The 72,089-nt window shown below is 40.2% G+C and overlaps 1 protein-coding gene and 1 long non-coding RNA gene across 2 annotated transcripts; both read left to right on the top strand.

The window, feature by feature from the left end:
* The first annotated feature begins 27,754 nt into the window (after nucleotides 1-27,754).
* On the top strand, nucleotides 27,755-52,695 carry LOC125366877 (synaptonemal complex protein 1-like). Its single transcript, XM_048367599.1, has 7 exons — nucleotides 27,755-27,824; nucleotides 28,684-28,790; nucleotides 31,501-31,648; nucleotides 40,570-40,752; nucleotides 42,757-43,023; nucleotides 44,289-44,386; nucleotides 52,452-52,695. The coding sequence occupies exons 2-7, from the start codon at nucleotides 28,732-28,734 to the stop codon at nucleotides 52,693-52,695; spliced, it is 999 nt and encodes a 332-aa protein (XP_048223556.1). The 5' UTR covers nucleotides 27,755-27,824; nucleotides 28,684-28,731.
* A 10,161-nt stretch (nucleotides 52,696-62,856) lies between these two features.
* Nucleotides 62,857-64,366, top strand: LOC125367222. The gene is made up of 3 exons (XR_007214016.1): nucleotides 62,857-62,938; nucleotides 63,841-63,900; nucleotides 64,205-64,366. It is a non-coding gene; the product is annotated as an uncharacterized LOC125367222 (long non-coding RNA).
* The last annotated feature ends 7,723 nt before the right edge of the window (nucleotides 64,367-72,089 follow it).

Raw genomic sequence — 72,089 nt, 5'->3', positions numbered from 1 at the left:
GTGGCTCAAGTGGCAGTGCGCTAGCCTTGAGCAAAAAGAAGCCAGGGACAGTGCTCAGGCCCTGAGTTCACTGCCCAGGACTGGCCAAAAAAAAAAAAAAAAAAACCAGATACTCTGAAAACACTACAAGAAAGAATAGGAGAAACACTTGGGCTCCTTGGGACAGGACAAAACTTCCTTAATAAAGCCCCAGATATGCTACAAATCAAAGAAAGGTTGGACAAATGGGACTGCATCAAACTGCAGAGCTTCTGCAGGGCAAAGGACATAGCTCGCAAGATAAACAGAAAGCCCACAGATTGGAAAAGGATCTTTACCGGCCATACAACAGACAAAGGCCTCATATCTAAAATATATGCAGAACTAAAAAAATGATATTCCTCCAAAACAAAACCTCAAAGAACCAACAGCCCCCTCAACAAGTGGGTTAAAGAACTAAAAAGACACTTCTCTGATGAGGAAATGAGAATGGCCAAGAGACACATGAAGAAGTAAGTGCTCTACATCACTGGCCATAAAAGAAATGCAACTCAAAACAACATTGAGATTCCACCTCAGCCCAGTAAGAATGGCCATTAACAGGAAAACTAACAACAACAAAAGCTGGAGGGCATGTGGCCAAAGGGAACCCCACTTTCTCTGTGTCTCTGTGTCTGCAACTATCTCTGTCTTTGTCTCTGTTTTTGTATGTCTATGTTTTTGTCATTCTCTAGTTCTTTTTCTCCATCTCTTTCTCTTTCTTCTGTCTCTCTGGCTCTGGCTCTGACTCTTCTTCTCTTCTTCTCTCCCCGTCAGTACTGGATATTAGACTCAGGTCATTGCACATGCTAGACAAGTGTTCTACCACAGACACCCCCAGTGTTGATCTTTAAAGTACACAGCTTGAGATGTTATCTACGTAAGGAAATTGATGAAGACGTAGTCCCTGCTCCGCACACTTTTCTCCTTTAAATTTTAATGGTAGAGTCACAGTTGTGCAGCCATCAATCACCCTATCAATTTCATAACAGATTCGTTGCCCAAAGAAGAAACTCCATTTTCCTCATCTGTAACCTTCCAGTTTCCTTAGAGTGACAACTACATCTAGATCCCACAGAGCCAAGAATATGCACTTTGTTTCTTTAAGGACATCATATAAATGTATTCTTACAATAACCGCCTTAGACATAGAATTTTTTTAATTAATTAATTTATTGTCAAAGTGATGCACAAAGGGGTTACAGTTTCATACGGAAGGCAGTGAGTACATTTCCTACCAAACCTGTTACTTCACCCCTCATTTTTCTCCCTTCTTCCCTCCTCAGTTCTCTCCCCCCCGCCCCAAGTTGTACAGTTGGTTTACCGTGTATTGTCTTGTAAGTATTGCTGTTGCACTGGTTCAGCTTTTACCCTTTGTCTCTGCATTTTGATGTTCCCCCTCCCTTCCCAAGTTCTGCTAAATGAGATACAGAATTTTTTTATTTGACTCTAATCATCCCAAAGTGTGCATACATCTATACACATAGACATAACCAAGATGATATTTATATCAAATTTATTTTTGTTATTTAAATTCCTTTTACTTCATTTCATTGAAAATTTACTGTTTGTGTTGAAAATGGAAATATGAACTATATTACAACTTTTTATTTTATATTTAATTTTTTTATTGTGAAGGTGATGTACAGCGGAGTTACAGTTACATAAGTCAGGTGTTGAGTACATTTGTTTTTGGACAGTGTTACCCCCTCCCTCAGTTTCTCCCAGTTTTTCCCTCCCAACTTCCCTTTCCCCCCAAGTTATGTAGTTAATTTCCAAAATAGTGTCGAGTGGGTTTCACTGCTGAATTACTTCACTCTTGGTCCCACTGTTTCTGTGCTTTCCTTTCCCCTCTTCAAATCAGATAAACTTACATGCAAGACAAAGGGCACAGAAATAAAAAAAAAACAACAACAAAAGAAGAAAAAAAACAGGAAAGAAAAAATTAAAAAACAAATGTAAAAAACACTTGTTTCCATTTCATGGAGTTCATTTCGACCAGCGTCATTTTATATGATCATATGCACATAACTATTGAGCCCTTGTGATCTAAGAATACCCTCCTTTGGCTCCAGTGTATGAATATTTAGAGGCGTTTAATTAATAGTGTTCAAATGTAATTGTTTTGCCTTTTACTATACCTTGGGTTTACTTGTAGATCTATAGGCACATTCTAGTGATGACAAATGAGGGAAACCATGCAACCTATGTACAACTAACATATGTTTTCCTAATATTTGTAGTGGAAGATGGAGAAATTTTTTCTCCTTATGTGACCGCATCTCTAAAACCATTTTATACAACACTTAGACCTATGTCAGCCATACGGAAAAAGCACCGGCTTTTTGTAGTAAAAAGTCAAACTACAGGTAATTTTAACCTTTTTAGATTTATGATTGTCTCAAAAACAGCTTTAATTATATAGGAACCATAGATGTCTGTTAATCTTAGTCATGAACAGTTTGGCTAAATTCAAATGAAAGCATTCCAATTATGTTCACCCAACATGTACTCTTAAGGATGAATAGTGTTCCTCCCATTTCATTACTAGTGACAACATTGGATGCTATATCTCTTCAAAAATTTCCTCTCTTGACCCCATTACAGTTCCCATGGATCATCAAGATAAATTTGTAGTATAATATGTTTCTCTTTTTCCAGTGTCAGGGTGGATATACTAGAGAATTTGAGAATATGTCATAAGGAAAAAAATGCACATTAAACATTCTTTTGGTTTCATTATAACATTATCAACTACATAATTTCACTAGTATATATGCACTTCATTTATTAACTGTTTGAGGACCATTATATAATTATCCTCGTATACTTCCTAAAAATAACGAATTTAAAATTCAAAAGAAATGAGTGATTTTTTATTGAATATATTGTGTCTTTTTCTAATACCTTAAAAATAGAAGTGCATCATTTTATCTGTAAGTATTCCAAATAAAATAACAAAGATGGTTGATTAAGCTATTATTTCTTTTTTGTTTTTTTTGTTTTTGTTTTTTTTTTTTTTGGCCAGTCCTGGGGCTTGGACTCTGGGCCTGAGCACTGTCCCTGGCTTCTTTTTGCTCAAGGCTAGCACTCTGCCACTTGAGCCACAGCGCCACTTCTGGCCATTTTCTGTATATGTGGTGCTGGGGAATCGAACCAAGGCCTCATATATATGAGGCAGGCACTCTTGCCACTAGGCCATATCCCCAGCCCTAAGCTATTATTTCTATTGCATTTCTTGTTACTACTGACTATGGCAAAGTATGGTAGATGTCCTTGACAATAGGAACTATTGGGCGTTTCTAGGAACTGAAAGGGGAACAAAGGAGAGTGAAATATTTTTGCTCTCTTCAGTGAAAAGTAAAAATACTGTATTATAAGAAATAGCATGTGGTGTACAATGTCTGTTTAAAATAACAAGCAAAATAATTGCTTTTCTTTCTTTCTCCTCCTCCCCTTCCTCCCTTCTCTACCTTTTCCTCCCTCCTCCCCATCTCCTCCTCCTCCTCCTCCTCCTCCTCCTCCTCCTCCTCCTCCTCCTCCTCCTCCTCCTCCTCCTCCTCCTCCTCCTCCTCCTCCTCCTCCTCCTCCTCCTCCTCCTCCTCCTCCTCCTCCTCCTCCTCCTCCTCCTCCTCCTCCTCCTCCTCCTCCTCCTCCTCCTCCTCCTCCTCCTACCTCCCCCTCTTCTCGGCTTCTTCTACCTCCATCTCTTTCGACTCCTCTTCCCCTTCCTTATTCTCTTTCTTCCTCATTGCTCTATCTGCCTGAAGTTTTCATGGAACCTGCTTTTTTGTTGTTATGGTTCTGAAAGATTATTTAATACTTGGTGCTCTAGTCGATACATTATTTTGGCCATTATGGTATTTCCTACTTACATATGAATTTTAGGATTTAATTTCTTCTCTTTGAAGAATATCATCAGAGTTTTATGTGTATTGCATTATATCTCCAGATCATTTGAGTAACATAAATATTATGCCACTATTGATTCTTGCTGATGCGTAACATTGGATAATATTCCTCTTATAGTGTCTGCAGTATTCTTTCTTCAGAGTTTAGTACTTTTCATTTCATAAGTTTTTCACCCCTTTCATTACTGAGTATTAAGACTCCAATGACTGTGAATATTTTCTTTTCTAACATGCATATTTGTATATAAAAGAAATGTTGATTTTTCATATCTTTATTTTGTATTTGATACTTTACCAAATACTTTTGTATTGATACTTTACCAAAAGTATTTTTATCATACCTAAGAAAGTTCTGTTGTAGATTTGGGGTGTACGAAGTACAGGATGTGATTCTGAAAATAGACATTTAACTTCTCTTTTTAAATTTCTATCATTTCCATTTATTTTCCATGCCTTATTGCTCTAAAAATTCAGATACCTTTTTTTGAAAATATCGAAGGGTGAACACTCTTGTCTTTTTAAATATAATTGATTGCCATTTTTATAGACAGCATTAATATCTCCATGCATGACCCTTCAGTTGCAGCTTCCTTAGGTGCTTTTACATAAAAGAATATTGAATGTTATCAAAATATCTTTCTGTGTATATTTATGTACTATCATGGTTTCTTAATTCTATCCAATTAGTTGGAGTATAGTTTTGGAAAATAGTCCTGAATGATTCTCAGAATCTGGTTGGTACTTGCTATCATATTATTTTTTCACTTCTAATTTTATTAATTTGAGTCTCAATTATCTTTAAGTTAGTTTGGCTACTGATAGGTCAGTCTTCTTTGTCTTTTCAAAGAACCAATTGTGCTCTATTGATTTTTACATTTTATTTTGATCTCTATCATATTTATTTTGCTCTAGATTTTCTCCCTGATTTCTCAGTAAACGTGAGAGAAAGCTTATTTGAGGGGAAGGGAAGTACTTTGTATTCAAAAGTGTGATGTTTGTTGTGTTTCCATGCATAGTTTCCATATTTTCTTCTACTACTTATTTGTCATTTTATTCCATTATGGGTCTATTAGGAGATAGCAAAAGTATAAATGCCTCACACGGGGTGTCTAGTCCCACGTTGGTAGAGGCCTTGAGCAAAAAAGCTCAGGGACGCCACCCAGGTTCTGAGCTCAAGCCCCACGACCAACAACAACAACAAAGTATGAAGTATTTTATGCTGGCCTTCAAATCATGGGCCTTGTGCTTCAACCCATAAGCAGGGAGTCATCCATCGCCATGACTAGCTGTGCGGCTCTTTGTGTTCCCTTAGACTATTGTGAGGCACATTTGTAAGTAACAATTGCCAAAGAATATCAGAAAGAAAATGTTTGTGTCAGTCAAATTACTTTATCCAAATCAATGAAAAATGTGTAAAGAATATGTGTTTTAGAATAAGGGGTATTGGAGATAGACAAGGATATTGTCCAAGAAGCATTGTACTCATAACCTGAGTTATGGAATTGGAACCCCTCTGTGCAAATATTTAGTAATAAAAATTTAAAAAATGATTTATTTTACCTTATAAAGTTGAAATTAATTTTAGTATGATCAAATAATATTGCTGTTCTTATTTTTCAGAGATGCCTAAAATCCTAAGTGTACGTGAAAAACCTTTTAAACTTCCAAATCTGCGTATAATGACCACTACAACTAAAAAGAATCTCAATAAAGGTAAAAAACTCATTATTTCACAGATACGTGAGGTGATACTCTTTATCACGTTCCATTGTTCTCATTTACCAATATTCTGAAACCCATGTATCTTTCCACTAATATTCAATATTATAAACAAAATGCCTTTTCACTGAGTTTTCCCCATTAATAACATGTCTACACACAGAAATAATTTCAATTTACAATTAAGCCATAAACATTTAGCCTATGTAAATGCATGCATTTCTTTAATCTTCCACTCTTATTTTTTGCCCACTATAACAATTGTGTATATTTCACACTTTGATTCAACAGTTCTATAATCAAACTATATTTCTCATTTGTTTTTGCAACCTGTATCTTAATAGATATCCTTGTACACAATTATTTTGTTTCCCATGTCTCCATAATCTAGAGTAGAGTTGTTGTAAAAGGTGTATATAGTATGCATACTTCAAATTTTAATAGGTATGGCCAAACTTTTTTCACAGTAATTGCAGTTGATAGCTCTAATAAATCCACAGGAAGCTTACTTTTGAATATCTTAGCCAGAACCAGACATTTTACAGATGAAAATATTAACAATATTAGATAATATTTTTCATATGTGAATTCTGCCCAGTATGGCCCAAGGACTCTAAAATCCATATAAAATTCCACAAATAATTTTCAAATTAGCAAATTCTGAAATAGTAAAATTAGTTTTGTTGATAAACAAGTTAACAAGAAATAGACCTTATATTTTCAAAGTTATACTAATCTATGGTATTCGAGAGTACTGTAGAAGGCTGAAACATAAACCAGTGAAATAAAATAGTGATTCCAGAAAGAAATGGACTATTATAGTCAAATGCTACCAAGGCTATTCAGGGGGGAAAGCGCAGTCTTTGCAAGATATAGTGGTGGGAAAACTAAAAACTCCATGTAGAATGATGAAGTTGGAGTTGTAAAAACTAATTTATACAAGTCCCATAAGGGAACTCGGAGAAATGTCCTTAACACTTGATTTAGCAATATTTTTTTTTATTGACCCCAAAGGCACAAAAAGGAGAACTATAGGTAAATTTGCTTCAACTGGAATTATATTTTCACATTAGGGAATATCTGTAAGTCATACTGACTTTTTTTATTGGCTAGAATTCAAATACAAGACTTAGAAATGTAAGTGACACTTTCAAAAATATAACATAATTGCATTTCCAATGTATTTTGTAGCGGCTAATTTGTTTATCTTTCCACTTTGTATCATTATATTTATGTTTTGCATTGCAAAGTGCTGTTTTTTATGTTTCATATTATATTGAATTATTGAGCATAATCTTTAATGAAGAAAAAAATCTCTTCAGTAACTGTGGTTACATTGTTTGTCATTGACCATATTGTGATTTTTTAATCTCTTCCTTTATTCTTATACCATGACCATTATGATTTTCAGCAAAGTTGTTAGACTTTTTAAGCCCAATGTTTGGTTTTACTCATTCTTCCCAGTTACTTTTTTTTTTTTACTTTGCTAACTAAATTAACTTTTTGTAGCATATTGTTCATTTTTTGGTCATTTTATAAATTCTTATTTGAAATGGTTCTTAGGTTGTTTTCTTTTAAGCAACCAATACAACTTAGTATAAAATGGTTTTGAATATTATTCGGCTTCTTGTTTATTTGAAGTACTCATTGTTTTTCAGCTAACTTACTGATTCTGTTATGACTTACCCATTGAAGTAGGTGCTACTCATATATTTATTAACAATTTTTCATGATTTAAGTACTAACACTAGGAAAAGTTGCTTTTTTAAGAAAAAAGAGAATGTTATCTGTAAAATTTGTTTCTAGAATTTATTGATATTTGTGGTAAAATTATAGTCTTTTTAATATTATAGGTGTAAAAGGTATATTTAAAAATATAAGAACATGTGTGTTCTGTAATCAAATTAAATGGAGCTCGGTTGTTATATTTAATACTTTATTGAATTTTTAACTTAAATAAAAACCCTCTAGGTTGGATGTATTTTGTCTTCTACTTTCTTTTACATTAAAACAAAGTCATTTTATTATCCCATTATCTCCAACTTGTACGTGTTGTATGGCTATGGTGGCAATATTAGCTTCACCTTCTGAAGACAATTTTTGGTCTTTTGGAGGCTTGTGAAATATTTCTATCTATCTTTTGAATGTAGAAATCTGTATGCATGTTTCACAACAATCTTTCCTTACTCTTGTTCACCTATTTCATTAGGTAGCTCAGTGATTCAATTGTTTTCATGGTGTGGATGCAGTTGTATTATTCTTTCTACATATTCTTATTAACATACGCTAGTTTAACAAGGGCATTTTATATTGAAACGTCCATGTTTGCATACAACTTACCTTTACCAGACTCACCTCCTCTGTCACGTTATCTTACTCGCTCTTGCTTCCTCGCCAATAAACCTTAACATGCTTCATTGTTTCTTTCTCACACTGATAATACATAAAGTATTTTGGTCATAATTATCCTTTGTCAATCTCTCCAGTTCTCCCCTTCCACAACTACCCAATCCCCAGACAGAACTTCTTTTCCATTTGGGTCATATGCTTAGATTTAGGGTGCATTTTTGTCCATAGAAGTTTCACCATACATTTCAGAAATGTATATTGAGAACTTTAATACGATTAAATCCTTTGTTTACTCCTATTTCTCACATCACTTAACCACTACCATTCAACTGATCTTAGTGAGGCTCCTATGCCATCTTCACACACAGATGCATTAATTTTGTATGTTGTTCGCCCTCTAAGATTCTGTTTTCTCTTCCTCTCACTCTAATTCTCTCAAACAATCTCAGAATTATAAACCCATTTTCTTTCTTTATATGTATCTATTATCCCATGTGTGTTTATATATATGCTGTCTTTTATATTTACCATCCATATGAGACAAAATACGTGAATTTTTTTCTGAATCTTATAATTCCTAATATGAAGATATCTATATCCATTCATTTCCATGCAAATACCACAATTTCCTTCTTTTCTAGTGCTTAGTAGCATTCCATTGTGTATATGCACCACGTTTGTGGGCCCGCTCTTCAGTTATGCGATATCATGGCAGTTTGCCTAGCTTCTTATTTTAACAGTAATATCACTTCTGTCACAAAAGAAGAAAGAAAGAAACATAAAGCTAACAACCTGAAATGCTACAGGCTGACGCCTGTTATCTTAGCTACTGATGAAGCTGTGATGCAAGTATCACAGTTTGGAGCCAACGCAGGTAGGAAAGTCTGTGAGACTCATCTCCAAGACACGACTCAGAAGGAGGCAGAAGGGGCGCTGTGGCTCAAGTGGCAGAGCACTAGCCTTGAGCACAGAGAGGCTCAGGGACAGTGCCCAGGCCCTGAGTTCAAGCCCAGGACCCGCAAAAACAAGCAACAACAACAACAAACCCTGAACATGCTAAGAGAAGGATAGGAAATGGGAGTCTATAAAATAGTGAATATGTCTCTGTGTAGTGCTATTAATATTCCACTTAAATATTTAGTGTTTTGTTCTCTGTTGAAGAATTTAACTTTTTAATCATCATGCGATATTATTATTTTCTTCTAATAATTTTTCTTGTTAGAATAATGAAAGTTAACAGAGCTTCTTATTTTAAAAGTAACACCACTGTGTAAAAGAAATTGGGCTTTGTGGTTTTTTTTTGGTATTTGACCACTGATATTTAAATTGATCTTTGACTGAGCTGTATTAATATATTTCATCTATATCCCTGTTTTCTATTTCTGCCCTTACTCTTTCTTTTGTTTTTATTCTTCCACACATACCTTACTTTTCAGTTTTAATTGGGCATTTTATATGCTTACCTATCATATCCTTCTCTTAGTATGTTTTATATGCTTATTTCTTCCTTCGTTAGAGGATGTCTAAAGGCTTGCATTTTGTATTTATACTGATAAGAATAAGTTATTCCAACCCAAGTCTACTCTACTTTCAAATAACATCGGATGTTTTCAGCGGTAGTTCAAATATTAAAGAGCCAGTCTCAGCCACCAATGCCTATACCTGTGGCTATTCAAGAGGCTGAAATATGAAGATCACAGTTCAAAGCCAGCCTGCGCAGCACAGTGAGAGTCTTATCTCCAATTAGCCAAGAGAAAGCCAGAAATGGAGACATGACAGCTCAGGCTAGGGACAGCACTCAACACTCAAACCCTGAGTTCAAACACCATGATCAGAACAAAAAGAAAATAAACCAGAGTCAATTTCCCAGTCTTCTTATTGCTTCAATTCATTTGACTTAGGGAGAAACTCACTTAAGCTAATCTAGCATCTTTAAATTAAAAAAATTTTTTAAATTTTATTTTCACTCATTTTCATGATTTCTAACCCACATAATTTTCCTCTTTCTCTGAATAATAATTTCTTTTAACCTTTATTTTAAAGTAGTTCTACTGGAAACAAATTTCCTCAATTGTATTTGCCAGAGAAGGGTTAATTTATCTTTGTACTTGAAGGATATAGATGAAGGTTTGGTGGTAGGTTCTTTCCAAATATTCAAAAAATACTGTAGTCTGCTTATTGGATTTTCTAAGAAACTATGGTTGCAACTGCAAATATGTTTATTTACAGTTAAAGTGACTTTCTTCCAAAACTTTCAAGATTTTTTAACTTAACTTTATTTGCTGCACATTGAATATGATAGGATTTTATTAGAATTTCTTACTTTTTTGAGCTATCTAGATCTATGATTTGATATTATAATATTAATTATTATAAATTCAAAGACATCGAATTTCAAATGCTTCAAATTTTTGCCATTTGCTTGCTGTGTGGTACAAGATTTCCATCTTAAGCGGAGTGCCATCCATTTTTGTACCTTTATTTTAAGTGGAGTGCGATTTATTTTTGTTCCTTCATTTGCTTCTATTGGGACACCCAAATTGTGTTCCTTTTTCTTTTAATCTGCAACTGCATGGAAAGATCTCTCCATGTCTTTCTGTTTTGATTAGAGCTTATGAATCTACATGTTAGTATTTCTGGATGTGCTATTTTCTAACTTTCTAAGTTACTATTACTGAACTCTGGCTGTCTATATCACCATCTTCTCTGTAGTGCCACACTGGAGAATTTTGTTTAACTTCATGCAGACAAAGGCATGTGGCGGATAGTCTTAACACAACACGTTTCCCAACATTTGTTTTTTTTTTTTTTTTTTTTTTTTGGCCAGTCCTGGGCCTTGGACTCAGGGCCTGAGCACTGTCCCTGGCTTCTTTTTTGCTCAAGGCTAGCACTCTGCCACTTGAGCCACAGCGCCGCTACTGGCTGTTTTCTGTATATGTGGTGCTGGGGAATCGAACCTAGGGCCTCGGGTATCCGAGGCAGGCACTCTTGCCACTAGGCTATATCCCCAGCCCTCAACATTTGTTTTTAAGAGTGCTAAAATGTGTGTGTTAAAATAGTAATCCTTAAGAACTTTTCTCCTCCATTTGTACAATGATTTTTCACCCAGGGAGTGTCAAGTTTTGTTTGTTTTTTAAATGGGTTTTAAAGTTGTATACAGAGATAAAAATGTCTGAGAAATTTGTTTTAATTACTATCATGATTTTCTGACACTTGTATATAAAATATTTCTTCTTCCTCTTTGTTCGGAGAGAGGATGTGGCAATATTTAGTTGCAAACTGGGGTTAAAATTACTGCTTACTTGCATTGAGAGAAATGCATCACAATGCATAGCTTTGTTGTTCGTTTTGTTGAGTGTCACCCCCAGGATGTACATTTAAAAATACAGACTGCTTGGCAAGGAAAATGAGAAGGAAAACATTTGCATTGGTTAATCTACTTTATTTAAACCAGCTAAATTTTTTTTGTAAGAATCTGTCCCTCATTATGAAGGGACTAAGGTTTATTTGACCTTACATAAAGTTGGAAATAGTAAATTATTGGTACAATTAAATAATAAATGTGTTTGTATTTTCCAGGGAAGACCAAAATAGAAAAATTAAATGAACTCCTTTTTGAACTTCAAAAAAATCAGATTATGACCTCTGCTCCTGAAAAATCTCTCTATAAAGGTAATTGCACCACTATTATACAGATACATGAAATAACACCCTGTATCATGTTTTCATTGTCTCCATTTACCAGTACTCTCAAACCACTTTATCTTTCCAGTAAACGTCTAATATTATGAACTAAGCACCTTTTTTTAACAGATTTACCATATAAGTAAATGACTATGTACAGTAACAATTTTGTTTTCCATACAACTAAGTCTCATTTTCTACAGCCATGTAAATTGATGTTTATTTCAGCCTTTGCTCTTAATTCTCACAATATTACAGTATTAATATTTTATAATTTTTCCCAGCAGTTCTCTAATTGAATGTCTTTTTTATTTTTATTTTCAATTATAATCCGTGGCTTAATAGATTTTTGTGTGTGTATGGTTAGTATTCTCCTTATATTTCTCTAAAATAATATGTAAGTGCAGTTGCTGCAAAAAATATGCATACTTTAAAATTTAATAAATATTGTCAAATTATTCCAAAATAATCACAGTTAATTTTCCTAATAAATCTATGAGAAGCTTATTTTGTAGAATTTTAACTAGTACTAGACATTTTACAGATTAAAATGTAAACAATACTAAGTAATATTTTTACATGTAAATTTTACTAAGTATGGCCTAAGAACTTAGTAAAATCCCTATTAAATTTTCATAGTTATAAAAATTAAAACTGGTAGTTTAACATTTATAGGTCATCTTTGAAACTGAAGCAGTAAAAGTAGTATTGTTGATGAACAAATTAACAAGATATAGACCAGAATTTCAAAATTATACAAATATATAGTACTCAAGAAAATATTATCAGGGGATGAAGTACAACCAGTGGAAAGGATTTATTATTCTAGAAAGGAATGGTGACACTTATTATCAAATACTCCCAAGACTATCCCCTGGGGAAGTAGTGATCTCTGAAGATATGGTCTTGGGTGAAAACTGGATGCTCTATGTGGAAGAACTTAGCTATCACCTTTCAACTGAAATAAAGTCATGTGCCTGAGAGAATTACTTGTAAAAACTAAACTGTCCAAGCCTGTGAAAAAGGCTTAAGAGAAAATTCCTTAATATTGGATTGGAGAATGATTTTTATGGTTCCTAAAGAAATAAAAATGAAAAATATAGGCAAATTTCTAATGGAGCAAAAAGCTATGCAAAATAATGCAAGAAAATATTTTCAAGTAATATACCCTACACAGCACTACTATCTAACTATATTTTAGTAAAGATCTGAAAATCACTAACACCCCAAATCATTAAAAAGGAACAAAGCAAAGTACCCCAACAGACATTTCTAATACTATTGTGCACAGCCAACTGAGAGATGAAAATACATTCACTATTACTAATCAGTAGAGAAGAGAAATGTAAGATCATAATGATGAGATGAGGCTAGATCATAGCTCCAATGCTAGCTGCTATCCTAGGCCAGACACAGACCATCACAGTTCAGAATTTCCTGAGCAGGAAAGTTCATGAGATGACTTCAATAATAGCCAGGCAAAGCTTGCCAGAGCATTCTGTAAATATTTAAGGACATATTGGTAAAATATATGTTTCATATACTTGTATTGAAGGAAATATATATTACATCACATATACTATTGTGTATATTGTATATGATATGCGTGTCATATGCATTATATATTCCATAAGGTATATAATATTGCATGTTGTATATATGCTATATTATATATAATAATATATCTTTTTATAATTTTGTTTTATATTACATTTTATTTATATCATATTTCAAAGCTCCTATATTTTATTTATATCTATTATAATAAATATTATGTTTCCAGTTTATGATATATGGCCAAGGACCTAGCCCTTGGCTGTGCTCTGTTGTCACTGTTTTGTACGGTTCTGTACGGTTTGTTTTGAGTTTATCTGATTTGCAGAAGGGAAAAGGCATCACAGAAAAGTTGGCCAAAGATGAACCAGCACAACAGCGATACTCATGGGTCACTATGTTGGAAATGAACTTTACAACCTGGATGAGGGCTAGCGGATTTGGGGGGAAGGAAATGTGGGGGAAAGTGAGAGAGTGGGAGAAATACTATTAAAAAAGAAATGCACTCATTACCTTATGTAAATGCAAACGGTCTGCACATTACCTTTACCATAAGAATGAAAAAGAATTTTCATTTCCTTGTGTCTTCTGGTAGTTAATCTCCTGATAGGGATATACAGCAAAGGTTTTTCTCTATTGCTGTGCAGAAGTTGTTGACTTTGAAACAATTGCACGTTTCAATCCTTCTCTAATTTGCTTAACTGCTGGAATTTGATTCAGTAAGTTATTGTCTACACATACATGTTTATACCTTGTCCCTATGTTTTGCTTAGTCATTCTGAAAGTATTAGTACTATGGTTCTCGGGCAGTTTGCAGTCTGATTCAAATTGTAAATTTATTATTACTAAATTGAAGAAATCTCGCAGCTATATCTTTGCTCTATTATTTTTCTTTGCTGGTTTGTTCTCTAGTGCTGGGGATCAAACCCAGGTCCTCACACGTGCTAGTCAGTGCAGGGCTATGCCATTAGAGTGTACATCCGGACAGTTTTTCACTTTTAAAATACTTAATGTATCTGGAAAAATTTCATAGCATCAAGTATAAATAAATCTATGTTTTACACCTTCCATACTAATTATAAAGCATTTAACTAGTCTTCCTATAAGTGAGCACTTTACTTGTTTTCAGTTTTCTCTGTAACAGACAATTTTACTCCAGGGATCACTGGTTTGTCTAATCGAGGAAGCTGATTGCTTCCAGGAGGAGGTTACGTCAAAATAGTGCTTGCTATTATTTCCTTACTGATGCTGACTTCTCTTCATTAACTTCTTTTGCAGCCAGCCTACCGTTTAAAGCTGACTGATGATTTATACATGTTATGTTATACCTATATGCCAAAAAAAAACCAAAATTTCAGTAAACTTAGCATCCAAATGTGCTTTTCAAAGTGTGATCTTTGGTCTAGCAGCACGGTTATCACATGAGAATGTTCATAAAAATGTAAATTCCTAGATCTTGCCTCGGTCCAAGTGAATCAGAATGTCTGAGGCTGAAGCACAGCAATCTATTTTAAAGTCTTGGTGAATTCTAATGCTGATTGAAGCTGGAGAAGAATTATTCTGTATTTACATTGCCTGACAAAAGTGTGACTAACACCATTTCCATAAAAATAATATGTAGTTAGATTTATTGTTTGTAGTATTCATGTATTCTATTTTCTGTGATGCCAAATGTAAAAAAAAATCATATGAAACATAATGAGGCTAAATAAAATTATAATTTTCAATTTACTAATTTCTTTAGTGCTGAGTGTGGCTACGCGAAAATAAAAGGAATCCTGAACAAGACTAAACATGGATGAGTTGATGGACACAGCAATGGCTCCTTTGAACAGGTTTCGTGATGTGAATGAGCAATACTAAGAAAGCCACTGGGTAATAGTGAAGATCTAGATCGTGTGAGACTTTCAAAGGCAGCAGGTGAGTTTTCTTTCCTTTCCACTTCTCTTTTTGATTTCTTTTCTGTTTTGTGTGTCAGTACCTGGGTTGTTAACTCAGGGTCTGGGTGTTGTTCCTGAGCATTTTTTTTTTCAAGGCTTAACACTCTATCACTTCAGCACAGCTCAACTTTTTAAAAAATTGTTGTTACTTGGAGATAAGAGTCTCATAGACTTTCCTGCATGAGCTAGCATTGAACCAGGATCCTCAGATTTCAGCTCCTAAGTATCAAAGATTTGAAACAGGAGCCACAGGCATCAGGATGAGTTTTCCTTATATTGTTTCAGTCCTTTCTTCCCATGTATACTGAGGTACAATGATTTTTTTTTAAGTCACAAATAATGAAAATATCCACAGCATTAAAAAATATCTCACTGGAAGACCAATGTCAAAGTGAAAGAAAGTAAAAAGCCTAGAAAAACAATTTCATAAGTATGTGTTACGTTAAAGCACATTCTATCAAAATATAGTGGTATAAAATATAGCTGGCAAGAATTTTAAAGATGATTGTGGCTAGTCACATCTTTCAAAACATCAAATTATATTTTGGTTGCATTTTACTGAGAACTAGAAAACATAAGTTTTTTAAAACAGGATCATAGCAAGCAAAATGTAATAAAATCTAGATAACCACTGACCTATATGTTTAAACTTGTAAAACATGTTGAATTTTGAATGTTCCCATTTTCCCAGCCAGAATGGTAAATCTAATGTTCTGGAGTTCTGTTTTGAACAATATAAATGTTTGATACAGTTTCTATCCCTTTCAAGATATCATTGCCAAGATGAAATTTCCATTTTATATATTGATATAAAGGAATGACATAGTAATCACTTAGATAGAGCTTAGTCAAGAGATAACAGATGATACCTGTTCGTGATCACTTGTGTGTGTGTGTAATCCTGGCTATTCTTAATGGAGGTCAGGATGATCACTGTTCAAGTCAACTCTGGGCACAAAGTTCACGAGATGCTGTTCTTAATAAAGAGCTAGACAGCGTGCAGTTTACCTGTCATCCTGCTATGTGGGAAGCACTAAGGAAATGACTAAGAAGTGCAAGCCAACCCAGGAAAAAGCAAATCTCTATTCAAAAGTAATAATAATAAAGGAAGAAGGGAGGAAGGAGAGGGACATGACTCAACTGGTAGAGTGCTTGCCTAGTGAAGCAGGGCCTTAATTCCACACCTCAGTACTGAAAAAAGTGATAATAATTGGAACAGTTCTTTGCTGTTCGATTATTCCCCGAAACTGAAGAATCCCTGATCTAGTGTCGGTGGTTCCTGTGCGGGTTGTGAACAGTAGCTCCAACTCAGCTTCTCTCTTCTTTTTGTAGACATCACAATGTCACCTATAGATGAACTTCCACTCGACGTGGAGATTCAGTAGGCGTTCTTCATATCTCAGTTAAAATTTTGCTATGGGGGCTGGGGATATGGCCTAGTGGCAAGAGTGCCTGCCTCGGATACACGAGGCCCTAGGTTCGATTCCCCAGCACCACATACACAGAAAACGGCCAGAAGCGGCGCTGTGGCTCAAGTGGCAGAGTGCTAGCCTTGAGCAAAAGGAAGCCAGGGACAGTGCTCAGGCCCTGAGTCCAAGGCCCAGGACTGGCCAAAAAACAAAACAAAAAAAAAACAACTTTGCTATGACCAAGCTCTGGGGACTAACATCTGTCAATGTAGCTGCCTACTGAGAAGGCTGAGAGCAGAGAGTTGCAGTTCAGGGCCAGCTGGGGCAGGACAAAGTTCATGGGATTCGTATGTCCAAGTAACCACCAAAAAGATGGAGGGTGAACTCCAGCATAAGTGGTACAGCACCAGCCTTGCACAAAGTAACTCAGGGACAACACCCAGGCCCGGAGTTCTTGCCTTTAAAATACTTATTTTAATAAATACGTTAATGCATTTGGCAACTCGTGCTTCTGAATTTTGTCTACCAAGTACAATTCTTGTACTTTTATGTAACAGCTCTTTGGCCCACGTCCACAAGCAGAAGTTGTGAACCATGATCCTATTATTGATGAGAATATAAAAGAATTCAACTTACAACCAAGATCATATACAAATAGCTAACACACTTGATCCACATTGGCTCTACTCAAATGTTCCTTATTACAGCAATACCCTTTCAGAGAAATTATGAAATATTTGTTCTTTATATCCCTCTCCAATAGAATGTTCTGTGATAAGAAGAATGTTCTATTTGTGTGCTTCAAAATGGGACCTATGATCCACACGTAGTGATTGAGAATCTACTTTTATATTTCACAGAAGCTTAAAAGTTAGTTAACATGGGTAGTTCCTGGCTGTCATGTAGAAAAGCACACTCAAGAGTTGTCAATGAGCAATCAGTTGATACATAATTACTAGGAAGTTGTTTTTCAGCAATTAAGAAACAACTTCTCTAACTTATTTTCACCCTGATAGCAAATAACTAGAATTTTTATTAGGGTTTGGAAATAGTTATAACTATTATGAATTTTTGACAGAAATCACAGAGCCACTGGGCACTAACTAATACCCAATGTATTGATGCTGCATAGTGGATTGATATGGAGAGTTTCTGCTCTGTCCGTGGCTGACATTTCAAATGCTCAAAAAAGATCATTGATTTTGAAATCCAAAACCTATAGTTATTCTGAGAAACGCCATGTTCTTTTTTCAAAATTCAGTCATTCCTCTATAAATCACCCCTCTATACTATTAAGGAATGCACAACATTAAAGCTTCAAAAATGCTTGAAGGGATGTTTGTGGCAGCAATTTCCAGAATTCCTTTCTACTCAGAAGCCAGAAATGGAAAGGTTCTTGACTCAAACCCAGAGAAGGAAAATTAGTGAAACACTATCTCAATCAACAAGCTGGACATCACTGTAATACAAACACATGCCTCCCCATGCCAGTGTAAGAAAGAGATTCACATCGTAAGGACAGCTCCCAGAAAAACGTCAGAGTTCTACTTACAAATAATGCAAACAAAAAAGCAGTGAATGCCTGAAGTAAGAGACCCATCCCATGACTGCAAAAAATAATATATATATGGAAATTTGAGTTAAATAAAAACTGCAATTCCTTGATTTCTTTCAGAACACCTCTTCACTGTGTCTAATGAACTGCAACTCCTAAGATCACAGCTGGTTTTTTTTTTTTTTATCCCATGGTAAGAAAGATGCTCTATCTTGATGGTCCAGCTTACTTCTACTTGCTAATAGCCCTGTAGAAACCTTCTGGAGTGCTGTAAAATAAATGATATTTGTGCTCAGCCTGCTTTGAAGGCCTATGCTTCTTTAAGTGTCATCTGATTTGCAAATCTTTTCTCTATGATCCTAGAAAAGAGAAAATTCACCCCCATACATTTCTTATACTTTCCTCTAGGGGAATTTAATTAGAAATTATAATAATGTTACTTTTTTCACATAAAGGACAGAAATCACTGATGGGATCAGAAGCAAGACTTAACAGATGTTAAAGCTACATAGAGTACAAAGCATATAATATTTTCACAGGACTATAATAGATATTATCTATAAACTCAAGAACATATTAGTTTCAATATTTTGGATGATCTTAGAATTTCAAGTCAGGGGTTTATGTTTCTCTTTTTATTGTGATTGTAGAATTGATACACAGTGGGGCTACAGTTACATGAAGGAAATGAGCAAGGAATGTAACTTTTTTGGAACCAGGTCTCCCCTTCCCTCACTTTCTCCGGGTTTTTCCCTCCCATTCCCACCTCACAGTGTCTAGTGAGTTTCACTGTTGTATTTGTTCAACTTTTCCCCCCCTTTTCTGTGCTCTCCCTTACCCTCCAAATACAAACTAACAAACAAGATTACAGGAAAAGGAAACAAACACAGAAACAATGGCAACTAAAGATGTCTCCTGTTTCCTTTTCTTGGAGTTCATTTATAGAATATTATTGAGCCTTGACCAAACACTACTAGGCTATGCTCTTTTGGCCTCACTGTGTGAGTGTCTGGAGTCTTATATAAATTATCAAGCCCAAATATGTGGGCATATATATACATATATAAACACATATACATGTACATACACAATTATATACACACATAATCATTCAGTGTGCAAGCTCTTGACCACTTCAGCCACTCCACTAGCACCCTGAAGATTTTTTTCTTATGAGAGCACCATTAGGAAATGTCAAGCATAATTTAAGATAATGCTTACATAACTGACTTAATTTAGATCCATGGGAATATTGAATGACTTCAAAGACTGTCATTCATGATGAATTCCTTTTCTCTGTTGGTTTTGACTTGGTTAGATTATCATCCTGTTGTGCTTCTTTCTGCTTGATTCTTTTCTTCCGTTTTCATTTGGTGTCTCAGTATTTAGCTGTGCTTAGTCTCACACTGATAACCTTCATTCCTCAGCTTCCCAAGGGCTGTGTTTGCAGGCATCTGCATATGCACAATGGGCATCTTTATTTTTCTTGTTATTTGTGTTAATGCTGGTTTATTATCTCAGGGCCTGGGTGCTGTCCTTTAAGTCTTTATTGCTCACAGCTATTGCTGTTCCCCTTGAGCCCAAGTTCCACTTTTGGTACTACTCAGACCTCCAGGGAAGAATTACAGGCATGAGACACTAACACGCAACAGGTACTTCCCTTTGTATAAAAGTTTATCTTAGTTTTAGAAATTTTAACACCTTTTGATATTTCTAAACATTATTACCTATTATGTTGGTTCCTTATCTACTTGATAGCCTCAAAGATAAACACAAATAAATTATCATTATGTATTTAACTTTTTCAGAATCTAAAAAATATTGACCATTTAAGTCTAATTATACTGATAGGCTATTGTGGAGCTGGGAATGTGGGCTCGTGGCAAGAGTGCTTGCCTCATATACATGAAGCCCTAGGGTCGATTCCCCAGCACCACATATATGGAAAACGGCCAGAAGTGGTGCTGTGGCTCAGTGGCAGAGTGCTAACCTTGAGCTAAGAGAAGCCAGGGACAGTGCTCAGGCCCTGGGTCCAAGGGCCAGGACTGGCCAAAAGAAAATTAAAAAAAAGAAAAAATAATCTAACGGAGAGGCTATTGCATCCGTAAAATAATATCAGCAAGTATTTAAATCTCTACATTTAATTGTAGCTGCCCCATGATTGTATAGCAGGTCCATCTGTAACGGTCATAGAGTCCCCATCCTTGTAGACACTACAGCTAGTTGGAAAGAGCTTTCTTGTCATATTTTCTGTCCCTCTTAGGAAACAATATCCTTAAAGCCAAATGTATCTATACTCCGGAGAGTAATTCATTCTTGAAAAATATATCTAACTCTGGGACCTAAGTCAATTATATTTTAACCTATCCTATCTACTTTGTTTCCCTATATTTTTCACAACCTTAGAATTCAAACTACATCAAGACAAAACATGCAGTATTTCATTTTTCTACTTTTAGATTTCATTTTTCTAGTTTTAGATTTCTCTCACAGCTAAATATTGATGACCCATTTTTCTTATTCTGGACATTAAGCCAAATTTTCTCATCGTATATATTTTATTCGTGAAGCTAGACGAAAACAAAAAATAAGGTAATAATATAGAAATATTAGATAAATGCATGGTACCCAAAACCATCCACCTATTGTCACTAAAATGGTTGAAATTGTAAAATGATCTCTGTGGGCATAAAGATTAAATGTATTCTGAATTCTTAATATTTTTAATGAAGCATTACTTAGTGGGATCATGCAGGAGTGTCCTGTTTAGACAGATACAGAACTCATGATGTAATAAGTAAATAGTGTTGTCTTACCACCGTGTGCTTAGCTACAAATGACCCATCTTAGCAGGCTCTGATAGCTCCTGCCTGCAGTCCTGTCACCAGGGAGTCTGACACTGAGATCCTGTTTCAAAGCCTGACGTGAAATTCATTCTCAACTAAGAGCAGTGGTGTGTGCTCCTCCTTCCAGCTGATTGTCTGTAGCTGAGAGGCGTGTGTTTCCAGTGCAGCCTAGGAAACAGAACGTCCATCAGAGTCTCTATCACTGATATGGGACGGGCTATGGTGCCACAACCAATGCATAGAGGAAGGCGCCTCCCATCCCTCCCCTCTGCTGGGGTTGGGCCCTCTCCTCTCTCTCTGGGGTGTGCGGTTCTCCCGGGTTTCCACTCACCCCCCCCACCAAAGGCACGTGAGTGTCAGGGCAGTGGACAAGTGTCATCCCCCCACCCACCCCGCTGCTCGCTCAGGCCTGGGTGCACTGTCGGGCTCGGTCGCCTCTCCCGGTGTGGGGATCGAGACTCAGGTACTCTTTTATCAACTCCCTTTCTCACCCTCTCCCCTAGTCACCCGGCCCGCAGATAAGGCTAGAGTGGGGCGGGGGAGCCAGCCCCATCCTCACAGGAGAGGAGAGAGCCTGCCCGCCCCCTGACCGGTAAACAAAGTCAGACGAACGCAAGTCTCGGAGAAAGCTTCAAGAGCAACTGCTTTATTAAGGCAAAGGTAACGGGAGATGATTCCAAGAGAAGGCGATCGGCCAGGACGCCGATGGGCTGAGAGCTGTCACCTGATCCCCTTGAGCTAATGTCACTCGAAAGCAGAGCCAGGGCGGGACAGGGAGGCACCTGGGCTGGCTGGAGAGTTGGGGACTGGGTGCAAAGCCGGTTCTTCTGGTTCCGGACCCAGAGAGAGTAGCCTGCTTCCGCACTCCCCTCGGGCTGGGGGGGAAGGGCGTCAAGCACCCCACCAAGTCTAAAGGCAGGATCCTAACAGTGCACCATTGCTGGGGAAACCCTCCTGTGGCCCTGAGTTCAAGGCCCAGGACTGGCAAAGCAAAGGAACCCCTTCTGAGCTGGGTTTTGTAGAGGACCCACAGTAGTAGTCCAAGTCACAGCTTGATATCTGTTAGTTTTGTTTGCTTCTAAACATTGTGAATCACTATGAAAATGAAGTGTGTCAAATTAATGGATTGTATTTTTCTTCCCTGATCACGTCATCACAAGTTGGGTGGAGAGCGATGGCTCACACCTGTGATTCCAGCACTGGGCACACGGCCCTGGGGACCCTTCAAGTTCTAGGGCGGTCCACGCTGTGCAACAGCTTCCAGGCCAGCCTGGTACACAGGAGCCCTTGGCTCAAAGCTCAATTCATCTCATTCAGATTTATGATCAGTGGATTTAATTTTTCAAGTGTGTACAGTGTACATTTATTTATGTCACCGAAGTAAACTTGGTGTCCTTGAAACAAGATAAAACGTTTGGTCATTTGGATCATCTATTTTCTTGCCTAAGTGTATAATTCAAATTATATTTTTCTACATGTTTTCCATGTTGAGTTGATGAAATCAAACCAATAGTGTTACTCTGATTTTAATTTGTATCACTTTTGGAGTGATCATGTATACAGCTCTCTCTCTCTCTCTCTCTCTCTCCCTCCCTCCCTCCCTCCCTCCCTCCCTCTTTCCCTCCCTTCTTCTCCTGGGTCAGGGCTTACATTCCAGGCCTGGAAGCTGTCCTTGAGCTCTTTTGCCAGGGCTCTACCACCATGACCCATAGCTCCACTTCTAGTTTTCTGGTGGTTAATTGGAGACTTTCCTTCCTGGGCCAACTTTGAACTGTGATCCTCCAGGATCAAGCAACCCAACGAGCCCAAAAAAATTTTAGAAGAAAAAATTAAAACACGTACAACCAGAATTAAAATTTTTATAGCATTCAAAAAATTACAGCATGCATTTTCATGTTGTATTTTCAATATTGCCATCACTCTGACCAAAGTCTAAGTGTACCTTGTTAAGGAAATAGATCACAAACTTCATGCCAAAAAAAACCCAACTATATAATTATTATTCATCTCATAAACAATTGCCTTCAATCTGGTCTTTGAAGTATTTTCAGGTGGAAATCAAAGGTTGCTTACTTCTAATTCCAGGTTTATAAAATATGAATGTGTTACAAAATTTGTAGACAGGAATTTGAAACTCAATAGAGCATATTTTATGGAAGGATAGTCTTGATTTTACAGTATTTTAAACTGACTTTATTCCATATAATTTTCTAATAACGTAAGCTTTCCTGTTCACTGAGGAAGAAATTCTGGTAGCTCCATAGGCGTCTGAGATCTGTGTGATCAAAGTTGATGCCAACCCAGGCGGACACAGCAGACTCCTTATCACCCACCGTCTGGGCTGCTCCCTTGGTTCATCATCCTCACAGTGGGCGTGAATTCGGGAGGAACACGGTTCCAGGCCAGCCTGAGCTGAAAAGTTCCTGAGACTCTGTGAGCTGCAGAAGCTCGATGCGGCCACGCTGGGCTTCACCAGAGCGACCGAGTCGGAGTTAGGAAGGAAGGTACACAGGGAAGGAGGAGGCTGCGCAAACACGGTTGGCTGTGTATCTAGGGATGAAGTAGAAAAAAGTGAAGTTAATAAAAGTAAGGAAAACGAGAAAATAAAAGTAATGAAACAAGCAGACATTAAGACCTGTCATTAGAAAAGAGACTCTTTGCATTGATTTGGGAGAGCTTGGACAGGTTCCCCTGTGTGCACTAAGCAGTCTCTTGATGGTGCATGTAGGGCTGTCTTGGGGTGTCAGCCTTCCTGTGGCCTAGTGGAGCTGGGGTGTGGGGTGTGTGTGTGTGGAGGGTGGGGGGGTTGTTGAGGCCTGTCTGGAACCCTTGAGTTCTGAAGAAGGATAGGGCTACTTTTAGCTGCCCTTACCTGAGGAGGGGAGCACTCCTGCCCTGGGGGAGCCTGTCCTGCCCTGGGGGAGCCTGTTCTGCCCTGGGGGAGCCTGTTCTGCCCTGGGGGAGCCTGTCCTGCCCTGGGGGATGCCATCCTGCCCTGGGGGAATTCATCCTGCCCTGGGGGAGCCTGTTCTGCCCTGGGGGAGCCTGTCCTGGGGCAGCCCATCCTGCCCTGGGGGAGGCCGTCCTGCCCTGGGGGAGCCCATCCTGCCCTGGGCAGAGCTTTCCCTCCTCAGATTTCTTTACTGGGTTGAAAATGGGTGCTGCTGACTCAGCCTCAAGTTTCCTGCTGGCTGCTCTGGCAGGGTTTTTAGTCTTATTTATTTGTTGAATGGCTGTTGAGAAGAATATGTATTGGGTCTCTGTAGGGTGAAAGACTCTATATGGATCTATCAGATCCATTTGGGACATGGTATTACTTAGGTCCTCAGCTCCCTTGCTAATCCTCTGGGTGCTGGATCTGTCTCTTGGAGAGAGTGGGGTATTTACGTCCCCCACTATGATTGTGTTTGCATCTATCTCGTTCTGTAGTTCTGTGAGAATTTTCTTTTGTTCGGTGAGTATACATTTATCACTGTGATGTCTTGATTCTGGATTTTTCCTTGTATTAAAATATAGCGGCCTTCTTTGTCTTTTTTGAGTTGATTTTAATGAAAAGTCCAGCTTGTCTGAGATCAGGAGGGCTACTGCTGCCGTTTTTGTGGTGCATTGGCTTGGAAGATCTTGCTCCATCCTTTCATTCGGAGCCTGTTTTTGTTCCTTGCTGTAAGGTGGGTCTCTTGAAGACAACAGATGGCAACTTTTTGTTTACAGATCCACTCTGTCAGTCTGGTCATCTTTGTCAGAGAGTTTATACTGTTTATATTCACAGAGATCAAGGATAAGAATGTTTTTTTCCTTTCCATTTTTCTGTTAGGCTGTTTTTCCTCACCTTTTCTTTCTGTTGGGCTCTGGATATTGTAGTTTGATTCTGTTTCTGTCTGGGAGCCTGTGGGTTTTCTGTTGAGTGGGGTTCCTCTCTTAGAGTTCGCTATAAGGCTGGTTTTTCATTCACACACTCCTTTAGATCCTCTTTGCTATGGAAAGATCTGGTTTTTCCCTCGAAGGTGAATTCCAGTTTTGCTGGATATTGAATTCTGGGTTGGCAATTGTTGGCCTGTAGGATTTGGATGGTGTTCTTCCATTCTCTTCGCGTGTGGTAGGTTTGTGTGGAGAGGTCTGCTGTCATTCGGATCCTCTTCCCACTGTAATAAATTTCTTGATGATCTTCTTGTATCCCCTTCCTGTGGTTGTACCTGCACTATCACTGTATCTTATCTGAATCCACTGGAAACTGCATATACTGGAATCAGAACGAGAAGCTGAAAGGGATTATCAAAATCGAGAGTCACAGGGTAAAAAGACAAATGACTCCAAAAGCAATGCTTGCAAAACTGGTGTAAACCAACTGACCAACTCATGGGGGGGAGATGGGAGGGGGGAGGGGGAGGGAGGACTGAGGGAGGAGTGACAAACAGCACGCGGAATGTACCCAATGCCCAATGGATGCAACTGTAACCTCTGTGTACATCACTTTGGCCATAAAAAAATAAAAACTAAATTTAAAAAAAGAAAGACAAAGCACAAACCGATTCTTGGCATTGTCAACAAGCGGTAGGGAATCTGGAGTCATTCTAGAATGCATGTCACCTGTCATTTGCTAGCGACTCTTCCAGAAGCCCTAAGTGTGAGCTTTACACAGAACGGTGGTTCACTGATTGTTTTCTCTTTTTTAACTGGTGGTGCTGGTGACTCGGTCACAGCCAATGTCCCCCCCGCGTCCTCGGTCTGGAAGCAGCGTGCGGACCCCGCGGGGCGCCGCCCGGGCTGCGCAGAGCTCGGGTTTGCAGCCGGGGCTCCGAGGCCCAGGTCCCCGTGCTGGGCGACGGGGCGGCGCAGCTCCCGGGGGCTGGCGGGGTGGGGGCGGCCCGCGCCCGCCTGGGGGCCCCCCCGCCCCCGGCCGCGTCCTTGGGGAGCGCGCCCCGCACGCGCCCCGCACGCGCCCCGCCCCGGCCTCCAAAGGCGCTGGGCCACGCGCGGCACGGTGAGCGGTGGCGGTTGTGGCAGTGGAGGGAGAAGGTGCGAAGGCGCGGTGAGCGGCTGCAGTGCTGGCAGTGGAGGGAGGCGGTGCGCAGGCGCGGTGAACAGTGGCAGTGGAGGGAGACGGTGCGCAGGCGCGGTGAACAGTGGCAGTGGAGGGAGACGGTGCGCAGGCGCGGTGAACAGTGGCAGTGGAGGGAGACGGTGCGCAGGCGCGGTGAGCCGTGGCAGTGGTGGCAGTGGAGGGAGACCTTGCGCAGGCGCGGTGAGCGGTGACAGCTGACTGAGTGCCCGCGATCCCCGACGAGGGGCAGGGGCGGGAAGGGCGTGCGGGGCCCCCTGCTCGGCCATGAGGAGGGCGCTCCGGTGCTGCTGGGGGGGCGCCGGGCAGCCGGGGGGCGCGGACTCCCCGCGGAGCCTCGCCGACTACAAAGCCGTCACCAAGTGGCACCGGGCTGCCAGCGCGGGCGACGCGGCCCGAGTGCGGAAGATGCTGGTGCGGGGGAAGGCGGACATGAACGCTGCGGACAGGCACGACCGGTGAGGACCCGGGGCCGCGGGGGGCAGGGGCGCAGGGGGCGGGACGGGGGCGGGGAGGGGGCGTGGCGGGGGCAGGGGGGGCGGGTGGATCCGATCCCCCCCCACGGACCCCCTACCGAGAGCGGGGGGGTCGGGTGGATCCGATCCCCCCCCACGGACCCCCTACCGAGAGCGGGGCGGGGGCGGGGCAGATCCGAACCCCCCCCCCACGGAACACCTACCGAGAGCGGGGCGGGGGCGGGGCGGATCCGAACCCCCCCCCACGGAACACCTACCGAGAGCGGGGCGGGGGCGGGGCGGATCCGAACCCCCCCCCACGGACCCCCTGCCGAGAGCGGGGCGGGTCCCCGGCACCCATCCCGCCCCCACTCGCAGCCCCGCGCCCTGGCGGAGGCGCTGCTGACCAAGGGCGCATGCGCACACACTCGAAGAGGGAAAGTCAGGGCCACGGCCTTGCGCCCTGGCTGCGCTGGAGGCCTAGGGTTGACAGGCTCGGCCCTGCAGGGCGTCTGCGGGGTTCTCCCGGTCCCCCTCTCGGGCCAGGGGCTGCCCCTCCCAGGGCTCTGCGCTTCAGCCTGATCAGCCCAGCAGCCCAGAAGAGGCCCCCGCTAAGCCAGACGCCCAGCACTGGGGGGGAGGGGTCGCCCGGCTGCACCCCCAGGCCCTGGCACTCGCGACACTCTGTAGTCCTAGGAACGCATGGTTTCACCACTAGTAGGACAGACGGAAAGCCAGCGTGCGTTACAACCCCTTCAGCCAGGAGTCCATGTTGGGAGAAGTGGGGCCCTCGCGCGGCTCCGCGTCCACACTGCCCGGGGGGAGGCTGCGGCTTCGGAGCGGGCTCTGCCAGGTCCTGAGAGGCCTTTGCACCCTCACAGGACGGCTCTGCATTTTGCCTGTGCCTATGGCCACCCAAAAGTGGTGACCCTCCTTCTGAGGAGTGGTTGTGAAGTGGATGCTGTGGATAGCGACTGCAACACAGCTCTGATGAAGGTAACTAGGACCCAACCGTCGCCACCTGAGAGGGACTTGGTTGACCCGCTTACCACACCAATACAGGGATGACGGGGAACCTTCCTCCTTGAACCAGAACTAACTAGCAGACCACGTGTGACCTGACCACTCGCTTTCTGACGCTATCCCAACAGGCTACCCAGTGCCAACAAGAGGACTGTGTGTGTATTCTGCTGGAACATGGTGCTAACCCAAACAGGAGAGATGCCTGTGGGAAAAGTGCCCTCCAGCACGCCGTTTCTGTGGGGAACATCAGGATAGCTGCGAAACTGGTGGCATTTGGGGCCTACGTGGACAACATCAGAAAGGTATCTATCACCCCAATTTACTTTGAAGTGCTTGAAATACAAGTATCACTACTTAGCACATACACATCTCTATCTATCTACATAGACGTTTCCACCATGGTAGAAATACACACACACATGCACAAACACATATGCACAAACACTTAAGCAAACTGCACTTTATAGAAAGCAATGGATATGGATATATTATTTTGTATAAACATATATATATATTCCATATACACGTAGAAAGATTGCCAGATCATTTTGGCAACTCTGTACAGACTATTTCCCAGGGAGGATTGCGTAACTGCCCCACACTTTACAGATGCAAAAGGGTGGAGGCATGAGGAAACAACAGTTAGAGAGGCAACCCCTTCAATAATTGGTTCTTAGAAGACTTAGGAAAATATTCCTCCACTTAACTGGAGTAACTGAATACAGATGGACTATATAGTCATGAGCACAGGAAAATTCCATAAAGCAGAGTGGTCATGAGGTATTTTAAATTTTCTATGGAGGCCAGAACTTACAGGTTTCTTTTATAATGAAAGTATCATGCCCAGTAGCGGGCAGGCTATTTGTAAGCCCTGAAACTTAGTAGGAACTACATGGCATATGCTCTGAAGCAACTGAAGTTTGAGCAAGCAGTACATTTCTAGGGAATTTTCACAGTGTACCAGGGTTCATGTGGACACTCACCCATGGGAGCTAGGGAGGCTTTCCTAGAGGACTGGGCCAGAGAGTCACCAAGATGATGTTACTAGATCTTTACTCTCTGTATTGAGTGCTTACCCACACTGGATCTTTTATTGAATTTGCCAGTTCTCTTGGGAAATATAACCTAAGGTAAATATAAATATTTTTTATTGTTTCATAGGATATCCTGTTAGAAATTAGCAATGCTGCCAAGGAAGATGAACAACACATGAGCAACACATCATTAAAGAATGAAGAAGATGAAGGCAAAGTTGATGACATGGAAAAGTATGGCTATTTGATCAGTTTTTCATGACCTTGCGTGTATTCTAGATGGGAAACAATCACTCAATTCAGAAATACTAAGTAGGGAAAATACTAAATCATAAAACCTACCAAGTGAGCTGCAGGGTTAACAGCTTTTATTTAAGCTGGGCATAATGGCTTTAATCTAAAACCCTACCTAATTAATTGAGAGGGAAGGGTTAGGAGGATTGCAGTTTCAGCAAGAGGGAGACACTATTCAAACAGGAAAGAAAGTAAAAGGGCCTTGGGTCAGGACTCAAGCAGTAGAAGGCACCATAGCAAGACCCAGACCCTGTGTTGAAGAATTCTTGTGTGTGTGTGTGTGTGTGTGTGTGTGTGTGTGTGTGTGTCCTATTAAGGCTTGGTAGCTGCCCGCAAGTGTTTTGTTCAAGGCTAGCGTTCTCCCATTTGAGCCACAACTGCCCCTCTGGATTTTGGTGCTTAGTTAGGGAGAGTCTCAGACATTTCTGCCTAAGCTAGCTACAAATTGTGATCCTGATCTCCGTCTCCTGAGTAGCTAGGATTACAGATGTGAGTCACTAAGTGTGCCAAATCAAGTTTGAATACTTCAAATAATAGCATTTATGAAAATTACAGCATGTAGTTTACACTGTTTGGGAGGATTCATAATACCCTCAGTATGCACTGATGCTTTATATTCTTAAAGGAAGCTCAAGCCATTTGTATAATTCATATTTGTAGTTTACTTATAGGGTTCAGAATGAAATTCTTAATTACACAAAATTTTCATCATAGTACTGTCTTATGTTCCCTTTACAAATGCAAAATGAAGCATACACAGAAACTCCAAAAGCCTTTTTGTGTGTTAGAGATCACTCCTTTCTTTACAAATATTAATAATATAGCATCACAAGCTGATTACCAACTGTTTCTATATACTCCATTCAATTGTTTTTCTCTTCTATTTCTAACGTGCCTTAATGTTGTTGATTTCTAATGTGATCTAATGAGTTTTTATTTTAATGGACATGAGAGTGAGAAATAAGGGATGGTTTTCCTTCAGTGATTACAGGTTATTGTTGGGAGACACAGAAAGGAAAGACAGGCTTTATATTCACACTAATGAGTTAATTTAGTTCATAGATTTCATACTTGCTGTATCAATGACCTTGGAAATACTATCTATATTTCCTCATTTCCAAAAAGTGTTTAGTATATGTTTATCAGTTATTGGAAAGTTGCACATGTAGAATGAATTTTATGTCCTAGAAGTAGCTCACCGATTACCTTCTTACAGAAACTACTATAACCTAATTCTCATTACATTACTTTCAAAACTGATAGTGATTTGAGCAGCAAAGAGACTGTATTCATTTTACTTTGAGCTTACTATGTATTACAATATATTTTATCAGACTCCAAGGAAATGAAGAACATTTCCATTTGAAATAGTTATCTACCTCAGAGAATGACTCAGTATTGTTAATACCTTTAAAAATGTTTTCACTAGAATTACTACCACAAAATTTGTTGTGGGAGAAGTTTTTCTGTTTTGACATTAGTGAGAATGCACAAACATGAATAGTTGAGTTTTCAAATACTTACATTGGTTAATCTGTGGAAATCTTCAACTATACACAGATAGAAAATATTATATTGTTAATGTATACCTCATTATCTATTGTAGAAATTATATTCACTTAAAAATTTGAGTGTGAAGATCAATTGTTATCATAGTAAAAGGCAAACGATTTATACAATCTGAAGAGAAACCAGGCTATGAAATTACTACTTTAGTAGCCCTTAATCTTACTGTAAACTGTGCATCTCAAAATATTGTCAGGATTCTGCCTAAGCAAGGTATTGACATCTCTGCTAGAGATACTATTGGGTGGACTGAACTATCCAAATCAATTTCTGCTGTGGCTGCACTAATTAAGACCACATGATAATACCCCTTATGGTCTCCTTGAGGGCTAAACAGATAATTTTCCCATGCTATTTACATCTGCTGCTGTTTCCTTCTCCAGCTCAGTTTTGGATGGCTGAGTTAGTGACTTCAGCTGGCAGATATCATGCAGAAGGCTAGCACAGCAGGACATAGCAATGGTGTGGGTTCTTCATCTCAGGCCTTGCTTTCTAGTGGTACTGGGACTGACTCAAGAGTTCTGCACATATGAGGAACGTGTTCTGGTACTGATTTATAGTCTCTCCAGCTCCTTCAGCATCTTTATTCTTAGAGATCTGTGCAGTGTCTACTCTACTCAATGTATAACCTCTCCCTATGCATGGGTTGCAAGCAGGGCCACATCTTTGATAGTAGTGACCTGCTTTTCCTGCTTGAACAAAGCCAAGTAAGCAGAACACCATCCATTAATCTCTTAGATTTTTAGATCACAACTTTCTTGAATTTCTTAATAACTTTAGGAGTTCTTTAAGCCCAAAGGAGATAATATCCTTTCCCAATCAGATGGGATGTGAGCAGACCAGTGGAATTCTTCGTGTCTGTAGCTTGTATTACAGTCTAATAATGAACATCTTATGTATTCTCATTGTCCTTCATAAGATCTCTCATTTCTCCTTAAATTATACATGGAAAGTGTACAAAGTTTTCTACACATCATATGTGCTTGATCTTATGCAATGTCACATCGATATCTGACAAGAGAGCTCACAAAGTGACCTTTCCCTTTATTAATCAAAATGTTAAGATGATCGCACTTATTCACAGTAAATGCCGAGGAAAAGAGGAAAGCAACGAAGAAACTACTGCATCTCATGAAAATGTTCCCGAAGAAGAGCATACTAAGAAACTCCACGTGAAAACACAACTTGAAACAGATATGATACCACCAGATATGGAACTGAATGGTTCAAAGGTAAACGTGAGTGAGGTAATTAATCTTCCATAATGCTGTCACGTTCCTAACTTTATTAATAGCAGGACGAACTACGTGTGGTGATGCACTAAGTGTGGACAAGGAAGAGCCTGGTGCACTCCTGAAACTAGGAAATCTCAATGTACCTTCAGAATCCCAGGGGGAAACATAACGTGTAGGAGATTGGCTATGCAGAGAAATTATCCAAACCTGGTAGTGGCCCTCGAGGCTACTGTATACAAGAAGTGAACTTGAAGGAGGATGGAATGTATAACTGATCAAGTTGAAGGGGCCATGCTGAATGTGATCATTAGTTGAACTAGTCACCTTCGTTGAAGCCTTCCTACTTCAATAACTCCCAGAAATCCAATAAAGACAAACAGAATGTTGGTAGCCCCAAGCAATTTCTCTGGCGTACTCCCCTCTGCTAACTCATTAAAACAAACTGCGATGGCCAAGTGCCCGGATGGCAGCCCTTGCGAAACTCCCTCTTGTCCTGGGCCGCAAGGACCCCAGAGGAGATTGTTCCTCTTCTGACTCTGTCCTGGGAGGAATTCCTCTCTCCACCTTCCGGGGAGATGGGGAGGGCACAGAAAAGCCCAATATTCTTTCCAAAACCACTTGAGGCTCCCCAGCCTCTCCCCTCAGATCCCTGCCCCTCCCATGTTGCTGGCCATGCCGTCCTCCTTTGTGCCCTTTTGGGCTTTGTTTTTCTCAAGGCTGCGTTTGCGGGCACCAGGGCAGGTTGTTTAATTACCTGCTGACATCTGGGTTCCATTCCTGATGCTGTATCAGGCCCCTCTCTGTCTCTTCCTGCCTTCCTCTCCTAACTGTCCTTCTTCCCCTCTGGATTCTGCTGTTGGCTTTGGGGTTCACGACCAGGTTCTCCATCAATAAAAAGATAAAGTTGGCTCTTTTTAGTGCACATCCTCCCTACCTCCTCAGAAAATAATCATCTTACAAAATTTCCTGCTTACTTGTCCATGTAGTGGTCGTGTATGGATACAGTGGCCTTTCATTTGGTGTATAACAATGCTCAGGTTGAGAAAGACTGCCATACAATCATCTCAAGAAATGTATTTAGGAGGATTCTTAGTTGACCAGAATATGTGACTTAACTGGAATTTTGTGCAAACGCAGAGAAAAGCTAAACTGATTCCTGCGATAGATTCTTTGACACTTAAAGCCCCTTAAGATAAGTGGAATTCTCATTACTGAAATGTGATTTCTAAGAGGTGGCAGATAGTGTGTAATTTTGAATGGAATTGCATCGTAAATTGAACAATAGTCCCTACTCTAGCTCTACCTAGGGATTGTAAGAGTTGTCAGTAAGCGATTGTCCCTGTACCTCCAAGGCATGAAAGAAATTCACTCAGTAGATGAGAGATGAGAATGCAATGTCTCTTGTTTCCTGTTGTTCTCCAGAAGAATTATTGCGCACACTGACTAACAGAAAGATAACAAATTTTCACATCCACGTCGCCTCTAAGGTCCCAACTTTTCAAATATTTTAGATGTACCAGGCATGGATATTTGAGGATTTTCTCAAGACTCAGATACTGCTCCTAGACATAAGGGACACAGGATTGATACATGTCCATATATGTCACTCAGGAACTCAAAACTTCAGAGCAGATCATATGTTGCTCTCTTGATCCTTTTATTTCCATCCATATAAGCCTAATTTTCCTTTGCTATGCTTTGGTTTTTTCATCTCTTAGAACATAAAAGAAATATTACTGGCCTTGTCTCTGGGCTTCCAGAAAGACACCCTTTTCCTTCCAACCTACAGTCTTTCACTCCCATTTAAACAGTCTTGAGAAACATGTTGGCATTGTCTTTTGCTAAATAGAAGCTGACCCTCTGTGAATTTCAAGTTTCCTGTGGATACTCAGGTCATCCACCAAGAGTCAGGGAGAAGCAGAGTTTTCTGAATCTGCATGTTAGCCAATTGCATTTTTAAATGACTTCAACTCTGGTAGCCCATCCATTGTGTCTGTTATGTTGACACAGATCAGACATCATCAGCCTGGAAGTGCTAAGCACCAAAAATCCGATAGAGTCGGATAATCCAATGTGAATTTTTTTTTAACTTTTCTGCTACTGAGCATATGAGGCAAGTTCCTCTAACTTTGTCCTGTTTGATTGTTTGACATTTCCACCACTTGAGAAATGGCTCCAGTGTACTGATCATTTTGGCAACTCTGTACAGACTATTTCCCAGGGAGGATTTGGTAACTGCCCCACACTTTACAGATGCAAAAGGGTGGAGGTATGAGGAACCAACAGTTAGAGAAGCAACCCTTTCAATAGTTTGTTCTTAGAAGACTTAGGAAAATATTCCTCCACTTAACTGGAGTAACTGGATACAGATGGACTACATAGTAATGAGCACAGGAAAATTCGATAAAGCAGAGTGGTCATAAGGTATTTTAAATTTCCTATGTAGGTCAGAACTTACAGGTTTCTTTTATAATGAAAGTATCCTGCCCAGTAGCAGTCAGGCTATTTGTAAGCCCTGAAACTTTTTTTTTCAAATTTTTATAATAAAACTGATGTACAGAGAGGTTACAGTTTCATACGTTAGGCATTGGATACATTTCTTGTACTGTTTGTTACCTTGTCCTTTATACCCCCCTCCCCTTCCCCTATGCCCCCTGAGGTGTTCAGTTCACTTACACCAAACAGTTTTGCAAGTATTGCTTTTGTTGTTGTTTCTCTTATTTTACACTTAGTCTCTCAATTTTGGTATTCCCTTTCAATTTCCTAATTCTAGTACCAGTATACACGGTTTCCTGTATACTCAGATAAGATTACAGAGATAGTGTAGCTACAATCACAAGAGGGTGACACAAAAACATCATCAATAGTAGAAACTACAGATACACATGGGATGTTGAAAGTAGTTACACCTTTGATATAACAATCATTTCAATAAAATGGAGTTCATTTCACTTAGCATCATAGCTATTGGTTTCTTGTGATCCTCTGCTGTAAGCCCAGAAACTATATAGGAACTACACGACAAATGCTCTGAAGCAACTGAAGTTTGAGGGGGCAGTAAATTTCTAGGGAATTTTCACAGTGTACCAGGGTTCATGTGGACACTCACCCATGGGAGCTAGGGAGGCTTTCCTAGAGGAGGGGGCCAGAGAGTCACAAAGATGATTTTAATAGATCTTTACTCTCTGTATTGAGTGTTTACCCACACAGGATCTTGCATTGAATTTTCCTATTCTCTTAGGAAATGTAACATAGGGTAAATATAAATATTTATTATTGTTTCATAGGATGAAGCCTTGGAAATTACCACTCCTGAAAAGGAATGTGAACACCAGAAGACAGAAACAACATTAAAGAATGAAGAAAATGAAGGCGAAGTTGATGACATGGAAAAGTATGGCTATTTGATCAGTTTTTCATGACCTTGCATGTATTCTAGATGGGAAACAATCACTCAATTCAGAAATACTAAGTAGGGAAAATACTAAATCATACAACCTACCAAGTGAGTTGCAGGGTTAAAAGCTTTTATTTAAGCTGGGCATAATGGCTTTAAACTAAAGCCCTAGCTAATTAATTGAGAGGGAAGGTTTAGGAGGATTGTAGTTTCAGCAAGAGGGAGACACTATTCAAACAGGAAAGAAAGCAAAAGGGCCTCGGGTCAGGACTCAAGCAGTAGAAGGCACCATAGCAAGACCCAGACCCTGTGTTGAAGAATTCTTGTGTGTGTGTGTGTGTGTGTGTGTGTGTGTGTGTGTGTGTGTCCTATTAAGGCTTGGTAGCTGCCCGCAAGTGTTTTGTTCAAGGCAAGCGTTCTCCCATTTGAGCCACAACTGCCCCTCTGGATTTTGGTGCTTAGTTAGGGAGAGTCTCAGACACATCTGCCCAAGCTGGCTACAAATTGTGGTCCTGACCTCTGTCTCCTGAGTAGCTAGGATTACAGATGTGAGTCACTAAGTGTGCCAAATCAAGTTTGAATACTTCAAATAAAAGCATTTATGTAAATTACCGCATGTAGTTTACACTGTTTGGGAGGATTCATAATACCCTCAGTATGCATTGATGCTTTGTATTCTTAATGGAAGCTCAAGTCATTTGTATAATTCATATTTGTAGTTTACTTATAGGGCTCACAATGAATTCTTAACAATTACACAAAATTTCATCATTGGTACTGTCTTGTGTTTTCTTTACAAATGCAAAATGAAGCATAAACAGAAACTCCAGAAGCATTTTTTGTTTTAGAGATTACTTCTTTCTTTACTAATATTAATAATATAGCATCACAAGCTGGTTAGTAACTGTTTCTATATACTCCATTCAATTGTTTTTCACTTCTATTTCTAATGTGCCTTAATGTTGTTGATTTCAATGTGATCTAATGAGTTTTTATTTTAATGGACATGAGAGTGAGAAATAAGGGATGGTTTTCCTTCAGTGATTACAGGTTATTGTTGGGTGACACAGAAAGGAAAGACAGGCTTTATATTCACACAAATGAGTTAATTTAGTTCATAGATTTCATACTTGCTGTATCAATCATCTTGGAAATACAATTTATATTTCCTCATTTCCAAAAAGTGGTTAGTATACGTTTATCAGTGATTGGAAAGTTGCACATGTACAATGAATTTTATGTCCTAGAAGTAGCTCACCGATTACCTTCTTACAGACACTACTATAACCTAATTCTCATTACATTACTTTCAAAACTGATAGTGATTTGAGCAGCCAAGAGACTGTATTCATTTTACTTTGACTCCAAGGAAATGAAGAACATTTCCATTTGAAATAGTTTTCTACCTCAAAGAATTACCTCAGTATTGAAATTACCTTCAAAAAGGTTTTCATTAGAATTACTACCACATCATTTGTTGTGGGCAAGTTTCTCTGTTTTGACATTAGTGAGAATGCGCAAACATAAATGACTGAGCTTTGGAATACTTACATTGTTTAATCTGTGGAAATCTTCAAATATACACAGATAGGAATTAATTGTATTGATAATATATAGCTCATTATCTATTGTAGAAATTATATTCACTTAAAATTTTGAGTGTGAAGATAAATAGTTATCATAGTAAAAGGCAAACGATTTATACAATCTGAAGAGAAACCAGGCTATGAAATTACTACTTTAGTAGCCCTTAATCTTACTGTAAACTGTGCATCTCAAAATATTGTCAGGATTCTGCCTAAGCAAGGTATTGACATCTCTGCTAGAGATACTATTGGGTGGACTGAACTATCCAAATCAATTTTTGCTGTGGCTGCACTAATTAAGACTACATGATAATACCCCTTATGGTCTCCTTGAGGGCTAAAACAGATAATTTTCCCATGCTATTTACATCTGCTGCTGTTTCCTTCTCCAGCTCAGTTTTGGATGGCTGAGTTAGTGACTTCAGCTGGCAGATATCATGCAGAAGGCTAGCACAGCAGGACATAGCAATGGTGTGGGTTCTTCATCTCATGCCTTGCTTTCTAGTGGTACTGGGACTGACCCAAGAGTTCTGCACATATGAGGAACATGTTCTGATACTGATTTATAGTCTCTCCAGCTCCTTCAGCATCTTTATTCTTAGAGATCTGTGCAGTGTCTACTCTACTCAATGTATAACCTCTCCCTATGCATGGGTTGCAAGCAGGGCCACATCTTTGATAGTAGTGACCTGCTTTTCCTGCTTGAACAAAGCCAAGTTAGCATAAAAACCATCCATTAATCTCTTAGATTTTTAGATCACAACTTTCTTGAACTTCTTAATAACTTTAGGAGTTCTTTAAGCCCTAAGGAGATAATATCCTTTCCCAATCAGATGGGATGTGAGCAGACCAGTGGAATTCTTCGTGTCTGTTGCTTGTATTACAGTCTAATAATGAACATTTTATGTTGTCTCATTGTCCTTCCTAAGATCTCTCAATTCTCCTTGCATTATACACGGAAAGTGTGCAAAGTTTTCTACACATCATATGTGCTTGATCTTATGCAATGTCACATCGATATCTGACAAGAGAGCTCACAAAGTGACCTTTCCCTTTATTAATCAAAATGTTAAGATGATCGCACTTATTCACAGTAAATGCCGAGGAAAAGAGGAAAGCAACGAAGAAACTACTGCATCTCATGAAAATGTTCCCGAAGAAGAGCATACTAACAAACTCCACGTGAAAATACAGCTTGAAACAGATATGACACCACCAGATATGGAACTGAATGGTTCAAAGGTAAACGTGAGTGAGGTAATTAATCTTCCATAATGCTGTCACGTTCCTAACTTTATTAATAGCAGGACGAACTACGTGTGGTGATGCACTAAGTGTGGACAAGGAAGAGCCTGGTGCACTCCTGAAACTAGGAAATCTCAATGTACCTTCAGAATCCCAGGGGGAAACATAACGTGTAGGAGATTGGCTATGCAGAGAAATTATCCAAACCTGGTAGTGGCCCTCGAGGCTACTGTATACAAGAAGTGAACTTGAAGGAGGATGGAATGTATAACTGATCAAGTTGAAGGGGCCATGCTGAATGTGATCATTAGTTGAACTAGTCACCTTCGTTGAAGCCTTCCTACTTCAATAACTCCCAGAAATCCAATAAAGACAAACAGAATGTTGGTAGCCCCAAGCAATTTCTCTGCCTTACTCCCCTCTGCTAACTCATTAATGAGTTAGCAGAGCCTGGAGCACTCCTGAAACTAGAAAATTCCATACAGCCAATGTAACTTCAAAGGGAAAGGATTTGGATAATGTAGAGAAGAGTTGAGCTTGGAGGTGAAACAGGTAGTAGGAAAGGTACACTTGCACTCAGAGCAGGGCAGCTCCAAGGAATGGGTGTTTTTCTAATCTCCAAATCACTTATAGAACAAGAACATAATGGGAAAAGTGTTTCCAAAAATTGTCCTTACAAGACAGTATGTTGTGAACTAGGAATAGTGGAGGAGGGAAGGTGGGAGAAAAATGAGGGTTGAGGCTACAAGTTTGGCAAGAAATGCACTCACTACCTTATGTATGTAACTGTACTCCCTCTGCATATCACTTGAATGATAAACAGTAAAAATAAGTATAAAAATTGTTCTTACTAAATACAATTGAATTAACTGAGAATACATTGAACTGTTGAATCCACTTTTCTGTCATAACTTTCTAAAACTTACCCCAAATCTTCTATCTCAAGGGACTTGCTTTCTTCCTAAGTCTGTGGTTTGGGAGACACTTGCTGAGGAAACTTGTACTCATGCCGTTCCTTGTGGTTCTCGTGAGACTGCTTGAGAACTGCTTGGTAGGAGTCCACTGGAGGTTTTCCTCCCCCATGTCTGTTTATCTGAGTGCTGCTGGCCTCTGGGTGGACTTCCTTTGTGTGTGCATTTCCTCACAGGGGTGGTGGCTCCTAAGGGCAAGAAGTCGGCTACGGAATGCCTTTCTCTCTGTGTCTCTCGCGTCCTTTCTCTGTCTCTCTTCTACTGAAACTCACATGGAGCCACTTTGACCACAGTGTATCCCTTATATTGGTGTTCCAGGTTGTCCTACACGCTATGTGTTCATGGAAGCAATCTAGAGACTGTGCTCCAGAACAAGGACATGCTAAGGACATGCAATAATTTTATTTTCACCCCACTTAGAATTCTTGCCACTACTCAGTACTCAGAGTTTTTCATTTGCAATCACAGCACGCCACGGTGTAAGCCCAAGATGCTCTGTCACTTTGACGCTTAGCCCCTTCCCACGTGAATGAGACAGACGCAAGCCATTCATCACTGGAACACCAAACATGCTGTTACATTTCTAGAAACACTGCCATTTCATAGAGAAAGTGGCTATACTAACCTGTGGCACTTACAGAATAATTTAAAATATAAAAATTGTGAGATTATTTAAAGTTTGACTACAATTTATCTATCGTCATTCTATTTGCTATATACAAGCCAAGCTGGGTTGTGAAAAAATCTTTGTTTTTGTAAGGTTTAACTTTGAGGGACCGTTTTGTCAAACTGTGTCTCAAAGTTTGGGGGTTATTTTTCAGTAGGAAATAAATGGCACCAAACATAAAAAATCCAATTAAGCATAACAGAACCAATCTCAACAAATATGAAACTTCTTCCAAAGGCCAAGGGCAACAGGCGTGGATGAATAGCCTAGTTTCCCTAGCTTTGGACACTGAACCACACCAACAGCACCATAGAAAATTACTATGTACGGGGTTGAGAATATGCCTAGTGGTAGAGTGCTTGCCTCGTATACGTGACTCCCTGGGTTCGATTCCTCAGCACCACAGATACAGACAAACACAGAAGCAGCTCTGTGGCTCAAGTGGTAGAGAGCTAGCCTTGAGCCAAAGGAGCCAGGGTCAGTGCTCAGGCCCCGAGTTAAGACAAGGACATTAAGACAAGGAAGACAGAACCATGAGAAAGAAAACTTGCGGTAACGGAAACATGCTTATAGTTTAGAAGCTAAAATGTCATCGGTAGCACATTTACTTATCAATTCATTTTGTGCTCCCTACCAGCACAAAGATAACTGACAGGTTGAGAATTTCTACTTCATATTTATTGTGGATTTCTGTCCTACTTGTTTACATGGAACAATACTTCTCCCTGTGTGGAATTCTACAGTAACATTATTAAAGTGTTCACAACGTGAAATTTAATCAACAACAATGAGATTAGCCCATTTCTCTACCCTGTGTATCAGCTGGGGTGACTTGACCCTGACAACTGGCTTATTCCTTCACACGTCTGAAGGCAAAATCAGGTTTCTACTACAGCCATTGGGTGAATCAACATTACTTTGAAATTGGTTGTTTTTCTGAGTTCTTCAAGGGACTCCATTCTAAGAATCTGACAATATTTATAACTCGTTTTGTGTTATACAGTTGCCACGGGAATTCCTTCTTTACCTACCTACACTTATGTATCATGCAGGATGAAAATGTGCACATCCAATCCTCCAAATGTGAACAGCTGTCAAAGGAAATGGGTGTCCTCAAAGAGGAGTTACGGCTCATGAGAAGCACATATGAGTCACAGACAGAAGAATTTGCAAAGCTGACTCATAAACTATACAGGGCAAAACTTCAGACCAAGCGATACAAAGAAATCTCTAAGGTAGAACAGTGCAAAACCTTTGTGACTCCTTACATGTACTGTTTATGTTACAAAAGTCTATTAATACAGCACTTTATTTCACTTCTGTTTGATGGAATGTTTTAAAATAAAACAACTACATAATAACCTAAAGTTTTATTTGAAATTTACCTTTTCTCATTTCCTAAAATGTACACAGGCTGTGTTGTTTTGTGATGAAATCTTACATTTTTTCTTTGAGAGGTTTAAGTATAAATGGGCCACTTGGTTGAGATATATCCCAAAGTGGGCTTTTGCTTTCTTGATAGAATAGATAGAGCACCACACATGAAGCATACAATCAAACATAAGGGAAATGTCCAAACCAATTCTAAACAGTGTTAACATTCTACCGATGGCATGATCACCAGGTAGTTGGCCTTGTTTTCCTGGTTGGGGATGACTAAGAACACAAACAGCCCCACAGAAAAGTCATATCCCAGCAGAGCCTGGAGTTCCGCAAAGGACTAGCCAAATGGGTGCAAGTGTGGAAGCTCCATTTGCCCAATGGATCGCTCCAATGTGGCATTTTGGGATCCTAGTTGCTTCTCTCCAAAGTCTCATAGTTAACAAGATCCCTACAGCTTCAGAAAAGAAAAGGATTCGCTTAAAGGGATAGTTAGGTTTGAGACAGATGAAGTACAATAGGAGGGGTGACATTGGTCACGATTTTTGTACTTATAAATTGATAGCCTGAATTGAAGCCCCCTTGTACAAATACATAAAGAATATTTTTTTAAATGAAGGGGAAAAGTCACATTAAATGAGGCTGTAAATTGCGGTTTTGATTCATTACGCTTGTAATGGTTAGCATAGTTATTTTTATACTAGTTATCTATTCCTTTTCCTCTACATACTGGCTTTAAGATAGCTGGCAGATTATGGGTTTCTATTCATGTTTATTGTGCATTCCCGTCCCATTTGTTTACCTAGAACAATCCACCTCTTAATGTGGAGTTTCAGTGCAACATTAATGTGTTTCCATTTGGAATTGAATCAGTAGTGAAGTCAGCCCATTTCTCTACACTCTGCATTGTATGGGATGACTGTGTCACCAAAAGCCTTGCTCTACATGTCTGGGTGACAGCAGCCATTGAAGGAATCCACATGTGGGCTTCTTCACAGTGTAGTGTAGTGGTGAGATTCTGAAGGCAAACTTCCCAATGAGAGGAAGTTTTCTTGCTGTTTCTAAACTTTTTCTAATTTAATGTTTGAAATAAAACAGTAAATTCATCACATTCTGTTCACTAGAGAGCATTCTCAAAGGCTAGGTCCTATTCAGATAAAGTAAAATTATAGGAGGAATGCCCCCATATATATATATATACACATATATGTATAAATATGTGTATATATATAGAGAGAGAGAGAGAGTCAAGCTTGAGAATCATCTCACCAATCAAACCCTATTGCAAAGGAAATCACTTCTTCACAACTTCGTGCTCTTGAAAAGGTACAATTATTTACTTGTTTGGCTTAGAATTCTCCCTGCTTTGTGGCAAGAATCAGACAATTACAAAATCATGTAATTGAATCCAGTCCATTTTGTTCAAAACCATGCGTAGATTATATCACTAAACTTCTATACTGGGACATGTCATACATAGTTACTTGCCAAAAGTCATCATTTTCTGGCATGAAATTCAGATTTACATTAAAAACACTTGAAGATTAGAATACGGCTTATAATTTTAGACAGCATAGATTGCACTCTCTTTAAGTGGAATTGGAATTCTAAGGTTGGAATTAGAGTCATTCTATAAAGAAAAAAAACAAGAAAACTAGGAGACAGAAGTGCAAGACCAAGCACAAATGTTTTATGACAAAGCTGATCGATGGAGGGAATGCACTTTAACCTTGTAGTCATTTGAAATGAGTTGACTTTCTGCGTAATTCAGGGGAGCATATTCTAAGTATCTTACTATACTCATGATTGATCTGTGTAAGCTTGCCTTTCTTTACCAACCTGTGCTGATGACCATGCAGGTTTCTGCTGCCTCAGAGAATCTGCAGATGGGCAAATATCAACAGCTGGAAGAAGAAAATAATTTCCTCAAAGAGCAGTTACAGTCCCTGCAAAGCAAAAACGATTCACTGGCTGAGGAGAATACAAAGCTGAAGGAAGACCAAAAACATCTTACTGAGAGTTGCAAGTGTACCATAGCTATGACAGAACAGTACAGAATATTCCTCACACAAAAAACGGAAAGCGAAATAAGTGAACAAGCAGAAAAAGTGTCCAACTTTATACAGGTGAATATGTTTATTTCTAATATGCTTAAACATTTATTGGAAGGTATATTTTGGACTTACACATTGTTTCATGTACTTTATTAGAAGTAAATTATATAATGTTTCTATCTTACATATTACATCATATTCTATATGTTCTACATTATTCCCACATTGTAAGGACATTTATATTCAATAACATTCTTTTTATTAAAAATTACTTCATGGGGGCTGGGGATATAGACTAGTGGCAAGAGTGCCTGCCTCGGATACACGAGGCCCTAGGTTCGATTCCCCAGCACCACATATACAGAAAACGGCCAGAAGCGGCGCTGTGGCTCAAGTGGCAGAGTGCTAGCCTTGAGCGGGAAGACGCCAGAGACAGTGCTCAGGCCCTGAGTCCGAGGCCCAGGACTGCCCAAAAAAAAAAAAATTACTTCATGGGCTGGGGATATGGCCTAGTGGCAAGAGCGCTTCCCTGGTATACATGAAGCCCTTGGTTCGATTCCCCAGCACCACATATACAGAAAATGGCCAGAAGTGGCGCTGTGGCTCAAGTGGCAGAGTGCTAGCCTTGAGCAAAAAGGAAGCCAGGGACAGTGCTCAGGCCCTGAGCTCAAGGCCCAGGACTGGCCAAAAAAAAAAAAAAATTACTTCATGTTTGAAATCTAGTTGCCATAAGATTAAATTCTTAGAAAACAATAGTTCATACAGATTATAACATGCAAGCCAGGCACCTGTGGCTCAGGCCTGTAACTAATAGTAGCTACTCGTGAGACTGAGATCTGAGGACTGCAGTTCAAATCCAGCCCAGACAGGAAAGTCTGTTGAGACTCCTCTCCAGTTAACCTCCAGAAAACCATAAGTGAAGCTGCGGCTCAAAGTGGTCGAGTAGTACCCTGAGTAGAAAAATTCAGGGACAATGCCCAGACACTGAGATCAAGCTCCACAATGGACAACCGTCAAAAATAAAACAAATTGGAACATGCTCATAGACTTTCATTCAGGTCAGGTTTTCATTCTCAAATTTGATTGGTCTTGTTCTATTTTATTAAGTTTTATCCATACTCTTGTACACCTGCAGTAGTACTTACTTCATGTCATCCCCAAGAGAAAACTGCACTTAGGTATTTAGTATTTAGATTAAATGCAGTGGATAATGATGAGAAGTACTGTAAATCCAAGCACCGGCTTTCCCATATCTCATAGTGTTCTACACCACGGAGGGAATATAGGAACTTGTTCAAGAAATATTGATTGAACAATGACTCTTCAATTTTCTTTAGGAGCAGAACAGAGCTCGAGCATATCAGGACGCTGTTTGGACATCGACAGTGCAAGCACAACTCTCTAAAATCTCCCAGCTATCAAATAAATTACAGGAGTAAGTTTAGAGTCACAGAAAATAAACAAAACTTATTAAGTAGACTGTAAAACATAGTGTTATGCCTAGATTTCCGGTCCCCAAAGACCACCAAGGAGCCGATACCGATGCAAATGCACAAGAGGCTTTATTGCAAGCTGGAGCCTGGACTCTCAACCGTCACTGACACAGCGGATCTGGATTGAGAGTCCCGACCCTCAGATAGGCAGGGTTTGTACTGTGATTACAACAGGGCCAGGATATTTCCAACTTGGCAGATACTTGATTGGATGGTATTTAGCAAGCACGTCTTGTCCTATTTCTACTGGCTCTCTACCCTATCACTTAACCTATTTTGGCTTTGATAATGGGAACTGGCCTTGATATCAGAAACTGACAGTAGGTGGTCACATAGCACTGATAGAGTGGGTTAGTGCAGCGGGTAGAGCAAGTCACACATGGGTTAAGCAAGCCGTTTACAGAAGCAGAATTTGGCAGTCAGGCTGACCTAGTACCAACTTTATTTAAACAATTGCCACCATGTTTTCCCATTACCACTAAGCAAGCTTCAGCGGGCTAAAACAATCCAGTACTCAATCACAAGTAAACCAACCCAACAGTTTCCATGGCATTTCTACTCTTAGTATGGTTATTTCGATAGTCTATGATTAGGATTGTTTTTGACTTTCCATTACCATGGTTGCTACCTAGGTAGAGAGGGGAACAGGGTTCCCTATATTTTTAAATGTCAAACTACAAAATAGTCTCGCGGGTGGGGGTGCAGCCCTCTAGCACGGAGTCATCCCCAGGGTTTAGAAGCTGTTATAATTTTAGCAGTAAAGCTTATATTTAGTCACGCGGGTTCTGAGGTCAGCCCTTACATTCCCTCCTCTTCTACTGCTTACTGGGGGGGCCAGTCATGCCCTCATTATCCTACATTTTTATGGCTTTCCTGTCCAGGGGCTGATACGGAGACCTCAGCACTCTTAGCTGTACCGCGCTCACACGATCTCTTAGAAATGCAGTGAGCCTCTTAAGAGTACAAAGACCAGTAGAGACCAGGTCTGCAAAACAACAAACTTCTTGTCAAATGGTATTTCCACGTTTGGGTCAGCGACCTTACATTATATATCTAAAACCAAACAACTACTAAACATGAAAAGGTCTACAATAGACCTATCAGAGGATCACCATAGCTCCAAAGCTGTGTACACATCATATAAGAACAGGATAAGCAAAAACAACCCCAAGAGAAGGACACAGGTGGAGTCTATTGTTGATGTCACCTTTGAAGTTTTAGGTGAATTTCCTTTGGCGTACCCTATATGGTTACTTTATGTGATTTTAGTACACTGGGTATGGTTTGTATATATGCCTACCTGATCCAGGGAAGAGAAAGAAAAATGAGGGTGTAAGATATCAGAAGAAATGGACTCACTGGCCTTGTCAATACAACTTAATTTATTGACACCTTAATAACATTTAATTTAAAAAAGAATACAAGGACCAACCATTAAGATGACTATTATCAACCTCCAAGGTCCTGCTACCGAGGTTTTTAACAATGTCAGCCACAGGGACCTGTTACACAAAGACTCATCCCATCCCATGCTTTCCTGGTGTTTCTCTGCTCATTCCGGTATGCTTAACCCCAAGATAGCCTTCCTCTCCAAAGAAACCTGTCCTGTTTGGGAGGACCGCTTCTGCCAGGGAGTTGGTCAGCGTCTCAGTGGGTGCATGCGTTCACCGATGTCCAAACCCACTTGAGCTGTGAGGAGTTGGTGGATGGCTCCGATGGCTGTCAGGCTGTACTTGATCTGAACCCCAATGGGATGGGAGGAGGTGGGGCAGCCACAGGCAGCAGTGGCTCCCAGTGGCTCCCACAGAATGTCACACCTCCTGCTGGGCTGCTGCAACTTTCTGCTTAGCCTGGTTCAAGAAGCTCACCCTAAGTCCTGGCTAGTGAACCCCCTAATATAGTCCTGGTTGCCTTTCAGCAAATGCTGGTTGGACAGTTTAGCTACTGCTTCACAACCAAGCCTGGTGCCTAAAGGAGGAGGCGCGGGAACATTGCTTCCTAGGGTGTGATGGTGAACAGGGTGGTGGAGGAGGGCCGGCCAGTGTTCACCAGTCTCAAGGGCTAATTTGGTTAAGCTCTCTTTTCCTCTCTACCTGACTTGAACTTTGGGGGTGACGGGCACAGTGTAATTTCCTAATAATCCCCAATGACTTACCTAATAGCTGCCCTACCTAAGTGAGGAAAGAGGGGCCATTGTCTGAGCCTATGGCTACTGGGAGTCCAAACCTGGGAATTATCTCCTCTAGAAGCTTCTTCTGTACTCTCTGTGCTGTTTCCCACTTGGTTAGGAAAGCTTCCATCCATCCTGAAACAGTGACTAGAAAAGCTAGCAGGTACTTTCTAGCTCAGTAAATCACCTCCCTGTAGGCTCCTGGCACCGTTCCTCTTGCCCTCTTTCTCTTGGCGGCTACTCCGCCAGCCTCATTTGTGGTCTGGCATGGCACGCTGCTGCTGCTAATATTCCTTCTAATGCCTGGAGCTGCCTGTCCCACAAATGCTACATGAACCGCTTTATCAATTTTCCTCAGCCTCTAGATCTATGGAAGCGGAAGGACGGTAAGCACAAGCAGCCTTTGAAGGCTGCTGGAGACTCACCCACTGCCTGTCTAACTTGCCCACCTTAGACAAATTGATTGCGCGCTTTCCGGTGGCCCGCTCCGGAGCCCCCCAGAAGACCTGGTGATAAACCTTTGGCCACTCCCTCCCTGCCAGGAATTCAGGGGGAAGAGGACATCTAGTGCCTGAGGCTTCTTTGAGAAGGGAGGGTGGAAGTGGAGGAGAGCAGGGGGGAAGGGGGCTCCCTACTTTATCCTTCCTCATCTTTTAAAGGGAGCTGATGGGCGAAGATCGTTCCTCTTCTGTAACTTCTTCAGGCCGGCTCAGGGGCGTTGACCTGACCTAGCCAAGAACCTATCACCTTAGTCTACTTTAGCGAGAGGCTGCAGGATTAGATGTCCAGTTTACGAGCTTTCCTCCAAACTGGAAATCACATTCAACTTTTAACTTCTAACAACGTTATAGACTTTTGGGGCTACAGCAGTGTCGCCTTTTAACATTTCAGTTTGCAAAAGCGTTTTCCTGACTGGCTGGGGAAACAGATCTCTGATAACCTAACAAGGCCTAAATTACCTTAGTAGGCATCAGGTAGGTCTCGGGAAGGACACCATCTCAGGTCCACAAGCTTCCTTCCTGAACAGATGTGCGAGCTCAGAATTCTCACTGCCGCTCAGGGCTTTGAGCAGATGCAGGGGGTGGGATTTTAAGCTATCCCTTCATTAGACAATCTTAGCTTTACTACCCACTATCACAGAGGACTGGCAAGTTCCTCCAGGACCTCCTGGCTCTGATGAACTTTTGAAGGCCAAGCACACATGACTCTAGGATCTGACACCCTCGCTGCCATCCACGCAGTGGCTTCCTGCCTCTGGATGCTCCATCTCTTTCGTCCCAGCCTTTTCCATGCTGAGGTCAATGCACCTTTGACATTTCTCTTGATCCGTCGCTGGACTTGGACTCAGGACCTGAGTGCTGTCCCTCAGCTCTTCAGTTCTAGGCTAGCACCCTACCACTTTAAGCTCCACACAACTCTGTTCCCAGCACTCTGCTGGCTCAATACACATGAAGACTCTCACAGGGACCTTTCTCTGCCTGGGCTGGCTTTGAACCACAGTTTTCAGATCAATGAATCTTACAAAAGTCCTCTTACTCCAATTAAAGCAACAAGATGGTCCACACAGAAGTAGCTTTTAAGCATCATCTTAACTGGAACTTGGTAAGGGCCAAGGTTACATTTGATAAACTTGTAAGAATCATCTGTCCTTGACTGTAGTTCTACCTGGAAATTTATAAAACCTGCAAGGCAAATTGGAATAGCAAATTAAACAATCATTTTGGCAGCCTAAATTATTTCTTTTGTCCAATTGCAATGAAACATTTAGGACAACTTTATTTTCCAATCTCATATCTAGAAATCCATCTTGATCTCTAAACTCTTTTAGTAACCTCTGCTTTAATATTTACACTTTAGCTTTCAGTTGTATTTGAAGAACTCTGAAATCTAGAGGCACTGGCCACAGTCTGTTCCCTCAGGGTGGCTGCTTTAAAGGGGTCATTTGTTTCCCTGCGGTCTGCGTTACTGCCTAGAACACCTCTGAACTCAAATGACAGTTTTCCCTCCATGCAAGAATTACACATTCCAGAATGACAGACAAGAATCCAGACTTGGTATCTTTGTCCCTTTTTTAAGATACATCCAAATTGCAACATAGCCTAGAAGTCAAATTACATTGTCCAGATAAACTTTGAACTGTCTTCTGAAAACTTTTTTTAATGTTTGAAACCTCCCAAGGAGCAGTTATAGACTTCAATAGCATCATCACAACACCTATTTTACCATCAGGATGTTATGTCCACCTGTAAGGAAAAGATACGGGACAAGGAAAAGCCTCCACTTGCCCATCCTACTCCTTGGGGCTCGGGGAATTGCCTCTGTGCCAGCTTACGCTTTTCCACCATGTGTGGACTCCCCCAGGGCCTGGCCCACCCCATGGACTGGCTAAGCTGCCCCTTTGCCACATCACCCCTCACTCCTGAGGATAGGCTCGCAGGCCTGGCCTAAGGGTTTCTGCCTTTTTTTCCATCTCTTCCTGAGAAACACAAGCAATTTTTTTAACAGGGATAAACATTAATATCCAAATTTCTGACATTTAGCCCTGAATATTAACAGCAGAGGAAAATAAATTTCACATTTCCAATGTCTTTTGCTAAAGAAAATAACTTGATTACATGTTAAATAGCCTTATGCATTAAGATACCAGACTTAAAACTGCAAATTAAAGAATCCTTAGATACCTTTTAACTGTTTGTATTAAACTATGCACTAATCCTTTAAAGCATTTGGTAAGGCCCGAACTTGATGACCTTTGAACGTCAACTCACCCATTCTTACATTATACTGACAGTTTTCATCTGGAACATGTTCACACTCACACCTGCACACACATACACATGCAAAAGATCTTAAAGCGAGCAAAATAAATGTCGGCCATACTTTTTCCAGTGGCAAGAGGTATTTATGCCAATCTTACTCTTGCAATAACCAAGATTTAAGACAAAACTTAACAAATGATTTTAGCATTCTCCGGTCTCATTTACCAGGGCTTTCTAGTTTTAGCAAGACATTTTAGTGCACTAAGTACTTTTCTGCTGAGGAAAGCTGGTTGGGGGTTCCCTGGGCTAAGACTCAGCCCACCCAGTCCTTGACTCTAGTCTGAGCCCAGTTTTGACTAGAGCATTGTACAGATCAATTGGCCTTTAAATACCTTCAGTTGGAAGAAAATGGCTACTTGAAGCTGATCTCTCTTCCCCTTGGTCCTTCAGACTTGGGGGGACCTGGGGAGGCTGTTTGGAACTCTATATCAGCAGAGACCAGGTGTCTCTTGGAAACTGTTCCTGAGGAGGTAAAAAGGGCATTAACTAGGAAGGGAATTTTCCAGCAAATCCTGCCAGACCAGGATGTAGAACAAAATGTGATTGGTTTCCCTATTTTTACTTCTATACTCAAGTCATGTGCCTGGCTTTTCATGTCCTTGAAATTGTCTGTCAGAAGAGAAAGGGAGTCTTCTGAGACTGTCCCATCTTATGTGAGTTTCAGAAAAGTAGATACAAACAGCCAGAAGCAAACACCAAAGAGACGCACAAAAGGCACAAAGCAGATTTTCAGTGAACAAATTCCTTCGGCCCAGAGGAGGAAGAAGTGAATAGGGATTGTTGGCCTTAGGCTGCTGCGCCCCAGGAGCAGCCCATTTCGTTCCTACTGACTATACTAAGTGAGGAGGGGACTTTGTTCCCCACTAAGGAGGGGGCCTGGTCTTCCAAGATGACCCACTTACATGTCTGCTAAGTCTTATGACAACCTTACAGAATATTAGTTACTGGTTATTAAGAACGCCAAAACAGAAAAGAAAAACAAGTGTCACACTCTGGTTCGAGGGTCTTGGGATCTTGGGGTTCTGGAAAGAGTCCTCCAAGCTGTTATGCCTAAGATTTCCAGTCCCCAAGGACCACCAAGGAGCCCATACCGATGCAAACGCACAAGAGTCATTATTGCAGGTGGAGCCTGGACTCTCAACCATCACCAAGCTGATCTGGATTGAAAGCCCGGACCCTCACATAGGCGGGGTTTTTATTGTGATTACAACAGGGGCAGGGTATTTCCAACTTGGCAGATAATTGATTGGATGGCATTTAGCAAGCAAGTCTTGATCTATTTCTATTGGCTCTCTACCCTATCAGTTAACCTATTTTGGCTTTGATAATGGGAACTGGCCTTGATATGAGGAACTGACAGCAGGTGGTCACGTAGCACTGATACAGTGGGTTAGTGCAGGGGGTAGAGCAAGTCACAAATGGGTTAAGCAAGCCGTTTACAGAAGCAGAATTTTGCAGTCAGGCTGACTCATTATCAACTTTATTTTAACAATTACCACCATGTTTTCCCAAGCTTGAGCAGGCGAAAACAATCCAGTACTCAGTCATGAGTAAACCAACCCAACAGTTTCCATGGCATTTCTACTCTTAGTATGGTTGTTTCGATAGTCTATGACTAGGATCGTTTTTGACTGTCCATTACCATGGTTGCTACCTAGGTACAGGGGGGAACAAGGGCTCCCTATATTTTTAAATGTCAAACTACAAAATAGTCTCATGGGTGGGGGTGCAGCCCTCTAGCATAGAGTCATCCCCAGGGTTTAGGAGCTGTTATACTTTTAGCAGTAAAACTTATATTTAGTCACCCGGGTTCTGAGGTCAGCCCTTACAATAGTTTTGATATGACAGACTCATGAGATTACTAGGAAGAGGAACCTAACTGAACAGACCAACTTTGGAAAATACTATGAATACATTAATTTTCTCCTAACTTATTAGAATAGAACAGTTTCTCCTCTTGGTTTACTTTGGGGCTTTATTGGTTGCTGCTCTGTTTTTCTTCCTATTCTCAGTGGCCTTCCCCCTTCATTTTCAGAGAAGTCATTGTCTTTCTAATTAGCACAGTTGTTTGTATACAATTACTTGTCAGTATTCCTTCAACAGAAAATTTCAAGCTCACTTGTGTTTCTTGGTACATTGCACCATCAGTGCAAAGATGTAGCACTTCTGCTGAAGGCACAGTCTGTCTTCCCTGACTGTGATACTTGAATTCACAACTGAGAGTGCCCGGAGACAAAATGCCCTTCAAAGTTATACAGGGAAAGACTGGGAATTTCAATTCTCAACACCGTAAATGGAATTCCTTCCTTTGTTTCTGTGAAGGGGGCAATGTCTTTGACAACAGAATTGCATACTGTGTGCCAATTGCCAAAAGGCTACTTTAGTTCTTTGTATCACCGGCTCTGCGATCTTCTCCATTGGAACTGCTGCCTTGTATTCCTCTAGCCAAAGTTTGATATCTTAAGGACGATAAACACAGTGCAAACAAGCACTTGCAAATGTCTCGGTTGCATATTTATAATCTCTGACCTGCTTTACTGAATGCCAGTAATCTAAGTTTATTATTCGTAGTTTAAACACCTACTTAAGGAGAATCATATGTTGTTTCACTGAACTTATGCTTGATAAAGTGTCCACATATGATAATACAGAGATGATTTTACATAGATAGTAATACTTACATGAGGAATCCTCTAGAGCCCTACCAGAGGGCAGCAGTGACAACTGTGGAGCCAGACATCCCTGACAATCACTTGTCTCCTCCCTACAGTGTTGGAATTAACTTGCCAGGAATGAGTGTGTGTGTGTGTGTGATTATTTAGAATAAATTACAATTTTACACGTTATACAGTTGGCATTCATTAACCAATGTGTATTTCAAGATACTGTTTCAAGGAACTTAAGTTTGGTCTTAAGGCTAATTTTAAAAGTTAGTGTTTGCACCTTTTTTCTTAAAGCCATAAGTCCTTTGGGTCTAACTCAGGGAAAGATGGATTCCTGGATGTTTGCCTTTTGCAGATGTGAAAGAAAGATTAAGAGACTGGAGGATGAAAATTGTAAGCTTCATCTAAGAGTTCATCTGTGTCAAACATCGTCTGAAACTTTTACTACCAGGAATAGCTTAAACAACCCTACTGAGAGAAATTCTCAGAGTTTTCTGGGACCTCGGACGCATTTTTCATCAAGAGAAGACTATGCGGATTTGAGCCCAAGACTAAGATCTGCATTTGAGAAGGTGGACGCCTTCCTGAGAAAACTTTAGGTTAGTTACAGTATCTTTTTCATTTTGGATTTCAGACTTCAGACACATTCTGTCTTTGATTTGATGGATTATTGAGAAGTACAGTTGACTTATTTGTGCCATACAAATATGACAGTAATCTGTTTTAAAAAGCAGCACAAGTCAACAAATGTGTCCCATTTCAAGTGATGATCATTTGCTAATAATTCGATTCGATACATGTATTTAAACTGAAAATGTTTCAACTATCTTTAAAAAGTACAATTAAATGAGATATTAGAGAATAAATTTGACTTTCTATAAATAAAGTTATCATGTGTTACCATACCATACCAGAGCAAGAAGAGTAAGTTCACACACACACACACACACACACACACACACACACACACACAGTTTTCTGTTCTTGGTGCATTGCAAAAGTTTTGGAGGCAATACTTGAAAAATAAAGTTGACTACAATTAAAACAAGCTTTAAATTAAAATGTTATTTGAAAAGCCCCTTTCATTATAGGAATTATTTGTTTTGCTATCATCGTCTTACTGTGTTCTTGCCTAATAGAGTAGCCTAACATATGGATTAAGATTGGTATGTGAGTTTCTTAACAACAGTTTGCTATAGAATATTCAGTTCCTTGACTAAAGTAACTCTATGAATATTATCTGCATATGTGTTTTTTCTTTAATCACATGCATATATCTAAATACATAAATCACTGTTCTACATTCACTTATTTATCCATTAATTTACGTAGCACTTTTTGCTTCTTTAGACAGGATCTCACTAGCGAGCCCCGATGTCTAGGATGAAATATCCCTTCATGCTCAGCCTTGTCAGTGCTATGATTGCAGGCTGCTAAGCCAAGTGCCTTACGTTTACTCAGATGGTAGTTTGAGTCAAATTTTGAAGAAAAAAAATGCCTAAGTTACATACCTATGCTAGAATTCTAAAGTGATCTGTTCCTGCCACTGCCATCTGATCATGTGTTTATGAGACACTTAACATTTCTGTTTTCTTTTTCCATTTCCCATATCGTGGCTACCTAGGTCTGGCCATTTTGGAGGACAAATTATAGTTGCAAGATCAGATGTAAGTATTTCCCCAGAATTATAATTTGGTAAGTTATTTTAAGTCAATAGTGCAAACTTTATTATTCCTATAAAATGTACCCACTCATCTAGTTGGTGCTCCTAATTTCATTTTTACCTGAAAAGAAGCTCCTTTAGGTCCTTTCTTTTTTGCTGGTCCTGAGGCTTTGATTCAGGGCCTGAGCATTGGATGCAAGCTTTTGTGCTCAAGGCTGGAGGTACAGCACCTCCAGCTCTAACTCTACAGCATCCTTGATGATGAATAGGAGACAAGAACCACACAGGGACTTTGCTCCCTTGGCTGCCTTTGAACCTCAGGCCTCAGCTCTCAGCCTCCTGAGTAGCTCGCACCCCAGGCAGAAACTACCTGGACACTGTGTTCTCTTTGTTCTCGGTTGCTGTCCTGTTCTGGAAGGAGGATAAATGACAGGTTGGTGATGGACTTATTTTGTGATTCTCCGTGGAACACTGCAGGGATATGGCTTAATGACAGGGCGACCATAGGTAAAGATTTGAAAAATAAAGTGGGGACACTAACTGTGGAAATCATAATCAATCTCAAAACTGAAAGAAAGAAAAATGCGCAATTTGTTCAGTCAGATGGAGGCTAAAGTACTTGCTTCTGGGGGTAGGAGCTACACAAACCCTGATCTATAGAGGGGTTAGAGTTCCAGAAGTCCTTTCCTTCCTTAACTGTGAGTTCTTACCAGCAGATCATTACCTTTTAGATCTCTAGAGGATATAGTCTTACTTCCCCATTTATATTTATTTCGATAGGCCTTAATGGAGACGAAAACTTTTTAATAAGTGAGATACTGCATAGTTAGCAACATAGAAAAAAAGACTTCATGTATAGTTTTATATACTTAGTTATATGTAACAATTTATTAGACTTAAAAACTGCTCTTTAAATAAAATTCTGCTTAGTTAAGACTTAGCTTTTTGAAGCCTGGTATAGAGCTCAGGCCCTGAGTTCAAGTGCCAGGACTGGCCAAAAAAAAAAAAATAAAGTTAGTTTGGGGGCTGGGAAAATGGTGAAAAAAAAAAAAGCCAGATTTAGCTTTTTCAAGTTTCGGTAGAACTTGACAGTATCAATAGTACACAAGCAATTACCTTGATAAGTAATATTTTTCTTTCAAATAGTTTCATTGTTACAGAGAGTAAATAGCTTACTCCAACTCTGTGTATTAATCTTTATCTTTGGAAACCTTTTAAATAAACTTAAATTACAGTTAACCTAACCAGAGACCAAACATCCCATTTTTTAGAAGAAATGTTTATATTAAACCAACTTTTTAAGTTGAAATGCTACGTGTTTAGTGCTTATTTTAAGGTTAAATTAGACTGCTTCTGTGGTATCTTTAGAATTTAGAATGACATGTATACTGGCTAATTTGACTGATGATTTAAAGTTTGCTACAATGAGTATTGAAAATTTGTACTGTATAGATATGTTACACCAAATCTTAAATTGAACTTTCAAAATCTTTTCGCTATATTTAAAGCCAAGAGCTCATAATTAGATTTTATTTGAGCACTTAAGAGATTTCATTTAACCTCTCTACACGATATCAAAGGTCTGGAATTCAATATTTTCGTATGAGACATTCCTGGATAAGTCTTGATAACATAACCAACATTTTTAACACAACGCTGTTCTTCAACGAAGTAGCTGAGAAGCAAACCAATCTTAACCTGTGCATGCCATCCTGATGAACCCCATGTGTTCAGAATCTGAACTTTACCAGTCACCAAGTCGCCTTGGTTGTTTACAGCTTTTTTCCCCTTATTTGGGTTTAACTTGATTGAGATAACATGACCAACCCTTGACAGTTATAGTGGCTTTTATGCACTAAAGACAACGAATCCTTTTTTATGTTTTTACACATAAGTACAATAAGTTTTAGATATTAGAAGCATGCACAAAAATTGTGCTAAAAACAAATGAACAACTTCAAGTTGGCCCTAAGTTATGTCCTAGAATTCCTGTAGCAAGGGAAATATTTCTGCCCACAGTTTGATGACCTGGACTCTGGTGTCCCCGTCACACTCCTGACCCCCCTTTTTGCTTCCCCCGCTCGTCCTCCTGGTGGGAAGAGCCATGGATCCCCAACCCCAGCCCACGAAGCAGCTACCGCAGGCCCGCAGGAGGCAACGCAGGATCCCAGCAGGGTCGGTCCAGACCCTCAACCAGGACGAGAAGGGATCTCAGGGAGGACCAGTGGACAGCACGCCAGCCCGGCCATGCTAGAGGGAGGACCGCAGGGAGGACCGCGAGAGAGGAAGCCAGCTCAGCCTCGGAGGACACGCGCAGGTGCCGTTCTCCATGCAGGTGAGTGAAATACCTTGAACCCTTCCCACTGGGGAGCTTGCAGAGCAGGGAGTGCATTTCGTGGGCAGCGCACAAGATCAGGCCTGAGGACCGGTGGACTAGAACTGAAGACCCAGAAATGAACCCACCCACCCGCGGCCACCTCATCTGTGATAAGGGAGCCAAAAAAAAGACAGAAAACAGGATGGAAGAAAGACAGGTTCGTCCACAAACGGTGCTGGCAACATTGCGAATCCAGACAGACACCATGACAGCCACGCCTGCCCTGACTTTTTTTTGAATGATTTGCTAGAGAGGAATATTGTTGTAAATATATAAATAAACATCCGTAGGATAAATTTATTATGGTATACAAGAAGGTCTCTGATAAGTAACACTAGGAAACATGAAATATCTGTTTTCCTAGGAAATAGTTCATTTTCACCAGTATTATGCATTCATTTTTATATCAGAATACCTACATTCACTAGAAAATTAATTTCTTTAAGACTTGTTGGCAAACATCTAGACTACTAGGAAAACCCTAAGTATTGTGTTGTACAAATGTTTAAATGTTTCTAATATTTGTCTGATGTCATGTATTTAATGGGAAAATATTGAATTTGTCATTCTATGAGGTACCATATAACTAGAGGACTAAAATAAGAATGCGTCAGATATGAGGGCATTGATTATTGGCGTGAGAATATTTATGTCATATGCATAATATGTAGTGAGCAATCTCCAACAGCAAAAACTAGGCTCACATCATTCAGATGAAATGCAGTTGATAAGATAATAAATTTAAGCTGCAGCAGCATGTTAATATATTTTAAATTGATTTTTTGGTGAACCACTGAGGCAGAAGTGATGGGAAACAATATAATTACTTTACACATGCTCATGGAGATGGGATGTCGGCTCTATAAGACAAAATCTTCACAAAATTGATCTTCAAGGACACCTACAAAGACCGTGCAGAGCCCTCTCATAGGCTTGAGATTTACGAAAAGGTCCAGACCAAAAAGCTATAGAAGTCAAAGTGGAATCATACTAACGAAACGTAGCTACTTGTCTCAAAAGCATAATTTGTAGTGAGACAGTGAGGTCACTGGGAAGGAAAAGTAAATAGAATTTAGCATAATATTCTGAAGGAATTTAATTCCCTGATACTTATAAAAGACTAGTCTACTGCTGTTGAATTCCTTCATCATAGTTCAGTTTCATGTGCATATTTTTCTCATATTTCGACATAGAGCTAATTAGTTGTCAGTTTGTAGCTCAACACCTGATCTTGACTATGACCTTGCTACCAGCAGAGAGTGCGCAGAACCAGGCTGTCCTCAACTGATATAAAAAAATAATTACATGATAATGGGAAGGTATATAATTTCCAAAGCCATGAAACTATAAATCTCTGGTCAGGTTTGGGGAGTGTGAGGAAGGCAGAGCCGGCAGGTCCCACCCCTGACGCCTTGTGAGGATGAAATGGGCTAAGAGCTGCTTGTGGTCTTTTAATCTCCGTGTCACCATCTTCCTCCCTAGATGGTGCTGTTGTGAATGAATCCTCACGCTAAAAGCTGGATATCTCAAAGAATGTATGCATAGTGACAGCAAACGGCAGCCAGATGACTTCTTTTCATTGCTAAATGACTTTCCTCAATACCAGCGTTCAGGTATGCTTAATTGTATTTTGTGTTGAATGTTGAGTACGATTATTCTTTCCTTCTTTATTGTCAATGTGAATTACAGAGTAGTTACAGTTTCATACATAAGGCAGTGAGTACATTTCTTGTTCAACTTGCTACCTCCTCCTCACTTTTCCCCCGCCTTCCCCTCCTCCTTCCCCTCTCCCCTCATGAGTTGTGCAGTTGGTTTACACCTAATGGTTTTGTAAGTATTGCTTTTGGAGTCGTTTATCTTTTTATCCTTTGTCTCTCAATTTTCACATTTCCTTTCCCGTCCCTAGTTCGAATACCAGTATATACAGAGTATCCACGGTACTCAGATGAGATACAGCAATAGCGGGGGTACAACTAAAGGGAGGGAATGCGAGAGGGAAAAAAAGGTTACGGTTTCACATGGCATGTTGAAAATAATTACAACAATGATATAACACTTGTTTCCATAATGTGGAGTTCATTTTTCACTTAGCATCATCTTATGTGTTGATATGGTCATAACTGTTGTGCTACTGTGATCTCTCTTATGACTAACCTGAACATGTGCTAATTATTCCCTGTGAGGGAGACCGCAGAGTCCATGTTTCTTTGGGTCTGGCTCACTTCACTTAGTATGATTTTTTCCAAGTCCTTCCCTTTCCTTACGAATGGGCAATGTCATTCTTTCTGATAGAGGCATAAAATTCCATTGTGTATATGTGCCACATTTTCCTGATCCACTCTTCTACTGAGGGGCATCTGGGTTGGTTCAATATTGTAGCAACGACAAATTGTGCTACGACGAACATTGTTGCGCTGGTGGCTTTAGTGTGGTCTTGCTTGTGGTCTTCTGGGTAGATGCCCAACAGTGGGGCTGCTGGGTCATAGGGGAGCTCTAGGTTTAGCCTTCTGAGGAATCTCCACACAGCTTTCCAGAGTGGTTGAACCAGCTTACATTCCCACCAACACTGTAGTAGGGTTCCCTTTTGGCCACATCCCCTGCAGCATTGGGTATTATTAGTTTTGCTGATATTGGACATTCTTACTGGTGTTAGGTAGAATCTCAGTACTGTTTTGAGTAGCATTTCTTTTATGGCCAGTGATGTAGAACACTTCTTCATGTGTCTCTTGGCCATTCTCATTTCCTCCTCAGAGAAGTCTCTTTTTAGGTCTTTGGCCCATTTGTTGAGGGGGCTTTTGGTTCTTTGAGGATTTGTTTTGGAGGAATTTATTTTTTTGACTTCTACGTATAGTTTGGATATGAGGCCTTTTTCTATTGTATGGCTGGTAAAGATCTTCTCCCAATGTGTGGACGTTCTATTTATCTTGACAGCTATGTCCTTTGCCCTGTAGAAGCTCTGCAGTTTCATGCAGTCCCATTTGTCCTACTTTTTTTCATTTGTTGAAATTCTGTGCCTTTATTAAGGAAGTTTCATCCTGTGCCAAGGAGCCCAAGTGTTTCTCCTATTCCTCCTTGCAATGTTATTAGGGTATCTGATTTTAATTCAAGGTCTTTGATCCATTTGGAATTTATTTTGCTGTGGGGTGTTATGTAAGGATCTAGTTTCAGTTTATTACAGGTGTTGAGCTGGTTTTTCTATTACCATTTGTTGAAGAGGCTGTCTTCCATCCTGTTTTTAGCTACTTTATCAAAGATTATGTAGCCATAGGTCTGCTTGTTCATTTCTGGGTCTTCAGTTTTATTGCATTGGTCCTCAGGCCTGTTCTTGTGCCAATACCAGACAGTTTTTATTTCTATAGCTTGGTAATACAACTTGAAGTTTGGTGTTGTAACTCCTTCAGCACTATTCTTTTTACTTAGGATAGCTTTTGCTATTTGGTGTCGTTTATTGGTCCATAGAAATTTCTGGATTGCTTCCTCTATGTTGTTAAAGAATAGTGTTGGGATATTGATGGGTATTGCATTGCATTTGTAGATAGCCTTTGACAATATTGCCATTTTCACCATGTTGATCCTCCCAACCCAGAAGCAATGTGAGGTTTTTCCATTTCCTTAGTTTTGCTTTAATTTCCTTTTTCAGGTTTTTAAAGTTCTCATCATAGAGGTCTCTGACTTCTTTGGCTAAGGTATTTGCTAAGTATTTTATGGTTTTTGAGGCTATTGCCAAAGGAGTTGCTTTCCTGATTTCAGCCTTGCTCTTCGGGTCGTTGACATGGAGAAAGGCCATTGATTTTTGAGGATTTATTTTGTATCCTGCTCCCTGGCCAAAGTGTTGGGCCACCTCAAGTAACCAGGAAGTAGAGTCTATTGGGTTTTTAAGATACAGGGTCTTGTCATCTGCAAAGAGAGAGTTTGACTTCATCTTTTCCTATTTGGATCCCCTTTATGTCTTCCTTTTGCCTTATTGCTCTGGCTAGGCAGTCCAGTACTATGTTGAAAAGGAGAGGAGTGAGCAGACAACCTTTTTGTGCTTCTCATTTTAAAGGAAATGGCTTTCACTTTCACCATGAAGTATAATGCTTGCTGTGGGTTTGTCATAGACAGACTTTATTTTTTCAAATTTATATTATCAAATTGATGTACAGAGAAGTTACAGTTTCATACATTAGGCATTGGATACATTTCTTGTACTTTTTGTTACCTTGTCCCTCATACCCCCCCGCCCTCCTTCTCCTTTCCCTCCCCCCACCCCAAGGTGTTCAGTTCACTTATACCAAACAGTTTTGCAAGTATTGCTTTTGTAGTTGTTTGTCTTTTTTTACCCTGTGATGGACAGACTTTATTATAGTCAGAAATGTTCCCTGGAATCCTAGTTTCTCCAAAGCTTTCATCATAAATGGGTGCTGGATTTTATCAAATACTTTTTCCACATCCAGAGACATAATCATGTGATTCTTGATTTTGCTCCTCAGTATGGTGATTTAACATATGTTTTGCATGGTAAAATGGCTAGTAGTGGCAACCAAATTAATACACCAATCTTCTGACACAGTCATACTTGAAAAACAGGAATTTCTAAACATTTTCTGAATAATTGTCTTAATAATGTCCTATCATAAGCAAGGGAAACCTATTAACCCAGAAATCATTGAAAGCCACTTCTGTCCTCCTTACTTTTTGGGGGTGACTTTCTAGAGTGGTATCTTCCTGTAAATATATGTGTACTTCTATAGGATGAAATTGTTTGAAACAGAAATTTTCTTACAAATACTGATGGTAAAAATAATATTTAAAAGAAATTAAATTTTATTTTATAGGTATTTTTTAAATAGTCCTACTTTGTTAATATAAAGGAATGATTTGGCATTTGCTTTTTGGATTTTCACAGGTCCATTAAGAGACTGGAGGAGGACAAGTGGATTCCTCATTTCCAGAGCCAGTAGAGCAGAGTCTGTCCAACATTTTTGCCCTAGTGTTGGAAATCATACTTCCTGTGAACCCAAAAAGTGTTCTTCCAAGAGAAGAGGTCGTGACCTAGGCTCATACACACAATCTTCCACTCTGGAGGACTGCGCACAGCAGGTTAGGTATGTTCACTTTGAGTCTCATGTCTGCTAGATTTCTTGATATTGACTTGGGGAACTATTGAGAACTAAAATAGATTGTGCATGTCAAGTAAAGATCAAAATAATCTGTGCTTAGATAACAGCAACAAGGCTTTGTCAAATACCAGATAGCTGCTGTTGTGTGGTTGTATGTCTCCTTGTTTGAATCAGTTCTGAGAAGCGTGAGAGAGAAGGGTCTTATTTCAGTCTCCCTGAAGGAGATAACCTTTTCTGTCAGCACCATTTATGAAGAGGCTGTTTTTTCTCAAGGCTTTGTGTTTATCTCCATTGTCAAAAACGATATAGCTGAAGCTGTGTGCTTTATTAATTTTTTATAGAGTGTCATTGGTCTTTGGGTCTCGTTTGTAGGATTTTTATTTGCAAGGAGCACACTTGTTTGGTTATTATATCTTAGGAGCCTGGTATTATGATACATCCACAATTGCATTTGTTGTTCAGAGACTTTAGTTCTCTTCCATGAATTTTTGGAATGACTTTTTATTTCTATATAGAATGGCATTGGGGTTTTGATGAGTATTTGTAAAAATAAGTAAGTTGCGATGCTTGGCAATATTGTCATTTTCATGATTGAATGATGCCATTCCATGGTCTTGGAAGATCTCTCCATCCCTTGATGTCTTCTTCTATTTCTTATGTCATTATTTAATAGACTTTATTATTGATGTCTTTTAATCCCTTTGTTAAGCTTATTTATGGGTGTCTAATTGTTTTGGAAGTTATTGCTATTCTCAATTTCTTTGTCAACCTGTTCATTATTGGACTATAGAAAGATTAGTGAGTTTTGAATATTGAATTCTCTATCCAGCTGTATTTCCAAAGATGTTGATCAAACTAACTAGTATTTTGGTATTGTCATTAGGATCTGCTAAGTAGAGAATGGAAAGTTTCTTTCGAGCAAAAGATTCATTAACTTGAAATAAGTGGTTAAATATTTAGGAAAAGATAGATACAGGGCACATTTCATTCAAGTACAATATATGCATGGATGAAATACCATGGTGAAAGCCTTCTGATAAGTAGAGTACACTTTTAAGAAGTGACTGACTGAGCTATAAAATCTTGTCCAGCGTGTGGAGATGGTAAGAGGAAAGAGAGTGAATGGAGAATATAAACACTTGATCAAAATATGTTACATACATGTGTAAAAACTTAAAAAGGAAATGCATTAAATTTAGTTCAGGAAGCAAGTGTGAAGGACGCAGGAAAAATGAATAAGGTACATTATAGGCATATATGAAGTGAAACATAAGTGAAACAGCCTTTACAAGTAATTGATGTTAAAACTGTGCGGGGAAAGAAAGCAGTTTTGGTGAAAACCATTGACTTGCATTGAAAATGCATTGAATATATAATATAGGTTGTATTGTGTATACATTAGTGAATACTCACAGCATAATTAGTATAGAAGTATTCATTTTAATGTTAAGCAGATTAAGTAGCATTATATATGGATACTTTTTACATAAAGTGAATGTAGGTTAATTTTACATGGGTGACATTTTCACAACTTTCTTCAAACTGTCTTAGTCTCTACATCCTTATGTAAGCTCAGATTTCATAAGCTGTAAAGTCATTTCCAGGATGATATCTCTTTTTGAATTCAAATAATAGATGTCATATTTGGCTTATTTCAAGATATGAAGAAGGAAGAATTATAACTCGTGGACTACCAGGAGGTATGTTGCCAAACTTTATAAATTAACTTAGGTCTGTTGATATTCTGAAACAAAGCAATTAGCACCCCTTCTTTTTATTTGGCCAACAGACCTACAACATATAATTAAAATTCAAATGGAAGGGATAAAAACCAACACCCCTCCTGTAGACTAACTTCCCACGTGTCTTTCATCACTGTAGTAACTATCAAGGTTCATGTGCATTTTCTTTGGTGACTCAGCACTTTCTTCGCTTGTCATCTCTTGAAACTCTCAGACTATTCTTAGCAAATGAAGGCATCCTCCACTTCTTAGTCAAATGTCTCCAAATATAAGTGTTTACCTTTTTATGTGTTTTATATTCATTTATTTTTATTTTTTTATTCTTTGGCCAGTCCTGGGCCTTGGACTCAGGGCCTGTGCACTGTCCCTGGCTTCTCTTTGCTCAAGACTAGCACTCTGCCACGTGAGCCACAGCGCCAGTTCTGGCCACTTTCTGTATATGTGGTGCTGGGGAATTGAACCCAGGGCTTCATGTATTTGAGGCAAGTACTCTTGCCACTAGGCCATATCCCCAGCCCCGTGTTTATCTTTTGCACTCATGAAATTTCCAACTACCTTGGTATGAAAGGCAAATATTCAAATTAAGTTTATGTACATCAACTTATTCAGCCTTGGTGCTTTCTACTTACCCTTCGTTGCTGTAACTCTAGTCAGTGTGAACTACTTACAATGTCTAGCAATTTGTATGACTTACTTCCCTCATTATCAAAGTTCAGTTATTAATGTAATAACTACAACAAAATGCATTCACATTGGCACAAAACTGAGAAATACATCCCACCCTTGTGCTCAAGTACCTTTATACTTGTTATGGTAAGTATAGTTCTGCCTGGAAATCACCCGTTGATCTCATTTTCCAGAAGCAAGGAAGAGATTGATGAAGAATGGAGTATATCGTGATCTTGAATTTCAGTGCTTGTGTAAGTGGTTGAATAAATGGTTGCTGAGTTAATGAATAAATCCAAATATATAGAACCTTCACAGTTAGCCACATAATAATTAGTCACCAATATGGTTTAATTACATTTGAATATCATTTTGTATTGTAGTTCTCTCTCTCCTTCTGCCATACACATAACTTACCATACCCCTGCCCATAATTTTATTCTTATTAACATTTATATAATCCTCCATAAGTTTACTAACACATGCTTACTTAACTAAAAGTCTTTGAGATAAAGACTATAATGCTTTCATGTTTTGTTTTGTGTTCACCTAATATAGATTTGAGTCTGGGTCTGCTAGAACTTCTGCTCTATGATGTACTATTGAAGTCAAGATTCACATGTGGAAACTGATGATAACATGGCATTTTTAAGGAGAATGTATAAATTAGGTTCATAAAAGAAAATTTATGTTATAACAGAAAACTTAAAAGATAATGTTATTTCTGAATGTTATTGGAATTATTCTTAGTAGATGAAAGATATAAAATGTTGTAAAAATAACATTTCTAATAATATGTTGCAATGAAAAGTTTTATACTATTTTGAACTGCTTCAAAACAAATCTTCAGGTAGATGTTCTATGCAAAAATGATTATTACTTGTTCTGTCAAAATGCCCATTGTTTAAGTAGAACCTAAACCACAAAGTTGACATTAATGCTTTAGTGGAATTAAATATCAATTCTGTGATAACAATGATGTATTTTCCTTTTGGTTTCATTTGATATATATTGAAAAATAGTTATGTATTCACTTAGTGAAGATTTATCTACTTAGAGCTAGGAGGGCACTCTGCTCTGTGCATTTTCCTGCTTCAGTTTGCTGAGTAGCAGGGATTCAAGGTGTGAACTACAACACCAGGCTAAACTTCAAGTTTTGAACTAATATTTGGTTTTTGTTTTTGTTTTTGTTTTTGTTTTGGGCAGTCCTGGGCCTTGGACTCAGGGCCTGAGCACTGTCCCTGGCTTCTTTTTTGCTCAAGGCTAGCACTCTGCCACTTGAGCCACAGCGCCGCTTCTGGCCGTTTTCTGTATATGTGGTGCTGGGGAATCGAACCTAGGGCCTCATGTATCCGAGGCAGGCACTCTTGCCACTAGGCTATATTCCCAGCCCCAATATTTGGGGTTTTTAAAAATTATCTTCAAGTTTAGGAGATTCAGATACATATCTTGATCATCATAGAAGACATTTTAAGTTGAATCACCTCTTCAAAATTCTGTCCCCACTTACCCAGGAGGAACTGTCTAATATGATTTCTGTGTTCCACTTTCATGTGTATACACTGAATATGAATGTATTTGCTCATTATTTCTTTTCACTTTATTGGGTCAGTCCTCATTTTAGCTTCCAACTCTTGCACCCTTCCTCTCAAAACATGTTTCAGGTATTGATACTCATGTTGCCTAACTGGTAATTATTCAAAAGGATTAGACCATGGAATCTCATTCTTGTGAAGACTTTAGTAAGATTCAACATGCAATATAGTTTTTTAAAGTACATCCCTTTCTCTACAAATATCATTCTGCCTGACAGATGAGTAAAATTTGTGTGTGTGTGTGTGTAGGTGTGTGTGTGTGTGTGTAGGTGTGTGTGTGTGTGTGTGACTGTGTGTATGTCACATTCTGTTGATCCATTCATCCATGAAGCACATCTGGGTTTATTTCCATAGCTTATTTCTGTTGAATAGTGCATCAGTGAACATGGTTGTGTAAGTAGCCTTGCTCTATCCTGATTTGTAGTCTTTTGGGGTAGTATTCCTGGATCATGGAGACATCCTATGTTTAGGTTTTTGAGGAATCTCCAAATATTCCACAATAGTTGAACAAGTGTATATCCCAGCAGTAGGTTATGGTTAGTTATCTCTCACACCTGTGCCAGGACATGTTGGTAATATCTTTGGTGATGGCCACTCTAACTGGAATGAGATGGATTCTCAATGTTGGTTGAATTTGGATTCTTTTATGGCCAGGGATATTGGGCATTTCTTCATGTGTCGATTGGCCATATGTATTTCTTCCTTTGAGATGTCTCTTTACCTCATAGGCCCATGTATACATTGAGTATTGATTCTTACAAGGTTTTGTTTCTTGAGTTCTCTGTATTATTCTGGATATTAGGCCATTGTCCAGCATTGACCTGGCAAATGTTGTCCATTCTGTAGGCTGTCTTATGAGGTTACTAGCAGCCTCCTTTTCCGTGCAGGGGAATTTTAGGGGATGGAGGAAGAGGGCAGAGGGACAGCCGGGCACTAACTGAGCTCTCTCCAAGTGAAAGTCCACAACTAGAGAAGCACATCCAGGGAGCCAAACCAGTGCAGAGATGCAGGGCAGAGAGGAAGCCTGCTTAAGAAGACTGATTTGAGCACAGGCCGCTCCAGAGGCGGTGACAGCGGTAATGCAGCCAGAGCAGCAGACAAAACCAAGATATGAGCAATGGGAGAGAGGGATGGAGGGAAGGGGAGAGGGAGGGAGGGAGGGGAGGAGAGAGGGGAGAGAGCACTCACTTTCCATTCACCTCCAGTGCATGTGGAAACCTGGCTGCAAGCCACAGACAGACACAAGTCGCAGATGGACCAAAAACCCAAGGGAAAGCGTGAGTTCACCGGGATAGACCCCCTCAGTCTCCCGCCCAGAGCAGCCTTTGGAAGGCAGCCCTTCCCCTCCTCTGGAGATGGAGATGGCGCCCAGCAACCCTGCCAGAGCAGCCAGCAGGAAACCTGAGGCTGAGTCAGCAGCACCCATTTTCAACCCAGTAAAGAGATCTGAGGAGGAAAAGCTGTGCCCAAGGCAGGATGTGCTCCCCCAGGGCAGGATGTGCTCCCCCAGGGCAGGATGGGCTCCCCCAGGGCAGGATGTGCTCCCCCAGGGCAGGATGGGCTCCGCCAGGGCAGGATGGGCTCCTCCAGGTCAGGATGGGCTCCCCCAGGGCAGGAGTGCTCCCCCAGGGCAGGATGGGCTCCCCCAGGGCAGGATGGGCTCCCCCAGGGCAGGAGTGCTCCACCAGGGCAGGATGGCCTCCCCCAGGGCAGGATGGGCTCCCCCAAGCAGGATGGGCTCCCCCAGGGCAGGACGGGCTCCCCCAGGGCAGGACAGGCTCCCCCAGGGCAGAAGTGCTCCCCCAGGGCAGGACGGGCTCCCCAGGGCAGAAGTGCTCCCCCAGGGTAGGATGGGCTCCCCCAGGGCAGGAGTGCTCCCCCAGGGCAGGACGGGCTCCCCCAGGGCAGGACGGGCTCCCCCGGGCAGGATGGGCTCCCCCAGGGCAGGACGGGCTCCCCCAGGGCAGGACGGGCTCCCCAGGGCAGATGTGCTCCCCCAGGGTAGGATGGGCTCCCCCAGGGTAGAAGTGCTCCCCCAGGGCAGGACGGGCTCCCCCAGGGCAGGATGGGCTCCCCCAGGGCAGGACGGGCTCCCCCAGGGCAGGATGGGCTCCCCCAGGGCAGGAGGGTCTCCCCCAGGGCAGGAGTGCTCCCTTCCTGAGGTAAGGGCAGATAGAAGCAGCCCTACCCTTCTGCAGAACTCAAGGGTTCCAGACAGGACTCAACAACCCCCCACCCTCCACACACACACACACCCCACACCCCAGCTCCCCTAGGCCACAGGAAGGCTGACACCCCAAGACAGCCCTACATGCACCATCAAGAGACTGCTTAGTGCACACAGGGGAACCTGTCCAAGCTCTCCCAAATCAATGCAAAGAGTCTCTTTTCTAATGACAGGTCTTAATGTCTGCTTGTTTCATTACTTTTATTTTCTCGTTTTCCTTACTTTTATTAACTTCACTTTTTTCTACTTCATCCCTAGATACACAGCCAACCGTGTTTGCGCAGCCTCCTCCTTCCCTGTGTACCTTCCTTCCTAACTCCGACTCGGTCGCTCTGGTGAAGCCCAGCGTGGCCGCATCGAGCTTCTGCAGCTCACAGAGTCTCAGGAACTTTTCAGCTCAGGCTGGCCTGGAACCGTGTTCCTCCCGAATTCACGCCCACTGTGAGGATGATGAACCAAGGGAGCAGCCCAGACGGTGGGTGATAAGGAGTCTGCTGTGTCCGCCTGGGTTGGCATCAACTTTGATCACACAGATCTCAGACGCCTATGGAGCTACCAGAATTTCTTCCTCAGTGAACAGGAAAGCTTACGTTATTAGAAAATTATATGGAATAAAGTCAGTTTAAAATACTGTAAAATCGAGACCATCCTTCCCAAAAATATGCTCTATTGAGTTATCAAATTCCTGTCTACAAATTTTGTAACACATTCATATTTTATAAACCTGGAATTAGAAGTAAGCAACCTTTGATTTCCACCTGAAAATACTTCAAAGACCAGATTGAAGGCAATTGTTTATGAGATGAATAATAATTATATAGTTGGGGTTTTTTTGGATAAAGTTTGTGATCTATTTCCTTAACAAGACACACTTATACTTTGGTCAGAGTGATGGCAATATTGAAAATACAACATGAAAATGCATGCTGTAATTTTTTGAAAGCAATAAAAATTTTAATTCTGGTTGTACATGTTTAAATGTTTTCTTCTAAAATTTTTTGGGCTGCTTGGGTTGCTTGATCCTGGATGATCATAGTTCAAAGTTGGTCCAGGAAGGAAAGTCTCCAATTAACCACCAGAAAACTAGAAGTGGAGCTACGGGTCAAGGTGGCAGAGCCCTGGCAAAAGAGCTCAAGGACAGCTTCCAGGCCTGGAATGTAAGCCCTGACCCAGGAGAGGAAGGGAGGGAAGGAGGGAGGGAGGGAGGGAGGGAGAGAGAGAGAGAGAGAGAGAGAGAGAGAGAGAGAGAGAGAGAGAGAGAGAGAGAGAGAGAGAGCTGTATACATGATCACTCCAAAAGTGATACAAATTAAAATCAAAGTAACATTGTTGGTTTAATTTCATCAACACAACATTGAAAATATGTAGAAAAATAGAATTATATACTTAGGCAAGAAAATAGATGATCCCTATGACCAAACATATTATCTTGTTTCAAGGACACCAAGTTTACTTTAGTGACATAAATAAATGTATAGTGTACACACTTGCCAAATGAAATCCACTGATCATGAATCTGAATGAGATGAATTGAGCTTTGAGCCAAGGGCTCCTGTGTACCAGGCTGGCCTGGAAGCTGTTGCACAGCGTGGACCGCCCTAGAACTTGAAGGGTCCCCAGGGCCGTGTGCCCAGTGCTGGAATCACAGGTGTGAGCCATCGCTCTCCACCCAACTTATGACGACGTGATCAGAGAAGAAAAAATACAATCCATTAATTTGACACACTTCATTTTCATAGTGATACGCAATGTTTAAAAGCAAACAAAACTAACAGATATCAAGATGTGACTTGGACTACTACTGTGGGTTCTCTACAAAACCCAGCTGGGAAGGGGTTCCTTTGCTTTACCAGTCCTGGGCCTTGAACTCAGGGCCACAGGAGGGTTTCCCCAGCAATGGTGCACCCAGGAGTGAGCAAGCAGTGGGGTGGGTGGGGAGGATGACACTTGTCAACTGCCCTGGCACTCACGTGCCTTTGGTGGGGGGTGAGGGGAAACCAGGAGAACCGCACACCCCAGAGAGAGAGGAGAGGGCCCAGTCCCAGCAGAGGAGAGGGGGAGGGAGGCACCTTCCTCTCTGCATGGGTTGTGGCACCATAGCCTGTCCCATATCAGTGATAGAGACTCTGATGGACGTTCTGTTTCCTGGGCTGCACTGGAAACACACTCCTCTCAGCTACAGACAGAATCAGCTGGAAGGAGGAGCACACACCACTGCTCTTAGTTGAGAATGAATTTCACGTCAGGCTTTGAAACAGGATCTCAGTGTCAGACTCCCTAGTGACAGGACTGCAGGCAGGAGCTATCAGAGCCTGCCAAGATGGGTCATTTGTAGCTAAGCAAACTGGTGGTAAGATAACATTATTTACTTATTACATCATGAGTTCTGTATCTGTCTACATAGGACTCTCCTTCATGATCCCACTACGTAATGCTTCGTTAAAATATTAAGAATTCAAAATACATTTAATCTTTATACCCCAGAGATCATTTTACAATTTCAACCATTTTAGTGACAATAGGTGGATGGTTTGGGGTACCATGTATTAATCTAATGTTTCTATATTATTATCTTATTTTTTGCTTTCATCTTGCTTCACTAATAAAATAAGTGTGATGAGAAAATTTGGCTTAATGTCCAGAATAACGAAAATGAGTCATCAATATTAAGCTGTGAAAGAAACCTGAGAGTAAAAAAATCAAATAATGCATGTTTTGTTTTGATATAATTTGAATTCTAGGGTTGTGAAAAATAAATGGAAACTAAGTACGTAGAATAGGTTAAATAGAATTGACTTAGGCCTCACATTAGATATATTTTTCAAGAATGAATTACTCTCCGGAGTATAGATACATTTGGCTTTAAGGATATTGTTTCCTAAGATGGACAGAAAATATGACAAGAAAGCTCTTTCCAACTAGCTGTAGTGTCTAAAAGGATGGGGACTCTATGACCGTTACAGACGGACCTGCTATACAATCATGGGACAGCTACAATTAAATGTAGAGATTTAAATACTTGCTGATATTATTTTACGGATGCAATAGCCTATCAGTATAATTAGACTTAAATGGTGTAATATATTTTAGAAAAGCTAAATACATAATGATATTGTTTCATTTGTGTTTAACTTCTGAGGCTATCAAGTAGATAAGGAACCAACATAATAGTTAATAATGTTTAGAAATATCAAAAGGTGTTAAAATTTCTAAAACTAAGATAAACTTTTATACAAAGGGAAGTACCTGTTGCGTGTTAGTGTCTCATGCCTGTAATTCTTCCCTGGAGGTCTGAGTAGTACCAAAAGTGGAACTTTGGCTCAAGGGGAACAGCAATAGCTGTGAGCAATAAAGACTTAAGGGACAGCACCCAGGCCCTGAGATAATAAACCAGCATTAACACAAATAACAAGAAAAATAAAGATGCCCATTGTGCATATGCAGACGCCTGCAAACACAGCCCTGGGGAATGAAGGTTATCGGTGTGAGACTAAGCACAGCTAAATACTGAGACACCAAATGAAAACGGAAGAAAAGAATCAAGCAGAAAGAAGCACAACAGGATGATAATCTAACCAAGTCAAAACCAACAGAGAAAAAGAATCCATCATGAATGACAGTCTTTGAAGTCATTCAATATTCCCATGGATCTAAATTAAGTCAGTTATGTAAGCATTATCTTAAATTATGCTTGACATTTCCTAATGGTGCTCTCATAAGAAAAAAATCTTCAGGGTGCTAGTGGAGTGGCTGAAGTGGTCAAGAGCTTGCACACTGAATGATTATGTGTGTATATAATTGTGTGTGTACATGTATATGTGTTTATATATGTATATATATGCCCACATATTTGGGCTTGATAATTTATATAAGACTCCAGACACTCACACAGTGAGGCCAAAAGTGCATAGCCTAGTAGTGTTTGGTCAAGGCTCAATAATTTTCTATAAATCAACTCCAAGAAAAGGAAACAGGACACATCTTTAGTTGCCATTGTTGTTGTGTTTGTTTCCTTTTCCTGTAATCTTGTTTGTTAGTTTGTATTTGGAGGGTAAGGGAGAGCACAGAAAAGGGGGAACAAGGTTGAACAAATCAACAGTGACACTCACTAGACACTGTGCGGTGGGAATGGGAGGGAAAAACCCGAAGAAAGTGAGGGAAGGGGAGACCTGGTTCCAAAAGAGTTACATTCCTTGCTCATTTCCTTCATGTAACTGTAGCCCCACTGTGTATCAATTCTACAATCACAATAAAAAGAGAAACATAAACCCCTGACTTGAAATCCTAAGATCATCCAAAATATTGATACTAATATGTTCTTGAGTTTATAGATTATATCTATTATACTACTGTTAAAATATTATATGCTTTGTACTCTATGTAGCTTTAATATCTGTTAAGTCTTGCTTCTGATCCCATCAGTGATTTTTGTCCTTTATGTGAAAAAAGTAACATTATTATAATTTCTAATTAAATTCCCCTAGAGGAAAGTATAAGAAATGTATGGGGGTGAATTTTCTCTTTTCTAGGATCATAGAGAAAAGATTTGCAAATCAGATGACACTTAAAGAAGCATAGGCCTTCAAAGAAGGCTGAGCACAAATATCATTTATTTTACAGC

Source organism: Perognathus longimembris, chromosome 18, assembly GCF_023159225.1.
Source record: "Perognathus longimembris pacificus isolate PPM17 chromosome 18, ASM2315922v1, whole genome shotgun sequence".
NCBI lineage: Eukaryota > Metazoa > Chordata > Mammalia > Rodentia > Heteromyidae > Perognathus > Perognathus longimembris.
This window is presented reverse-complemented; position numbering and strand designations above follow the sequence as displayed.

What these genes read in the sequence shown, in the direction of transcription:
- LOC125366877 (XM_048367599.1), top strand. Translation starts at nt 28,732, where the DNA reads ATGAGCAACACATCATTAAAGAATGAAGAAGATGAAGGCAAAGTTGAT. An exon ending in GATACAAAGAAATCTCTAAG is followed by an intron (nt 40,753 to 42,756) that starts GTAGAACAGTGC and finishes ATGACCATGCAG; the next exon opens with GTTTCTGCTGCCTCAGAGAA. An exon ending in CTATCAAATAAATTACAGGA is followed by an intron (nt 44,387 to 52,451) that starts GTAAGTTTAGAG and finishes TGCCTTTTGCAG; the next exon opens with ATGTGAAAGAAAGATTAAGA.